Source organism: Quercus robur, chromosome 4, assembly GCF_932294415.1.
Source record: "Quercus robur chromosome 4, dhQueRobu3.1, whole genome shotgun sequence".
Classification (NCBI taxonomy): Eukaryota; Viridiplantae; Streptophyta; class Magnoliopsida; order Fagales; family Fagaceae; genus Quercus; species Quercus robur.
The window spans coordinates 23,928,506-24,000,594 of record NC_065537.1 but is presented as its reverse complement, the minus strand read 5'-3'; the positions used below and the strand labels follow the sequence as shown (position 1 = coordinate 24,000,594).

At 33.3% G+C, this 72,089-nt stretch overlaps 2 protein-coding genes across 2 annotated transcripts; both read left to right on the top strand.

Moving 5' to 3' along the window:
* The first annotated feature begins 36,037 nt into the window (after positions 1-36,037).
* On the top strand, positions 36,038-37,045 carry LOC126724394 (uncharacterized). The gene is made up of 2 exons (XM_050428947.1): positions 36,038-36,232; positions 36,737-37,045. The coding sequence occupies exons 1-2, from the start codon at positions 36,201-36,203 to the stop codon at positions 37,008-37,010; spliced, it is 306 nt and encodes a 101-aa protein (XP_050284904.1). The 5' UTR covers positions 36,038-36,200; the 3' UTR covers positions 37,011-37,045.
* Positions 37,046-46,677: 9,632 nt separating this feature from the next.
* On the top strand, positions 46,678-67,899 carry LOC126721594 (F-box protein CPR1-like). The gene is made up of 3 exons (XM_050424642.1): positions 46,678-46,801; positions 66,563-67,658; positions 67,842-67,899. The coding sequence occupies exons 1-3, from the start codon at positions 46,678-46,680 to the stop codon at positions 67,897-67,899; spliced, it is 1,278 nt and encodes a 425-aa protein (XP_050280599.1).
* The last annotated feature ends 4,190 nt before the right edge of the window (positions 67,900-72,089 follow it).

Sequence of the window (72,089 nt, the reverse complement as noted above, 5' to 3'; positions counted from 1 at the left end):
ATATTCAATTGTAGTGGTACTATTAATATTAAGCATGGGTTATCAAACATATAGAATATTAGTTCGACCAAAACTTTTGTATTTTGGAGTAATTATTTTCTATAATACAATGTGAAATAAATAAGGGAAAAATGTATGTTTGTGAAAGTATAATGATCATCTGATTTTGTTATCCCGAAAATTCATAATAAAATAATAATAGGACATATAAAGGTATTAAAATGGTTTTTTCTTGTAATTTTGATGATATTATTTTGTTCATTGTGTTACATATTGAAGACATCATTAGCTAATTAATTAAAAATGAACATATAGCAAATACTATATAAACATAGAAGTAAGGAACTACTTAAACTAATGTTACTAAAAAATCTATTTTTTTTTTTAAATTCTATTTCATTAATTGATTGTACAGATTTCTATCAACTATATTTACTTGGTGAAATATTGCTGAAACTAATTATAAATTACCTCAAAAACGAAATCCTTTGAAACTTTCAACAAATATCCCAAATTATTATCTCCCCTTCTCCTCTTCAACAATTGGCCTTAATTTTTATTTCTATTTTTATTATTAAGAAGGATTCCCATTAAAATTAAATTTCGTTAGCCAATTATCAGTGAAATTCAAATTATGTAATTCAAAATCAACCAAATATTTGCAAAAAGAAAAAAAAAAAAAAAAACACCATTTTAGTGACTACCCTCATTCTCTAATTTTCACAATTTACTACATCATTAATAACATTCGCAAAGAACCATAATTGGGAAAGTGTATATATTTTATTTTCCTCTATGTTTTAGCAACTAAAATCCTATTGAAACATAAATAAACTAATAAAACATGAAAGTTAGGATTTGTGCTAAAACACAAGAGCTTGTTCAGACCCTCAATTAAAAATTATGGCTAGATTGCTTTTACTCTAGCTTAGACTAAGTGTGGAACAGGAGTATATAAGCGCAATGAACCGATAACACTACCCTAAGCCATATTCATCCATCATCAACAATATAATGAAAGCTTAAAGAGTAGGGAAGAGAGATGCAAACACAAGATAACACCGAGATGTGTTATTGAAGAGGAAATCGAAGAACTTGGCGAGAAACCTTTCCGTGACCCTCCAAGTTGAAATCGATCCACTAGAGAATAAAGTTGGAGTACACGAATAACAAAATACCCTCCAAGCCTAGTCTACCCCATGTACTTGAGCCCTCCAAGCTCCTACTATCAATTGACTTCTCGGAGCCTTGTCTTCTTTAGCTTTCTAGATCCTACAATTTAGCCTGATTGCATCCACCAATGAATGGCTTCTTCCAATATTTCCCAGTAGCTCCAAAATCTCATTTTACACTCAAAATGGGTGTGGTAAGTGTTTGGGCTAGTAACCTTTCAAGAATATAAAGATGGAGAGGTAGGAGTTGAGGAAAACCACAAGGAAATGTGTAGATGATTGTGGATATGATAATCTCTAACTCTCAAGCGTATTTTCTAGGGTTTTCTCTCTAAAAACACTCCTTACAATTTATGGGTAATGAGGGTATATATAGTGTGTGTAAAGACATGGTAAAGCGAAACATAACTTTTTGCCAAACAGAATGTTTCATAGGTCCTTCGCGAGTTGGCCTTACTCGTGAGACACTCGCAAAAAGTATAGTCTGGCACAACTCTTCATCTTCTAGTCATGTGCCTACACGTGTCTCTTTTTGTGGGTGAGCTTCTCGTGAGATAGTCGCGAAATCCACTTGTACATTCTTTAAAGCTTGAGTCTTCACCGATCTCTCATACTCATCCCTTACAATTAATCCCACATACATACAAGGAAAATGATTGAAGAAATTACAATAAAATTTGGCACGAAATTAAAGCCAACACAACATAGTTGGAAATCACAACTTTACAATCTCCCCCTTTGGTTATTTTGTGACAAAACCCCTAAACAGATTCTAAACTTAAACATGAGCTTGGAAACATAGGCAAAACTCACTCACACCTAATTCTAGAAGCTGTGAAGCACTTGCACCTTATACACCTATATCCTGAAACACTTGCACATAAAACAAACTTTCATTAAGCTCACAAGTTACGTATAGTGTTAGGACATATGTGATTCAATGTTAGGAACATATGTCAATATTTTATGTAATTGGCTAATCCTTTGACAAAACACACTTTACTTGTAATTGGGTAGATCTAGGATGTGTTTAATGTTTCAAGAAACAAGATTTCAAGTTCAAGTGTTAAAGCCATGCAAGTCTGTCCAAGAATTAAGTAATGAAGTGCTAGATTTTAAAACTTGACAGCTAGCATCTATTGAGATTTAAAAACTATTAAAGCCCGTGGCTCGATAGCTAGCTCAATAGATGGCTATCTATCGAGGTTTATGAAACTTAGTTTTTCAGAGTTGTTTTTTATCCAATTCGTGAGTATGTGTTTAGGCTTTCTTTTCTCACAACCTTAAACATATATAAGGATTATTTCAAGGGCTGTAAAAGGTTACACAAGTTGCATAAGAGTGAAGCAAAGTCTTGTTTATGCAAATTATGATCGGAGACAGAATTTGCCCTAGTTCATCTTTTTCTTGAAGAAGCTACTGTGTTTGTACACTGTAGGGTTTTGTGACCAATGAGCTTTTTGATCTTCATCGTGTGATGAATTGAAGAATTTTGCAGCCAACATTCTTCTTAAGTTGGTGATTAAGTCGCATACTGGAATCCTCGCAATTGGTTAGTCACGCATTAGGAGCCGTGTATTGAAAATGAGAGATTGTCACTACAGAACAAGTCTAGTTGGGTATTGAGATAAGGGTTCAACTATAGGTTGGTATAAGGTATTGGGATTCCTTTACTTATAACCACTTGTTTTGATAATAGTGGATTCTCGGGAGTGGTGACCATAAAATCACCCGGTGGGGTTTTTGTTGTGTAGGTTTTCCCCATTTGTAAACAAATCACCGTGTCAATTTATTTTCCACTGTATTTAGTTTAATTGGTGATTTGTTTGTGCTGCCACGCATTTTGTATGTTAATTTGATTAATTAATAAACTTGGCTAATTAATTAATTAATTCATCACAAGGGGTCAATACATTCTTGGTCTATCAAGTGGTATCAGAGCAGACACACTCTAATTAGGGTTAATCTTTATTGTGTGATCCATTGACCCCTGTTTGTCATGGATAGAGTACAGTCTCTTATTATACCTCCTTTATTTGATAGCACAAACTATGCATACTGGAAAATATGCATGAGAGCTTTCTTGCAGTCTTTAGATGAGAAAGTATGGCAAGCTGTGGAGATAGGCTGGACCAAGCCTACGGAAGCGACAGCCGACTGGGATGATGCTAAGATCAAGGCAGCAAACTTCAACAGCAGCACATTGAATGCTCTATTCAGTGCAATCACGAATAAGGAATTCAAGAAGATATCCTATACTAAAACTGCTAAGGAAGCATGGACCATTCTTCAGACAACTTATGAAGGAACCAAGGCTGTCAAGGATTCAAAACTTCAGAGGCTCACTATAAGCTTTGAAGAGATCAAGATGGAAGAGGATGAGTCGTTTGATGAGTTCTATGCCAAGCTCAAGGACATAGTAAAATCAGCATTTAATCTTGAGGAAACCATTTCTGAACCCAAGATTGTGAGAAAGGTGCTCGGATCTCTACCCAAGAGATTTTATGCCAAGATCACTACAATTGGGGAATCAAAGGATATTGACAAGATTCCTTTGACAGAGTTGGCTGGCAATCTGTAAACCTATGAGTTAGGTTTGACAAGGATCGGGAAATCGAGCAAGAGCAAGAGCATGGCTTTGAAAGCCAAGAGCAGTGACACTGATGAGTCTTCAGACGATGAAGATTCTAAGATGAAATCCTACATCACGAGTTAGTTCAAGAAGTTTATGAAGAATGCCAATGCGAAAGGATTTAACAAGGACTGAAAGCAATCCAGTTCTTCGCAATTCAAGAGTCAAGACAAAGGGAAGAAGGATGCTAGGGATGGCGGCCAATACACTGTTCCCTCAGCACCAAAGTTCTTTGGGTGTCAAGGTTTCGATCGTATGAAACAAGAGTGCCCTACTTATCTTAAGACCATCGGAAAAAGCAAGGCACTTGTTGCTACCTTGAGCGACATTGAGCTTGAGGATTACTTTGATAATGAGGATGATGGAATCCTAAATGCCTTCACTACCACTGTAAATCCTACTGAGGGGATTGTTGAAGATGTGGATGAAGAAGAGGAATTGGTGGAGTCTACGTTTAGAAGATGGATGAACAAGATGACATCCACACAGCCTATGCAAAGTTATACAAGGTCTTAGAAAAGCATGAGAAGTTGTATAGTTTAGCCACCAAGAAGCTTAGTGATGTGGAGTTTGAGTGAGAAGAAATCACTAAAAGTTTGATGTAGCTAATTAGACTATTGGAGTACTGAGATTTGAGAATAATTTCTTGGCTAAGAAGACCAAGGAGCTTGAGGTAAAACTGTTCCAAGTTAGAGCTCAACTGGAAAGGACTTCAAGTGCTAAGCTCGATGAAATGCTCAGTCTTTAGAAATCTGCTTCTGATCGAACCGGTTTAAGCTATGATTTCTCTTCTCCTAGTATTGCTTCTACTAGTACTATTGATTTTGTTCCTCCTGCTAATAATGTTGAAACAATGATGTTAGCCAGTGAGAACGTAGACAAGGGTAAATCTACCTTAGAAGCACCCCCTAAGCTTGATAAGAAAGAGATTAAGAACTCTAGGGTTAAGAAGGGAAATACTCAAAAGCTCAAACAGAAAAAGCAGCATTTTTGTCATCACTGTGGCACAGCTAGACATACTCGTTTGAATTGTTACAAGTGGTTAGCCACTCAATAGAGCAACAACATGATCGCGTCAGGAGACCAAAATCAATTTCCATCCTCTTTTGCTCCTCTTGGAGATCTTCTCAAAGTCCTCATGTTCCTTTCGAACTTGAACGGTTTTAACTCTTCCCCCTCACCGCCGAATCAAGGGTTTACTAAATGAAAAGGTTCTTCCATGGTGTGGAAGGAAAAGGGCTCCAAGTGATTCTGTCACTTATTCTCTCTCTCCTTCATGTTTTTGTTTTTGCTTTAATGTTTTGAGTCAGTCTAGTTTTATGCATTGTTTTGTCCTGTTTAACATGTTTTTGTTTGGTTACTTTTCAGTTTTGTTTTATTTTGTTTTTCATATAAAAAAAGATACAAAAACAGTGTGTGTTTGTGTACATTGGTATTTGTATACCTTGGATGGCCATTGAAACAAAGTTTTCTATACTTTGTATCTTTTGTAGCTTATATGAGTATCTCTATGCATAACTAAGCAAGTGAGCTTTGTGGCTCATGTGTGTGATGAGTAAGGTTAAGTGATCTATTGTACTTAACACTCGTATCACTCTTTTTGATGGGAATGACTAGAAAATCCTAATGGAAAGGCATAAATAACCATCTCATCACTATTGCCTGCTAATCATGAAATGACATTTGTATGTTTCGGCATAGCAAAAGTGGAATGTCAAATGCTTAACATCATTGGGTATTTCTTTTCTCTCTCTTATATGCCCATGCATGATTTGCTTAAAAGAAAACTATGCAAAGAAAAATAAAAAGAAAAAAGAATCAAATGCTTTATATATGATTGCAAGCGTATATTCTAGGAGATGTGGGAGTTATATGATGTACCTCGAAGGTGATAGTCCCCATCAAATAGTTATGATTGTGTGTGAGTTAAAGTGATTTTCTCATATCTCAAATCATAATAACATGAAGACATTTATGCAATCTTGCAATGTTTTTCACATATAACATGCAATATTCTTTGCTACTTTTGATACATGTGCAGGTACAATGTGATTTGACCATCACAAGGAATACATGTGTTAATGTATGTTCACTAAACTATCTTAACTTGTTTTTAAAATATAAAATTAGTTAGACTTGTTTAGTGTGTGTGTGTGTGTTTAGGGATCTATGTGCTTAACATTTTTCATGTTGAGAGATGTTTTTGAGAGCTTAAAATGTTGTTTGGATCTTTGATTGAGTAGCATGCTTGATTGCATTCATATCTGTGTTTTTCTCTTCTTTGAAATACTATTTTTAAGCAATCTCAATAGCTTCTCGATAGCTCTCGATAGATAAGCTATCTATCGAGACCCTTCGGCTGCTTTTTATCGCATTCTCAATAGCTCTAGATAGCTAGTTCAATCCATCAAGAAACTTTCTGTCTCCTCGATATCTTCTCAATAGCTACCTCAATCCATCGAGCTTCTTTGTTGAGAAAACCTCTCATTAGATCCTCGATAGCTAGTTCTATAGCTAAAAGGTACATTTTTAAACCTCGATTGCTCTCAATCAATCGAGGTTTATGATATTCGTATATATACGCGCCTCGTGATTTCAGATCTATTCTCTTCGATCTCTCTCGATTGATTTGAGTCTTTTCACCTCCCAAACACCTCTCACTTACTAAAAACTTCATTCCCAAGTGTTCTTCGACCTTAATCTCACTTTTCTTCACTGGTAAGGTCCTTAATCCCTATCTTCATATGCATTTCATGTTTTTGACCTAACTTTTGGGATTTTTTATTAACTTTGGGGTTTTTCAAAATTAATGAAGTTTTTGTGCAATTTTTGGGTTGGGTGTTGCTTCATGCATTGCATCACATGTGCATTATAACAATGTTTCATGCATTTTAGATGTGTGTTTACTTTGTTGCTATGTTGTGTGCTGGTAGGTTTGGATTGGGCTGAGCCCATGATGCATTTAAATTTGCATGTCACATGTTCATACATTTTCATGCATACGTACCTTCAAGTTTCTATATTTGTTATATTGTATCTTGTTGGTGCTTTTCTGATTATCTCTTTCTCTCCCTCTCTCTTTATTTCTTACATTAGTTGCATCATGGCACCTAAACGTAAGTCTACTCCGTCTCGGAACCCTCTTCGTTCCGGGGCATCTTCTTCTTCTTCTTCATCTGACCTCACTCCCTCTCATGTCTAGTTCTATGATGAGAAGGCCAAATCAAACTTCTTGGAGAACTTTTCATGACGCGGCATTCATTCAGAACGCCAAGTCATTTTGTCAGACTTTTTTAACACTAACCTACCCACTGTCATCCATAGTAGGGGTTGGGAGTCACTTTGTGGCGTCCCGGTCATGTGCCCTTCCATAATCATATAGGAGTTCTACTCCAATATGCACAGATTTGATTACTCTATACCCTAGTTTGTCATTCGCATTTGGGGTATAAGCATGGTAGTTACTCTGGATATTGTATCCAAGGTACTACATGTTCTCAGGGTAGTGCATCCTAATGACCTTGGTTCTGAGTGTCTGAGGAATGTGTCTAAAGACAAACTCGCGTCTTTATTCTATGAGACACCATCTTCTTGAGGTGAGCGTCAAAACACCCCTTACTCGGCCTTTGCTAAAGGACTGAGACTTTTTAACATGGTGATGACATTTATTCTTCATCCATTGTCACACTATAACACTATCATAGAGCCTCGTGCTCACTTTTTGTTATCCCTCATTGGAGATCTTTTTATTGACTTTCCTTCTCATTTTATACTCTCCCTTATAGATGTCTATAAGGATACGACGACTCTTGATAAGCTCATTTTTCCTTCTGTTATCATGAGGCTCCTTCGCCATTTTTCCGTCTTCTATCCTGAGTCTACCCACTTCACGTATATATGTGCCATAGATGCAGCTACCGTTTGACGGAGCGCAACACAGTTGAGATCGAGGCAGCCCCAAACTCAAACGACAGCTCCTCCAGCTTCTACCATTCCATCCACCTCCGCTCCTTCATCTTCAACGGGTGGAGTGACACTTGAGGTCATCATGGCATAGCTTGTGTGCATGGATGCTCGCCTTGACACTTTCAGCGATGAGTTATGTCAGGTGAACACCCGTGTTGGTCGTATCGCACAATGACAAGCTTTCATTGGTTGTTTCATTGTCGCTTCCACTCCATCTCTGCTAGCCTTTGAAGATAAGAGTGATGATGGCTCAGGCAGTGATGACGTTGATGAGGATGATGATGATGGCTTACCTAGTGATGATGAGATGTCTACTTGATTTACTTGCCTTTTGTCACTCGAGACAAAAAGGGGGAGTAGTTTTGAGATGAGAGTAGTCATACTTATAGGGGGAGGGTTAGTATAGGAGATAGGGGGAGTGTTTATGAGGGATGTAGTGAGAATTTTTGTATCTTTTCTTTTCTTTCTATTCTAGATACATTATCTCTTGTACATTGGTCTTATGACCATTTGACGTACATTGTACTTATATTTGGTTTATATATATATATATATTGATGTATGTTATTTCACCTATCTCTCCATGTGTTGTTTCTTTTCTCTCTTTATACGCATGTTTCTTATTTATTGTATGCAATCTACTATTTCTGTTTCACACTAAGATGCTATGATGAGTTTTGTTTAAAGTGTTTCAAAAATATAGGTTGTCAAAGTCTTCTTGCCATAAACTCTCTTCTTGCAAAGTTTTTCAAGAGTTTGTGTTAGGGTAGATTTTATTATATTCAACAAGTGAGTATGAGTTGAATGATTTGTGACTTCTCTCATATGTTCATTTGTTTGTTGTGGTTTTGTCACGGATTGCCAAATGGGGAGATTGTTAGGACATATGTGATTCAATGTTAGGAACATATGTCAATATTTTATGTAATTGGCTAATCCTTTGACAAAACATACTTTACTTGTAATTGGTAGATCCAGGATGTGTTTAATGCTTCAAGATACAAGATTTCAAGTTCAAGTGTCAAAGCCATGCAAGTCTATCCAAGAATCAAGTAATGAAGTGCTAGATTTTAAAACTCGACAGCTAGCTCGATAGATAGCATCTATCGAGATTTAAAAGCTGTTAAAGCCCATGGCTCGACAGCTAGCTTGATAGATGGCTATCTATCGAGGTTTATGAAACTTAGTTTTTAAGAATTGTTTTTCATCCAATCCGTGACTATGTGTTTAGGCTTTCTTTTCTCACAACCCTAAACATATATAAGGATTATTTTAAGGGCCGTAAAAGGTTACACAAGTTGCACAAGAGTGAAGCAAAGTCTTGTTCATGCAAATTGTGACCGGAGATAGAATTTGCCCTAGTTCATCTTTCTATTGAAGAAGCTGTTGTGTTTGTACACCGCATGGTTTTGTGACCAATGAGCTTCTTGATCTTCATCGTGTGATGAATTGAAGAACTTTGCAGCCAACATTCTTCTCAAGTTGGTGATTAAGTTCCGTACTGAGATCCACGTAATTAGTTAGCCACGTACTGGGAGCTGTGCATTGAAAATGAGAGATTGTCATTACAGAACAAATCCAATTGGGTATTAGGGTAAGAGTTCAACTGTAGATTGGTATAAGGTACTGGAATTCCTTTACTTATAACCGCTTGTTTTGATAATAGTGGATTCTCGGGAGTGGTGACCTTAAAATTACACGGTGGGGTTTTTGCCGTATAGGTTTTCCTCATTTGTAAACAAATCACCATGTTAATTTATTTTCTGCTGCATTTAGTTTAATTGGTGATTTGTTTGTACTACCACACATTTTGTATGTTAATTTGATTAATTAATAAACTTAACTAATTAATCAATTAATTCATCACAAGAGGTCATTACATTCTTGGCCTATCATATAGGAACAAGTAAAATGTGATCAAGATACCAAAAGAAATGTAAGCTATAAAGCATAGCTTGATCAAACATGAATAGTCATTAAGAAATGACCACAATGAAAATTTATCAAGTAAATGATCATCTGGACACGCAATGCAATTAAGAGCAATGTAAAAAACAATTGCACGTTGAACAAATACATGATGCATTAAAGAAAGTACGGCTATGAGCAATAGAATGCGATAAGCATCAAGAAACAACTACGAAAAGCAAGAAAAAAAAATACTAAAGAAAAACTAAGTTTTAAACTAAAGTACTTAAAAGCTTTAAACAAAAGCATAGTAAATATCCAAAAGCTATAAAAACTTAAAGTAAACTAGACTAGCCAAACAATGGTTAGACTATCCAAATGTGTGTGACTGTAGGTAAGCTTCCTCCTTTTGAGCCCACAAATCTCCCCCTTTCAATATTCACACCTCTTTTCATGTGATGCTCTCCCCTTTACTATATGCTATAGTCAAAGATATACAATGAGTTGCCCTCCCCCTTTTTGGCATAAATAGCTAAAGGCTGTCCTCTAGCTTGCATTGAATCTCATCCAATTGTGCCTTAATGGTGGTTAGACAAATCTAAACCTGGCTTGGTAGAGTATATTACATTGGCAAGACCTGAAATACGCTCATGTAATCCCTCAACCAAGGTTGTCAACCTATCGGAATGAGAACTAGATGGTCCCGGCTGAGTGCTAGTAGGCTCTATCTCAGGAGTGTGAGGAAATGCAATCTCAAGATGCCTAGGGATAGTGTGAGCAACTGATCATTGTCTAAAAGGAGTGGCATGTTGGGAGGAGTTGCTCTTTGGAGTTTTAGAGGGACTTTGCTTTGCCCTTTCAATAGAGGAGTGACTCTTGCTCATTTGGGGTGACATCATTGAAATTGGTCATTGACGAAGCAAGATAGTTCCTTCTTTTGGTGGACGAACACCTTTAAGAACCATGACCTTCATGACAAGACTGCAGAAGGGAAGACACATTCCTGCAGCTGATCGTCCTACCGTTTTCCCCATGGTCTGAAATATGTGAGCACAAATGTTAATTTGAGCTCCTTTAATCAGATCACATAGAAACTGTGCTCTTCCAAGATTGATGAAACCGGTGTTGGACAGAGGATATAGGTTGAAAAACATGATCAATGTGAGAGTCTTCAATTCTGGTCCAAACTTTGTAGTACCAATGGAAGTGCCTTTGGAGGAGACCTCATGATCTACTCCTAGGGTGTCAAGAATCTCTGTCACTGGAGCAAGTCTGTCATTGAATGGTGAAATGTCCACATTCTCCGAATGATTGATGTGAAGAATCTTCACAAGATAATCCAGAGTGATGATAAAATCCTTTCCTTGAACCCAGCACTTCAGTTCAACTCCGGTGAACCAAGCATTCGAGTAGAACTCTTTAACCAATTCGTCAACGGGATCCTCAAAGTTTCTGAACAAGTTTGCCCAATCTTTATCCACAAATATCTTAGGGATGAAGGTGGATCCCAGGGTGTCAAACTGTACAACCCTTTCCACCACAGTAGGTGCACTCTCAAAGCTGTTGGAGAAAGACTGATAGTTCAAAAGCACTCTCGAATCTCTCGTTATCAAAATCATCGGACGAACGACGTGTCCTCTTTGATACAGGGGAGGACATGAGGTCAATCACTCGTTCTTTGCCGCAAGAGGAACGATGATACATCTGCAAAAAGAACAAACACACAAACAAATACGAAAGCAAACAAGGAAACAAACTTGATTAGATACAAGTTAATCCATAAAAACGAACAAAAGTCCTAAAAAGAACATAAAAACAATTAAACAAAGCAGAAGACCATGTTTTAAGTGATAAAAGTCTAACTAGACTTATCTAGCATGAGTGAAATGCAAAACATGTCAAGTGATCAAGTGTGTGTATCAGGTGTGCATGTGGTGTGCATAAGAGATGCATGAGCAATGCATGATAAGGCACTTATGGGGCAAGGTGTGTGAAACAAACAAACAATGTTTAAAATATGTTAAGAATGTAAAAACATAGTAATCCCCATAAATTGGTACTCATCGGAGTCCAAAACAATGAGAAAATGCCATTTGGGCATTTTATCAAACACTTAGAATGCATACAAACCACTAACATGTAAAACAATGCATGAAAATGATGAAAACTTGCCTAAATACATGTTAAAAATGCCACTTCGGGTCAACACAAACACAAACAAACACAATGGGACATATCCCAATCAAGAAAATTAAAAAATTTGCAAGAAAAGTAAGTTTTCCAACCCTTTACAAAAATAACCCAACCCTAAAAATCCTAGAATCTAAGACTTAATCTAAGGAAACAAGAGTGAAAAAATGTTGAAACATACCTTAGATCAGTTTTAGGAAGGATTGATCTTGAGTTTTGGGTGAGATTTTGAGAGAGAAAGTGTTTTGGGTTGAGAGAGGCATGAAGGAGGCAAAATAGAGATACTTGAAAAACTATCACTGTTTGGCTTTAAAAGAAATGGACTGATGGAAAACAAAACTCTAAACACATAAAATACATAAAAAAAAAAACTTTCAAAAACATATAAAATACTCAAAAATCTTTTTGGGTTTGATCATCAAGCAATTGAGTATACACATCACATTTGAACATGTACAATCACACAAATGGAATAAGCATTCATTGGACATTAGACTTATGTGTTGTGTGTGTGGATCAAGTATGAACTAGTCCATAGTCTAGTATGAACCTTCAATGATTAATTCAATCAAGTCATACACAACTAGTACAAAGTCAAGTGACCTATCTCACTTGTAGAAATGAACATATATGACCCCTCATCAATGTGCTTACATTTTAATTGAAAGCTTTTCATTTGGCTTCCATTTTTCATGCTTCTGATCAAATACAACTCAAATTCTTGAGAAACGATGCCACGAACTTTTTGATATATTTTTGACAAGTAAGCCTTTGGCTTTGGAACCATACATTTTAATACAAAATTGCTCCACCTTTTCCTAGTCAAACTAGTTTTCAAAGCAAGGCTTTTACAGCTCTTTTCCTCCTTTTAGAGATAGACATTTGTAGAGCTCTTTGAAAAAGAAAAAAAAAATATGTGAGGAGCTATATAGACATAAGTCTACGCATGTATCAAGATCAAGCAAAACTATTGACCAATCATTTATGACAAGCTCAAAGATCTATTTACAACAATCAAACGTAGATTTCTAGATGTCACTCACACTTAAAGAATGTGCATACATAACAAGCTAAGCTCGTAAATGCACTATGCCATTAGTACGGAAGTACTAGGTCAAACTCACATATGATATACACAACACAAATGATCAAACTTTTTAATATTTTTCACTTTTTATGGGTTTTTGAATTTTTTAACACACTAAAAAATAGAACAAACAAAGTAAGATCAATAAAAAAAAAATGGTAAACAAACAAAAACTTGTAAAATAAACACACTTAAAATGGAAACAATGACACAAGAAGATTGCATATGTCATGATTCATGAAACTATAACCCTAATATGTTGGAAGTATTAATGCATGGGCATAGTGAGTGATCATGCATGAGAAAACCTACTTCACCCACATTGTTCGAGTGTTTTGGGTGAGATCCTTGGAAGGAGGGGTACGACCGACATAACTCTCAAACCTTAGGGTGAAGCTAGCAAGGCATGATGAAATGTTCTTCTACATCAACATAACACCTCCAATGAATTTTCCCTCATTTTCTCCTTTAGCTTGAATTTCCTTTGGCATTCTTCTTGAGTTGTCTTGGCCATGCAATCAGCCCTCTTGAGTGCCTGAAGCTTGAAACAATTTGGTCTTGTGTGCCCTTGCATGCCACAGTGATAACAAAAATGCTTCACTTGAGGTCCTCATTGACTTTTAGGTAATGACTTCCCTTTTTCCTTTGGTTTTGGACCAATGGTTCTCTTTGCAACAACAGAGGTCTCAATCTTGGGCTTCTCCACTTTAGGCTTTTCTACATTCTTTGTCGACACAAACTTCACTTCCTTCTTAGGCCCACTGCTTGAGCTTCCTTCACTGGTATAGCCTAAACTGGTCTTGTCATTTAAAATTTTTTGAGAAGAAAGCACACTGTCAAACTTCTTGCTGTAAATGTGCCACTTTGACATTTGCTTGGATTATTTCAAGTTCAAGGAACTTGATTTTAGAATACGCATTCAACAACTCTTCCTTTATTTCTTCAACTTCACATTTAGCTTCCTTAAGTTGCACAAGTGTGGATTTTTGCTCTTCTTCAATTTTTTTCATCATTCTAACCGCATTCTTTGCAACTTTGGCATATTTGCCACAATCTTCAAGCAACGCTTCATACACTTCTTAAAGGTTCTTCTCACCTTCGTTGAGGAACACATCCTCATCTTCTGAATCATCAACTTCTACACTTTTGGAATGTACACCTAGCTCATCAACCAAGTTGCTCAACTCATCTCTAGAGTGAACTGCGATAATTGCCATGAAAGCTGAATAGGTTCCCTCACTATCACATTCTCCTTCCGCATTGAAATTTGAGCTTTCTGAATCAGTAAGGGTGGTTGCATACACTTTACCCTTTCCTCTCAGATAGTTTGGACATTCTTTCTTGAGATGTCCATACTCATTACATTCATAGCACACGATTCTTTGAGTTGATGAAGAGTCTTTATCATCCTTCTTCTTGAACTCCTTGTCATTTTTTGAGGATGAAAATTTTCCTTTGCCAAATGACTTCCTATTATTATTCTTCTTGAGAAATTTTTGGAATTTTTTTGCAAGAAATGCCTCCTTCTTCTCTACGTCGTCTTTATTGAAGGAATCACCCATTCGCTTATTTATAGTTGTGAGAGGGTAGTCCGAGCTCATAGGTTTGGAGAGATCTAGTGAGTTCTTGAAATTTTATCTCATTCAAATCTTTGCTCTCTTCTATGGTGGTGACCTTAGCCTAGAAGCTTTTGGGTAAGGATCTTAAGATCTTCCTCACCACCTTGGCGTCTTCAATCTTCTCCCCAAGATTGAGCTTGGCAATCACTATCTCATTAAGTTTCCCATAAAAGGAATCAAACGACTCATCATTGCTCATCTTTACTTCTTCAAACTAAGTAGTGAGCATTTAGTCTTTAACCTTCTTGGTACCTTTGTAGGTTGTCTCAAGAATTGTCCACGCCTCTTTGGCGGTCTTCACATGCAAAATCCTATGAAACTCATCAGTAGAAACACCACAGAAAATAGTGTTAATCACTTTGCTATTGGTGTTTGCCAAAGCAAGAGCAACCTTATCCCATTTGGATTTGGTAGTAGTGGGTCTTATATACCCATTTTCAACAAAATCCCACACCGTCTCATCAATAGCATAAAGAAAAGCACACATATGTACTTTCCAAAAAGCATAGTTACTCCCATCGAAGTATGGAGGAGCATTGAGGGATTGAGATCTATCCATCTCACTGGGGGTTTAGGATCACACTAGGATAATGAAATCCGATAAGTTTACCCGCTCTGATACCAATTGAAAGCTCGGATTTGTGCTAAAACAGAAGATCTTGTTTAGACCCCCAATTAAAAATTACGGCTAGATTGCTTTTACTTTAACTTAGACTAAGTGCGGAACAAGAGTATATAAACACAATGAACTAATAACACTACCCTAATCCATATTCATCCATCATCAACAATAAAATGAAAGCTTAAAGAATAGGGAAGAGAGATGCAAATACAAGATAACACCGAGACGTGTTATTGAAAAGGAAAATGAAGAACTCGGCGAAAAACCTCTACGCGACCCTCCAAGTCAAAATTGATCCACTAGAGAATAAAGTAGAAGTACACGAATAACAAAAGACTCTCCAAGCCTTGTCTACCCCATGTACTTGAGCCCTCTAAGCTCCTGCTACCAACTGACTTCTCGGAGCCTTGTCTTCTCTAGCTTTCCGAATCCCACAATTTAGCCCGATTGCATCCGCCAATGAATTGCTTCTTCCAATGCTCCCCAGTAGCACCAAAAATCTTATTTTACACTCAGAATGAGTGTGGTAAGTGTTTGGGCTAGCAACCTCTCAAGAATATAGAGATGGAGAGGTAAGAGTTGAGGAAAACAACAAGGAAATGTGTAGATGATTGTGGGTATGACAATCTCTAACTCTTAAGTGTATTTTTTAGGATTTTATCTCTGAAAAGCACTCCTTACAATTTGTGGGTAATGAGGGTATATATAGTGTGTGTAAAGATAGGGTACAATGAAACATAACTTTTTGCCAAAAAGAATGTTTCGCAGATCCTTCACGAGTTGGCCTTGCCCGCAAGACACTTCCTAAAAATATAGCCTGGCGCGACTCTTCATCTTCCAGTCATCTGCTCTACACATGGCTCTTTTCACGGGTAAGCTTCTCGCGAGCCAGTCGCGAGCCAGTCGCGAAATCCACTTGTACATTCTTTGAAACTTGAGTCTTCACCGATCTCTCACACTTATCCCTTACAATTAATCCCACATACATACAAGGAAAATGATTGAAAAAATTACAATCAAATTTGGCACGAAATTAAAGCCAACACAGCATAGTTGGAAATCATAACTTTACAAAAAACACCATTAACAGTGCACGCACCCAATGCATATTATTACATAACCACAAAACCTTTTTGTCCTCTTTGCTTTATCACAACTGAACAAAACTTTACCAAAATTTCATTAGTCAAGTGGAAGTGACACATCAAAATATGTCTTGTTCTCTTGCTCACATTTCATTGGCAAAAGACCCCATCAAATACCTGAATAGGTTTAACACTATAATGCTGGAGCATACTCACTCTATGCATACAGTATTCAAAGCGCCTAAAATATTAGATACAAAATTCACATGTATTTCGTATGATTGATCTTCAAAATTGAAGTGATACATTGAAAATGAACATAATTAAACAGTTAACTCTCTTTTAGTCTTCTTCTCTCTTTTTTTTTTTTTTTTTTGGTAAATTCATTGAAATAAACCGGCTAAATAAGCCTGAAGTACATGAAAAACTTGTGGTGGGGTTTCCTCTATCCACACTAAAAAGTCTTGAATGCTAAGTGCATATTTGGCCAAACTATGAGCAACACCATTACAATCTCTCGTTACATGAGAGTACAGTAATTTTTCAAACAAATAGGAGTAGTGCTTAGCATCATTGATCAAAGGTCCTATGTGAGACGTGGAGCTCTCGAAATCTGTCAAATCTTTTAGTCTTCTTCTCTTTCCTCATTTCTTCCCTCAAGAATCTAAAAATCAAGATATTAAAAAGAAATATGCAGATTTATGTAAAAAATTAAAGGACTAATGAGAAGAAAAATGAGAATTTGGTAATGAAAACTGAGAATATGTAGACTTGAAAAAGTTAGTTAAAGCATTAGAGTTGAATTTGCTCTCAAAGCCAATATATATTGTGAGGGCAAGTTTAATCTTCCTCATATGTGGACTAATTACTTGACTTATTAGGGTCACAACTCATACAAACTCTCATATACAAAGCTAAAATTAAAACCCAAGCTTCAAACACCACAAAAATGAAACCCAAGTTCTACCATATTAAAATTACTTGACCTGGGCCTATGGTGGCATTTGAAAAGCGCCATTATAGGTCACTCAATTTTTTTTCCAAGTTGGGTTCTAGTTGCTCTTTCCAAAAACCATTATAGGCCCTTGTAGTGGCACTTTCCAAACGCCACTATTGGCTCTTGTAAGACCTAGACCTGTCGTGGCGTTTGAAAAATGCCTCTATAGGTCCCTCAATTTTTATTTATTTAAATTATTTTTTGGATTGGGCTATAGAAACTTGTAAGACAAGGACCAATTACGACATTTGAAAAACGTAGCTATAGGTCCACAAAATTATTATTATTATTGTTTTTTTTGGGTTAGACCTGTGGTGGCGCTTTCAAAATGCTGCTATAAGTTCTTGTAAGACCAGGACCAATTGTTGTGTGTAAAAAACACAGTTATAGGTCCCTAATTTTTTTTTTTGGGTTGGACCTATGGTGTCGCTTGTTAAAACTTTGCTATAAGTCATTGTCAAGGCAAGACCTATAGTGGCGTTTTTGAAATGCTATTATATATATGCTATCTCAAACACTACTATAGGCCTAGTATTTTAAAACGCCACAATAGACCATCTAAAACACGGCTAAAGAAAACCTGTGGCAGCGTTTTACAAAAATGCTGCTATAGAGTACGTATAGCAGCGTTTTTTTTTTATAAACGCCACTATATCCCTTGATCATTATAGTGACGTAAATATGCAATCCAAGTTTACAAAAGTACGAAGATTTTGGATAACCCACACATGACTTGCAGCAAATCTAGGTGCAAAGTTGGCCTTTTAAGCTAGTCGTGGACCCCAAAAATAGGTTTACCCAAAATTTTATTTTTAGACTTTGGGAAACTTACTTTATGACCTTTCGGACAAAGATTTGTTTCAAATAAAATGTCTTTGTAGAATTTGACTTTGAATTCGGCAAGTTTAAACCTTGAAAATGGGTACCAAACACAAGTTTTTACTTGAAAATCTCATTTCGGTATTTGTCATAGACGTTCTTCCTTGCTTGTTTGTAATTTTCATGGACCAAGCTTGCCAAATTAAGATTCATCACTAGACCTTTGTAACAACACCATACTTTACCAATTTGATGTGGTTTGGTTATGATTAAATAATAATTAATACATAACCATGATTTATGACACTCTATAATAATTGGGTAAATCTTTTGGTTAGATTTTCAGTGTCTTTATGTGTAAAAAATACAAAGCTCTCTAAATAAAAGAATTTCTTTTTATTAAATCAAGAAAAGAAAAATGAGTGAACAAGGTAAATATCTACTTTGCCTATTTAGACAATAAAAGAGAAAGCAAGAAAGAGGGCAAGAGAAGAAATGGACTAAATTAGAGACTAACAACTGGCTCTCTTTGTAACAGATTTGGGCTTGCAATTTCGTAGGTTTTGGTTTTGTGTTTTCATTAAGCAAAACGCAGCCGTTTCTTGTATTTCTTTATTCCTCATACCAAAGTAATCCGATGTTGTTTTCTTCTGTTTATGGCTGATTTCATTAATGAAAACAATGTCGTTATTCTTTCTTCTTTCAAAACGATCCCGTTTTGTCTGCATTTTCTTCTTTCTACTTTGATGTAGCTTCAACATTATAATGATATCTTGTTCATCTCAACTCTGAATTGGGCCTACAACAGTTATTTTAATAGACATTTCATGATCTTTCTCATAAGCTTGAAATTGACACAATTTGATTGGTCTAGTAGAGGTCAAATCCTAGTTAGGGCCTGTCAAATGATCTTGGATGTTGAATTTGGCTATAATGAGATGAAAATTGGTGGCTGGAGAATGTTTTGAGTTTGTTTGACTGTTGATCAAGTTTGCCAAAGTTATCTCATTATGGATAATTTTTGAATTTTGGCTCTCAAACCATCAAATTGGTGCATTCAACATCGTAGAAATTTATTTATTTCTAGTGATTACCAAATTTTCTAGATAAAAAATGAATATTTTGGAATTTTAAATGCTGAATTGAAATTTATCAAGTCTGGAAAAAATACGTTATCTACAGAGACTACCAAATAATACCTTTACAAAGTCTTTTAGAGTTGACAAATATATATATATATATATATAATGACCCTTAGAAGTATTCAACTCTAGAAGGAATGATAATATGCATTTAATTACAATTATTTTTAAATACTTACCTATGTATGCATGAATTATAAACTAGTTTATTTTTAATTGTGGCTTGTCATTTCAAGTTGCTATCGACTCTATCATAATAAGCATTAAGATCAAATTTCGATAGTCAATTTTCAAAAATTACTGATGCACCATTCTTTGTGTCTGTGCAGTATTAATTACATATTAATTGGATCATATTATAAAATTACTTAATCTGTAAATAAAAATGGATTATTACAAATAATATTGGTCTGTTCAAATTTCTACCATGGCCCCAGCAATATTAGTATGGATATTAACACAAATTTAAGCAAGTAGAGAGAAATAATATTTTGCGAGATTCATTAAGCGAGAAATTATTCATTCATTCGTTTATTTTTGTTGGATAAATAAACTATGAATATTTTTATTCATTCCACCTACAATAGGTGTTACAAATATAAAAAGTAGTTAAAATGAGTGAGGCTCAGATAAGTTCTGCACCACAGAACTGGTTATATATATTGCATGCTTGCTTCTCCATGTTTATTTAACTAACATCTCCACTCCATAGAGCATCATGGGACACTGCACATCAAGAAACACAAACGTATTAATAAGGAAATGAGAAGATTCATTAAAAAAAATATTTTTTTGATATGTATTATGAGTTTATGACCCTTTTTACACACACAATGTGTGTGTGTGAGAGAGAGAGAAAGAGAGATTACGTGTTGCAATCCACAGTGGGGTCAAGAGGAACAGGAACTTCGACTTTGCAAAGTTGGGGAAGCTGTTTTAGTCTTTCAGGTATAATTTGAAATGCTTTTGCAGCAGTTTCGAAACATTCACACAAAGACCTGCGTATTGTAGTGGTGTTTGCTTGTTGCGATACATTTTGTACACCTTTACAACATATAGGGCTGGGCGATGGAACAGAACCTAGGAAGTATGGGTTGCAGGTTATCAATTGTGTTAAAGCCTCCTCGCATGTTATGCCATCTGATGGACTTGCACTTGCATTTAGGACCAAAATAATCATCAACCCAAAGGCTAATACTAAACAACTCATTATATTCTTCTCCATTCTCTTTTGGATTGAACACTATTGTGAAGTTAAAAACTAATGGCTTGGAGTATAGGATTTATAGAGGTAGGATTATATAGGCACTCCTATGTGGCCTAGTGGAGACATCATTAAAGCAAATTAATGGATTTATTTTTTTTGATGACATTAATGGATATATTTGTTTAATAGAGAAAGGTATATGATTTATCACCTTCTATGTTATACATATCTCCAAAAGACTTTTCCACCTTCCATTTGTAACATGTTCGAAACGTATCAGAGAATCATTGATGGATTGAATAAAAAATTTGATTATTAAAAATCTTTTTCTTTCTATATTACAGATTTCTACCATGTATGGAAATCTAATCTATATTAAAACAATAACTAAAGCACTCTTTTTATATGTGAACGAATTTCAGTTTTTTGATCCTATCTCTTTGCTCAAAAATCTTATTGAGCTGATATTTTGACACTTGTAGGAAAATTTAATTCCTTACAATTTTGCTAGAAATAGCCCAGTCCAAAATCTCGACGTTTTCTGAAATCATCTTGCAACTTGACTAAAAATTGCTACTTGATTAGCATTGGATTGTTTTTCAAACTTAACACTGTATTTGGACAAATTTTTAATGTATTTTCATGAAAAAGCATATTACAAAGTGATAATTAGAATTTTTAAAGTAATTTTCATGAATATAATTAGTTAAAGATCATATTATCTAATAGTCTTTAAATATTATCAACTCATTTATTCTAATCCAATACAAAAGCTATATTTTAGGACATAGACTCAACCAATCACAAAATTTCATTGGATTAATTTTAATTAGTGACCTATTAAAAGTAATTTCAACTAAGCATGTGTCATTAGTTTCACCCAATCGACATCTCAACAGCCAAAATTTGATCTTGTGATATCTTTTAATCCGATCGTCCGTTGAGTAAACGAATGTATCGTTGTAATTGTTGAAACCTTAAGATCATTTTTTTGAAATGTAATTAATGAGTTAGTGACTAAATTACAATCACTATCTCATTATGGATGCAAAACGACCATCTTGCCCACTTCCAAGATTAAATTATGGATGCGAAATGGTTTTTTTTTTTTTTTTTTTCATAGCAATCTCCCCGACTTAACTTTAGTTTCTACTATGAGTTACTATCTGCAATAATATAATCAGCAAATGATCTTGAGGAATAGTTTGTTCTAAGAAGCACTACAAATTACAAGTCTATAGTGGCATTTGTAAAACACCACTATAAGTCCTAAAAATGCTGTTATAGATTCATTTGTGTTATAGAGGTGTTCTCTATAATGATGCCATAAAATGCTGCTATTGCCTCGTGACTATAGACCTGTAGTGGCATTTTTGAAATAGCGCTGTAGTGGCATTTTTAAAATGCTATTTCAGGCAAATTATTATTATTATTTTAAATTGGCTATATATGCGTTTTAAAACACTGTTGTAGACAACAACCATCGTCAAGAAAGGAAAAAAAAAAGCATATTCAACCAGCCAAGCACCAATCACAACCTAAACCCAGCATATCCAGCCACCCAAACCTAGCACATCTAGCCTTTCAAACAACCCTGTTAACAGCAAAATATCCAGATGTTATTACCAGCAACCACCATAAAAAAAATAATTAAAAAAAAAAAAACCAGAATATTCAGCTACCCAAAAAACAAATAACAACCTAAACCCACCATATCCAACCACCCAAACATGACAAACAATCCAAACCTAGCACGTCTAGCCATCCAAACAACCCTGTTAACAGCAAAATATCCAAATTTTCAAAATACACAAAATTTCAAAATACACAAAATTTCAAACCCCATTGAAACCTACAAAATTTCAAACACAAAATTAATAAAGCAATTACAAAAAAAATAAGTAAAAAATGAAATTAGAAATATATGAAGAAAAGAAAGTACCTTTGCAATCCAAATCACTAATCCCGCCACCCAACACCAAACCACCACCGATCTAGCCACCCAACACTGATCTAGGGAAAGGGAAATGCGTCGATGGTTTGGGCTTTGTAGATCGACGTTGGGCATGGGTCGGCAGCATGGATTTATTGCTTGGATCAGTAGTGTGGGTTAGTTGCATGGGTTAATGGTAGTGAGAGAGTGAGAGATTGAAAGAATTACAGAGTTAGAGATTGAGAGAGTTCGAGAGTGATAGATTGGGAAAGTTAGAGATTACTTATAATTTATCTTTTATGAGAAATGCTATGTCTACAACATTTTCACAACAAATTTTAAGTAATAGATTTCTATTAACTGTTATTGAAGGGTAAAAAAAAAATTTCAGTGGTGGATTTAAATTAGAACCAATAATAACTTATCACATAAGATTTTTTTTTTTAAGTGTTGTGAAAATGTTATAGATGTAGCATTTCTCTTCTTATTCTTTCGGTAGTACTTACTATGAACAAATTTGTAATATGAAAACCATGTAGGCCACAAGATTCATCTTCTTATTGAACGCCCCCACCCCCCCCCCCCCCCCCCCCAAAAAAAATGAAACTCCCAGAGCTACCATTACACCCAGTTCATCAAAGTCTAGTTTACCAAACCACCAACACCCTATATAGGCCAATCAGTGACCTACAAAAGAATATTTGAAGACCCATTTGTGATGTAAAACATAATCTACAATTCAATTTTTGTAATTTTTATATTTGATATTTTTATGTAAATTTTGTTACTTTAGGTTTAGGGCATTTATTTCCTTGTTTTTATGTGATTTTAATGCTTTTTAGGTCAAATTTAGTTCCTGTTATGTTTCTCTGGTGAACTCCAGTTTATCACCTCTTGGAGTATTGTGTGTGTTTTCTTTAGACTTCCACAACATCAATTGGTATCAAAGTCTTGAGTTATCCTGGTCTGTTGGCTAATGTATGAGATGGTAGCAATTCCAGCTTAACAAGTATTATGTGACGTACAATTAGCACTCACAAATATCTTTGCTAGGATGCTGTCGTTGCAGCATGGAAACAATAGGGATAACTATCACGAAGACATAACTCACAGGCAACCAATTAGTAAGCAAATTTCATATAGGCCTTATAGAAGAATTGCAAGTTTTAGTGGTTATTTTTATAAAGAAGATTTTCTTGATTGGTTACTTGATCTAGAGGATTTATTTGACTTTGAGAATATTTATTATGAGAGAAAAGTTGGACTTCCTTTGTATAAACTTAGTGAGTATGCCTTACGTACGTTGGTGGGAACGAGTACAATCTGATAGAATCTAATAAGGTAAAGAAAAAATATGTTCATGGCCATGGATGAAAAAGATGCTTGCTATCAAATTTTATCCCTTGGATTGTGAAGAAATCTTGTTGTATACAATGTAGGATTATTATTGGCCACGGAGTTCATACTTAATTTATTTTGAAGAGCCATATATTCCACCATTAAAGAAAGAATTTCATGTTGAAGTAAATATTGTTCTTGAAGATTATGTAGAAGTCAAAGAAAAAAAATATAGAGATTTATGAGGAAATTAATGAAGGCATTATTATAGAAGAAGATCATGAAATCAAGATTAATGTGGAGGAGATTAATGAAGATCCTAGTATACATAAAGATCTTAAAGTCAAGATAACCATTAAAGAAGAAATCATAGAGGAAATTGTCAACGATCTCGATGAAATCAAGTTAGATGATTGCAACATTCAAACTCCTATTTTTTAAGTGGGAGACATTGAAACAAAGTTAATTGATTTTATTGGGGTGGAAAGATTTGATTTGATCATTGACTCTTATTTGGTGAATATTTTCCATTGCATGAGGATCAAGGGACAAGAAGTTCAAGTTGCCCAATTGATGAATTTCAAGTTTGGTAAGAATAAAAAGTAGATGAAGTATTCAAAGTATTTGTTCTCTTGGCATAGAAGATTTCAAATCTCAACTATCAACTTGAGGACGAGTTTATTTCAAGTGGAGGGGTCTGATGTAGGACAGAATCTACAATTCAATTTTTGTAATTTGTTATATTTGGTATTTTTATGTAATTTTCGTTATTTTTGGTCTAGGGCATTTATTTCCTTGTTTTTATGTGTTTTTAATGCTTTTTAGGTCAAATTTAGTTCCTATTATGGCTATGTATTAATTATGAGTTATTTTAGAATATATTTTATTGTATGTCAAGTTTTACAAAGCCCTTAAATAGGCTCCTTAATCTGTAAACGTTTTTTCAGATATTATTATCAATAAAAATATAGACGTTTTGTCAAATTTTTTTTTAGTGGATTCTAGTTTTATCACCTTGTGGATTCATGGAACCCCTTATGGATTCAAGGTTTACTGCACAGAAACTAATAGTTTAGTTTTTGTCCATCAAAGGGAGCACTGTGTGCACTTCCTTCAAGCTTCTGCGACAACAACTTGGTAAATGGAGAGTATGTTGGAGATTGTTAATCAAATGTTAGATATTACCAAGGTCATGTCCAAAAAATAGTAAGGATGCAAGATAGGATGCATGATTCGTGGCATCAATTAATGTTCAAGATCTTAGATAAACAATCCAATGAAATTTTGGAAATCAAAGAACAATAAAAAATGCAAGGATCTTAAGAAATTTTGAAGAATCATAATGTCCCCCAAAAATCACCAGCAATTCTAGAGAGTAATTGCATTTAAAGATCAAAGAGATCTTGTAATTTTGAATAAGTGTACTCTATTTCACATTTTCACACATTGATTTTGTCATTCCCAATAAGGTCGATGATGTAAAATCAAGACTTTTTCATTTGCAAATGTGGTTAAAGAATTGGTGCAAGTATTCATGTTTCATATTTTTATCCTTCAACACATTAGAATTCAAGGTTGAGTAGTCTCTAATTGATGTGAGCAAGCATCAATTTCCATGTCTCAGATTCTTGGTGACATAGTGGTAGTTCTAGGAATTTTTTTTTTAGGGGGTCATTATCAAAATTAAATTAATAAAAAAAAAACACACACACACACACACACACACACACACACAAAAATACATGAAGTTTTACAACTTCTTTCTACAAGCTTTCGTATTTCAAAATCATTACATGATAATTCATTGTCAATTGTCATTATCTATTGTTAAAGTTGGTAGGTGCCACCATTTTATTTTGTTAAATTTGTACAACATTTTTATTTTTATGCAGCTGTTATTGTCTATTTGTCATTATTTTTATAAAAATATTTTAAACTAAATGACAAAACTCAACTCACAGACACTGTATTAATTATTGACCCACACAACCATTCATCCATACATAAATAATACACTAAGTATCTACTTAATCACTCAAATGCTTGAATAATCACCAACTTTAATATTTTTTTTTCTTGAATCAATAAATTTATAATAGAGAGTTATTATAACATAATAATACACCATGCTTTTACTCTTAGAGTTGGAAATACTAAGATAGTCAAATAGAGAAGAAAGATGAGATTAGATTCATGAAAATGAGAGAGAGAGAGATCTGTGATCTATTTTGTTGTTTGGTTTTGGGATGGGCTGATCGGTGCTGTTGTTTGTTTTTAGGCTGAATTGATTTGTGATTAGAGTATGTAAGATTTAAACTAGGGTGTGAAATATATTTTTAAAGGTATTAAACTAATAAAAAATATTATATATATATATATATATATATATTTTATAATTTCTTTTGCAAACTCGGGGTTCAAATGAACCCCTGAAGACTATGTGCTGCTGCCCTTATGGGGACAAGACTCACCTGAAGGGAAAGAGAATATTATGTCCCAAGGCCACAGGGAAGATAATTATGTAGCAACTGATGAGGTTTGGATTTGATTGAATTTTAATAATAAATTAGTAGTAATATATTAGGTTGTTATTGTTTCAAATTTTTATTTGGTAGGAGTTAGTTTCTATTTGTTAAGATAGTTATATCATTAAAATTCTTATATATGTACTGTGAAGGTAGGAATGTAATTTATGTAGAAAATTTAATAAAAAAATGTCTATTTTATCTCCCTAAGTTTAGGAGATTGGCCATTTCGAATTGACTACACTATCTTTTATGGTGAAACTTTAAAAATAACCATAACAGTGTGAAAAACTTGCAGTAAAGAAACTAGATTTGTGATCCTTTAATTTGAAGTGAGATAATTTAATTTCTCAGGTTCAAGACACAACGGTGGTTCCTTTGAAATATAACATACAATTATAAAACCCCGCCAAAACAGTCAATTAAAAAGCAACTTCAAACAACAGAGTTAAAAATATTGAATTTTCTCTAATAAGGCGCATAAATCATAATGCCATGAGGCTCCATTTTCAACAAATACAAAATTCTGAAGTAAGCAAGTTGAATTTTTTTTTGGGAAGGGCATGGATGTATAAAAAAAAAAAAAAAAACCTCACCAAATTGTATATAATTAGAGATGTGATGTACCCATGAATTGACTAAACCTAAAGAGTGTCCAAACTCAGAATCCTTTTTTTTTTTTGGAGGAAAGCTAACCTATATTTATGACAAAGCGGACACTAAAAATATGAAGGATTAAAATTTTAAATTAACCAAAAAAAAAAAAAAAAAAAAAAACACCCTTGAAAAAAGGGCATTTTAACACATGCATATCGTTCTGTGCCATTAATTTAAGATAAGAAGCATTCAGTTTGACTAATGTTTTGAGAAAAACTCTATTCCGAATCTTATACATTTAAAAAAAAAAAGAAAAAAAAAAGGAACAATTAACATAATTAAATTGGAAGAAACTCCGAAAATGTTTGATATTAGCGTAAATATCATCCATTTAGGTTAATCAAATGTCGCTGTAAAAGAGTTGGAAGGCCGTACAAAAGACATTGAATCATTATCTTCTTCATTGTATACGGTTATATATATAGAACCATGGTTTTCAAACCCGGACCGTTCAAAGAATCGAAAAAGAAAGAGGTTTAAGATTTTTACGATTGGATTGAGGTCTAACCGTGATGATGTCATAATTAATATAATAATTATTTAAAAGATAAATAAATATATTAAATTAGTAAAAATTGAAAATTAACAAAAATAATCCAACTAAATATAAAGATTTATATTTTATATATATTTTTTATGTCATAAAATGCAGAGAGAGAGAGAGAGAGAGAGAGAGAGAGAGAGAGAGAGAGAGAGAGAGAGAAAGCGAGACATAGAAGAAGAACAAGAAGATGGCAGTGCAGTCTTAAGTTTGTTAGTCTCACGATGAGTGGTTAAAGTTGAAGTCTTGAAAAAAAAAAAGGTCTAACTCTGACTTGTGAGAACCGCTTACGGTTTTCAAACCTAGGAGGTTAAACCGCAATTCTCATAGTTCACGGATTTTCTTGTATAGGCCAATTATTAAGGTTAAAAGAACCTTTTTAATGAACGGTTCCTGGTTAACCCGATTGGACTATACGATCCAATCTGGGTTTCAAAACCAAGTATAGAATAAAGTTTCTCTCTAAGCTAGTTTAGACAAAAACTTTGTTCATATATATATATGGGTTGGTGAAATTTTTAGAATACATTTTTAATATTCAAATATTTTTTTCTTTATGAGTTCATTATATATTTTAGTTACGTCATTAGACAAAAGCATAAGTTTAGAACGAGACTGAAAACAAGTAAATGAAAATTTTACCCAAAAAAGAAAAGAAAAAGAGGATTGAGCACACCCATAGTGTAGAAGCATTCAATTTGACTTATGTTCTACAATTTCTAATTCTAATCATATTGAGGTTTCAATAATTAAAAAATTAATAGTCAAATTAGAATCAACACAAAAAATGGATGATATTTATGGAATATCATTATTATTTCTAGCCCCATCACACACTTATTATTATTATTATTATTATTATTATTATCATTATTTTTTGTTTTGTGATCAATTCTATTCATGCAAATTTGAGGTTTACACATTTAGTCAATTATGTTATGCATTTGTAAACTATTGATAGCCAAGAGTGTGTGGAGGCTAGCACCCCCAAAAAAAAAAAAAAAGTGATAATTGTGGAATATTAGCCTTTTTGCATGTGCTACACGCTTGCTTAGAGGTTTTTTTTTTTTTTTTTTTTTTTTAAATTTAATTTCAAAATTTTTTTTTCATTCATTCTAACTTGAGGTTTATGCATTTGTCCAACAATATTTATGTATTTACCAATCACCAATATAGCTAGGAGTGTGATGAGACCTAGCACCAGAAATGAACACACCCAAACAAACTAATGACTTCAATGCTATTTTGAATGTCAGGTCTTATCACACTTCTAGCTATATGAGAGCATTCACATCAATGTAACTATTTTAATATTTCAGCAAATATATAACTAAAGACTCAAAAAAACTCATGCATCAGTCTCAATATTTTGTCCCACAATTTTAACATTAGAGTGACCCTCGCCACGTCTGGCGATGCCTTGGTCCTCGCTAGGAAATAAGAAAGGCAAAGCCAACTCACTTTCATATGACTCTCTCTCTTTCTCTCTCACTTTCACTGCTTTCCCTCTCTCATGCTTTCTGCTCTCTCTTTCTCTCTCTCTCCACTCACTTTTTGGATTTCCATGGCCAAACTTCAAGCCATGTTGCTCCTTCCTCAGACCGCCATTCACCACCTCTAGAGTTTACCGTCATGCACCACTAGCCTTCTCTCTCTCTCTCTCTCTCCTCTTTTTTTCTTTTTTCTTTTTCTTCACTATGAGGCATTCAAGCCAAACTCAATTTAGCTCTTGTTTGGGAGGAGGGAATGGAATGGAAAGGAACGAAGAGAATAATTTTAGAATATTCTTCCATTCCTTTTTTTGGAAGTTTAAGTGAGAGAAAATGAAATGAGTAGGAGGGAACACTCATTCCTCTCTACTCCCTTAAAACCTCAAATTTTTATTCCTCCAAAATTGGGAGGAATTGGAGGGAATGAAATTAGAGTTAATTAATTTTACTAAAACTCCCAAAATACCCCTATATATTCAGCCATTTATTTTAAAATTGAGGTTTAATAGTAATATTGTTATAAAATGATTCCATTTCTTTCCCTCTATGTTATTCCCAAATAAGATTACTTATATTCCATCTCTTTATTTTAAGGAAGTTATCATTATTGGATAAATGAAACTAGGATTTAATAGCTAATGCTAGTATCTAATAATAGCAAACTTTTTTTTTTTGGGGGGGAAAATAAATAACAATAGCAAAGTTGAGGCACAAAGGTGAGGAAAATTATTAATTATTTCGGGAATGCCATAAATGCGTACTCCTCCCTCTCACATAAATTATAGGTCCTACCATGAATTTAATTAGTGAGACTCACAATTATGTGAGAAAAGGAGTACGCATTTATGGTACTCCAGAAGTATTCAATAATTACTCCAAAGATGAAACGAAATTAAAGACTTTTTCTTTACTAAAGAAATTATAGACTTTGACTGTGAACGAAAATACTAGGCCAAAAGGCACAAAAGAAACAATATTAACAGGTCAATCAAAATGTAGCTGAGAGCTCAAACGAGAACTCAATTAGTCAATTATCCTTCTGTCAAAAACAGAATAGTCAATTGCCCACACCACCCCCAAAAAAAAAAAAAAAAAAAAAAATGAGAAGACTAAAACGACAAGCTGAATTTTATATTGCAAAAGTTCGGATGCTGTTGATAGGACTACAATAAATCTCCAACAAGGTTATTGAGTGAAAAACAAAGATCATAAAGAATCGAATCGAAAAACAAATAAATTTCCAAGAAGGCAAATAAGAGAATGACAAAAATATTCATAATAGAATGAATAATAATTAACAAAAAGAAAAAAAAAAAAAAAAAAAAAAAAAGAAAAAGAGAATGAGTGGTATGAGGCAAATAGGCAACCGTCTAAGTTCCCGATGAAAAAAGGCTCCCAAATTATATCCAATAGAGATATCTATGTACCAATGGGAGTATTAATTAAGCCCCAAATATTAGCCAATATGTAAAAAATAAATTTTTAATCAAAGAAAAACTAGAAAAAGAAAAATCTTTTCATTGGATATGGTAATGACTGTTAATTGTTCTTAATTTTAGAGTGTAGAACACATTAATCTCTCACACACAAATGCTGAAAGATCACTCTCTTTGTTTTGTTCTTGAAAGTCTTTTTTTTTAATATTTTTTTAAAAAATAAATTTTCACCTACACTTTCTTTGTTTTTGTCCAAGTCAAAACTTCTATATAATAAGAAAATTAAATAAATATATAACTAATTACTAGTAAATAAGTTTATATTCAAACTTTATTTGAAGATATTAAACATAAAATTTTATTAAAAACTTCAATTAAAAGTTTTAGTATTTGGTTGCTTCACTCAATAGATAGTGTTTATTTTGGTTGTAAAGTCATTTAGTAATACAATGGATTCGTTTTAATTCATAATTTTGCATCTAAACAATAGATTTTAAATGAAAAAAAAAAAACCAAAGTTAAATAAATCTTTTTTTAATATTTAAAATAAAATAATATACCCCACTTAAAGTAGCCGCCTCAGGCCCCACAATGCCTTGAGATGACCTGAGAATGAAAAAAAAAATTCCTTACAATCTACTATAGAATATAAAAATGTTTTTGCTTCAAACCCCACTTCCCCTTGCTCTACTCTCTACCTATCATTAGGTTAAAAAAAATAAAAGCTTTCATTGGCTATTCCAAAAGTCCAACTCATATAATTAATATTGATTGTCTAAACAATGTAATTTATTGGACAATTTTTTTTTTTTTTTTTTTTTTTAAGCTTTTAGAAAGAAAGAGGCTAAGATATATAAGTACAAGCCTTTGTCCTAGGAATAATATGATTTAATTTTTTTTTTTTTGGAGAAAGAGTATGATTTAAATTTAAGAGTGCATAAATAAGAGTAATATGTACAATTAATAAGAAGTTTTCCTTGTTTCGTCTTTAATTTTTGTCGTACCAAAATACCCTAATACAAATTCTAAAATAATATATCCTTTTAGATTATTTTTTTTCTTTGCAAAAAAGAAAAAAGTTTAAAACAGTAATACTATCCCACGTACCAAAAAAAAAAAAAAAAAACAACTGTCATTCTCGCCACCCATTTGTATTCAAATGTCTGATTCCTATCTGTATTTGTTGTCTATTTGAATTCAAATATTTCAATTATCTTTATAAAATAAATACATAATTACTTCTTCCAAAAAATGTTAAAAGAGGATTCTATTAATAAGAGGATTCCCTAGTTTCGTTTTCAATTTTTGGTGCACCAAAATACCATTATACAAATTCTGAAATAACATACCCTTTAGTTTTTTTTTTTCTTTTTTCTTTCCCTACAAAAAATAAATAAGGTTAAAATAGTAATACTATCTCACGTAAAAAAGGGAAAAAAAAACCCCATTATTCTCACTAACCATTTGTATTCAAATGTTTGATTCCTATCTGTATACAATCTCACGTACGAAAAGGGAAAAAAACTATTATTCTCATTACCTATTTGTATTTATATGTCTGATTCCTATATGTGTTTGTTATCTATTTGTATTCAAATATTTTAATTATCTTTATTAAAAAAAATACAAAATTACTTCAAAAAAAAAAAAAAACCCACTACCTCACATAAAAACTACTCATTCTTATCCAAATTTTTTTTTTTTTTTTTTTTTTTTTTTTTTTTTTTTTAAAGAAAAAACTTTAAAACATTCCAAAATTTCTGCTATCCAAATTCTATACACAGGTATCACAAATTCCCATCCATTTATACTAACGTATATCATCTTTTTTTTTTTTTTTTTTTTTTTGTTTAAATCTCAATTTTTTTACTTATCACAATTCTTATCTCAATTAATAAATTCAAATGTTTCATTGGGTTTCAACTTCTTACAGTTCTCTATCTCATTTTTAAACACTATTTTACTTTACCTTACCTCTTTTTTTTATTTTAATACACATGGTTATTTATATATCACTTGTAAATATTATAACACTAAGAGTTGATGTAGGTAAGTCACGTTTGGGCAGTTTTTATGGTAGTCTTAAAATTTTCGTTTCTCACTCATAATATGGGGTACAAGTAGACTCTAGAGGTACTACTAATTGGGTTGAGGAATCAAACTCAACCCATATCAATTTTTTTATAAATAAGTTGCTACACAGCAAGTTGGTTTTGTTTTTTTTGTTTTTTTTGCTTTATAGAGTTTAATAATGTAAAATTTCTGCAAGCAGCCCTGAACTTCTATTTCGATCATAAAATTGATGCATATACCTCATATACCATCATATGTTGGAAAATGTTGACATTGGAGCAATGAGGTATATATGATGATAATGAATTTTGTACATAATTAACTTGCTTTATAGATGTGCTGGGGGGGAATGCACATTTGGGAGGGGGTATATGTCGTATATGTGGATTAAACGGGTACTATTGCTTGTAATTTTACTGTATTTTTTTGTGTGACATGAAATATAACATACCCTAACCTATAACAAGTTACTTAAATTTCCTATCTGCAACCAATTCAAGCTCTATTTCTTTTATTCAATTTCCTCCTGTTCCTGTAGCGTTGGAAGCAAATCTTAATCTTAAATCTTTTGGGGTTGGGTTGTAAGCGCAGGACGTTGTTTTTGGGAATTTTTTTATTCTTCTTGCAGCTGGGTGTTTTTCTTTTCAAGAGCTCTATTTAAATAGTTCTAATAAATAATGTGGTAATAATATCATAAGTAATTGACCTTTTTTTACCATCAAATCCCTTAGATACTGTACTGTTTATGTAATTTTACAAAAATTACACCAGATGTAATTTGAACCCATATTTATTAGGGCACGTTTGATACATTGAAATGATTATTACATGGGAATAGAAATAAGTTTTACAAGGAATACATTAAGTTGAAATGTAATAAGTATTATTATTCATTAGTTTGGTGACCATTTAATAATAGAATCTTGAATATACATTCACAATTTATTAGAGTATAAAAAGAAGGTGTAATTAAATCAATTTTAAGTCAAATTTCCTAAAATACACTTATTTTAGGGTGTTCAAAATAGAGTTAATAATTAACAACAAGGAATTTTTTTTTTTTTTTTCCTTTTGAAGATGTGGCAATTAATGGCTATTTAGGAAATTTTTTTAAAAAGTTATTACATAAGTTGAAGGAATAGATATTCAGTACTTTTGATAAGAAATAGTTATTTCTTATTTTGAAGAATAGCTATTCATAAGGAATAACTATTCATTGTAATAAAAACATAACCAAACAACCGAATAGTTATGTCATAAGAATATCTATTACATTACAGTGTTTATTACAGTCTACCAACGTGCCCTTATATATAAACTCTATATTTTATCTTTCAATAAAAAAGAATTAAACCCACAACAAAATAATATTGAGAACGTTGTTTATGATGACGTTGATTTGACACTAATGACATTTATTGTCACTCCATTTGAAATTTTTTCATAATAAATTGTTATTTCCTTTACCTAAAACATTTCCTTAAAAAATACTATCTAAGTTATCACAAATTTAGTTATTTATGTTTATTTTATTTTATTTTATTATTATTTTTTTATATATAAAAGGTTAGAAATCTTTATTAATAAAAGACGATCACAATTCACAACACATCAGCTAACAAAGCAGGATAAAAACAAGGAGATAAATCCTCCAACCAAACCGATTCTACAGACAGAGATGCAGCTTTATCTGCCTATAGATAAACTACACTATTAAAAGATTTACCAATTCAATATTTGGTTATTTAGTTTGAACAATATTCTTCTTCAGTTCTTCTTTTTCTTTTTCTTCTTCTCAAAAAAAAAAAAAAAAAAAAAAAAAAAAAAAAGTTAGAAAAAGTATAATCTTCTTTTGCATACATTTTATTATGAAGCACTTTTATAACAAATGTTACATGGTAAGATTTTATTGGTTCTAATTTGAATCTATAACTTAAATCACTTTTTTATCCATCTATAACAGCTAATAACAACCTACCATTTAAAATTTATTATAAAAACGTTTTTCTTCTAATATAGGCTATAGTAGTTATCACTAGTGTAATTAATGTATTTGTGTATAATTTCCATCATTAAAAAGGAGGGGTTATATAGCATATACAATACATGTAATCTCTCACTTATAATGTGTAGTTCCTAAAAAAATATGATCCACACCTTTTGAGTGAGAGGTTACCTGTATGTAAAACAAGTATTTACTTTCTTCCCAAAATAGGGAATTTTTTTACTTTTTTTGAAGGACAACGTAAAGGGACTTGGGTGTTTTAAATTGATTAAAGTCCTTTAGGGCGTAAATAGAAAATCCAAAACTAAATAGGAGCTAAGCCAAAAATACCAAATAAATTGTGGAATAAATTAGACTATCCTCTAAAATATAAGTCATTAAAAGTTAAAACCGGTATAACACAGCTAGCAAAACTTGGACTGACAGCCAAATGCACTTATTTAAGCTAAACTTCCAACAAGATTCAGAATCTGTGCTATCAAATCGTCCAAGATTCAATTCCTGAATTTATGCCGTGAAATTCTAAACATGTTTGAATTCGCAGCCTTTCTCTTATTTATTTATAATCAAACAATTCTCAATTGCACAACAGAGTTCAAACATTCAAAGAGGCAAGCAGACTTAAGGTAACATTTCTTTTCATTTTTCTCTCTCTTTTCTTTAATCTTTTGAAGGGTTGATTTAATAGTTATCTCTGTTGCTTTTGATATATTCTCCTTTTGTGAATATTATTGCATTCTGTTAACTAATTGGACTCATGGGTTATTCCAAATTATTCTCCTTTATGATAAAAATAATTTTGAACGATCTGAATTTTGTTTCAACTCTGATAATATTATGGAGAATTTTGCCTATTTTCAACATGCTTTGAATTTTCTGCTAAATGAATCCAACCAAAATAAAAAATAAAAAATACACGTTAAGGAGGTGGGGTGGCCTTTCTTTTCTTATCAAAAATTGAAAACTAAGAAGGTATTATTCATTTTTCATGTCTTTTCTTCCTAATTTTCACGTTGACCCTTGCAGGAGTTCATCGTTGCATTATTGGTTAGCAACATGGCTATAACTGCGGTACAGATGGCGATTATTGTGGGTGTACTTGGTCTGATCTCCTTCATATTAGGAGTATTAGCTGAAACTAAGAAGGTATTTTTATCCCTCTTACTTTTAAAGCTCTCATGTTACACTTCCGCTTATTTATGTTCATGTATGTATGTGCACATTGTGGAGAAACAAGTCTTGGGGCAAATCTTCTCTCTGTTTTCATAATTATTGATATGATTTTGCATAATAAAAGTGAGGTTAATGAAGCACCCAAGTTAAAATTTTTAACTCCAATCACAATTCACAACTGATGATCGACAATTGCTGAGATGTCAACTTATCTTTTTATTGTATTGTTTTTGCCTTTAAGTGATTTTTTTTTTCCCAATTAATTGTTACCATTTGTCTGTATATTACCTTTGGAAGTTTAATTTGTGGTACTAACTACTAAATTAAATCATATGCATTGTCTTTTCATTTCTTTTTCAATGAAATTATCCTTGATTTTTGTTCTTTTGGGCTTTGATAGCCTGCAGCTGGCACCCCAATTCCTGGGAAAGATGTCGTCATTTGCAAGTACCCATCGAGTCCCACAGTTGTTTTGGGTTCTCTCTCGTTTGTGTTTCTTATAGCTTCATCTGTATTTGGCTACTTGTCAGTCTTTTACCCTTACAGAGGAAAACAGGTTCCGCAGTCCATTTTGTTTAAAAGCATGAACTTCACCATCTTCTTCAACGTTTCTGTGTAAGTATTATTTCTTTATACGGTCTCAAATCCTTCTATTTGTTAAATACTATATAGATAGGCTCCTTAACTATTTAATCATTATATATTGGGCCAAACAACATCCAAAACCATTTACCGAATTTCATGATTTGGATTAATTATCACAAAACTAAAAGTTTGTACTTAATGTTACATCATGTGAAATATTAAATGATGAAGCATTATGTAGATTGTCAGATTCAAGTAAAAAGAATCTTTACCATGAAAAAGTTATCTCCTTTTGAAATAGAGAGGATCTTGTTCCGGATTTAATAGGATACAAATAGCCATTAGCCACATAATTTAATCTGAATTGGGATTATCTCCATTTGAAATAAAGATGATCCTGTTCTGGATTTAACAGGATATATAGACTGTCACATCATTTAATCCAAATTAGGATCTATTTCAAATTGACTTGTTATAGCTCTTGTGGTTTACTAACTAAAGATGATTGATGGTGGTGAAATTTTGTCCGCTCAGGTTTGCAGCTGGAATGGGAGCAATGTTTCTATTATGGCCAACCATCACAGAGCAACTTCACCGGTCACACAATGTCCATCATAACCTCGAAACAGAATGTCCCACAGCTAAAACAGGCCTCCTTGGTGGTGGTGCTTTTGTGTCCTTGGATGCAGCTCTCTTATGGATGGTTGCCCTTATGTTAGCTATCAATGCTAGGGAAGATTTCTTAGACGAACAAAAAGAGGACCATTTTAAGGGTGGAGACGACCATGTTATCACAACCAATATATGAGATAATGTGTGTGGGTGATGCTTGAAAATGAAAAACATTGATCTCCTTGTCTGCAAAATTCAGTGGCAAAATTTTTTCCTCTTTGAATATTATTGAATTTGGTTGATGGGCTTCTAAAAGGATAATTCTAGTGTAGCAAGCAAGCTGCAGTTAATTTAGAGAATTCAATGTACATATCTTTTAATAATTGTAAGTTTGCCTCTGTTTTCACCACTTTTGAATAATGTTCTTCGCTCTTACCACCAAAAAAAGAAAAGAAAAGAAGATTCATTTTAGCATCAGTCGAATGTTGAATGGTATTGCCACAACTTATAACAAACCAAGTTTAATTTCTAAGCCGATTTGGTTCTGGAATACGAGTAATTCGAATGCTAAGTCTTCTACTCTGACAGCAAAAACAACATATTGGATGCATAAAAAATGAAAATAAAAACTGTAAACCTAATGTTTTTTATTTATCAAATATCTATTATGCATTGGAATTTGGAATAACTACATACCAGGCTGTTAGTCCAAATTATTCTGTAATATGATTGAAGCCCTTTTTTTTTTTTTTTTTTTTTTTTTTTTTTTTTTTTGAGAAAGGTAATATGATTGAAGCTGGCTGGCATCTTGCATTTTCATTGACTATTAGTTTAATAAAAAAATGTTATTTTCACAACATTTTTACTAAAAATTCTACGTGGCAAGTTATATAATTGACAAGAAAAAAAAATGATGTCAATGGTGGGCCAAGTTTAAAACTAATAACAGCTTGTCACCTAGAAATTATTATAAAATTATTGTGAAAATGTTGTGGATATGTATTGATTCTGTGGAGATTGATATTCTTAGCACAATGAAATCAATTCAAATATAGAAGCATACTCGAATTAATTTTAGGTAGCTAATTTCTGCCTGTTGTTTTGTTTTTGTTATAAACATACATACATACATACATATATATATATATATATATATATAAATGGTGCCTACTGTTTATATGGCATACATTATTGACCTTTAAAAAAAAAAAAAAAAATGAATGAAAGACTTTTATTTTAAACAGACCAGAAAGAACATGGTTTAAGCTCGCAAAGTCAGAATACGGACCCATGGTAACCCAAATAATAGGTTTATACAACAAAACGTGACACTTAACAGCTACTTACTGAATCTAGAACCAACAAACACTTACAAACAAATTAGATCACGCAGACAGATTTGTTATACATAGCCACTGAACAGCACACAATATTAATGCTTAAAAATAGAATAGGGAGGCTTCCACAAACTAAACCAATCTCTGATCTTGATGGATCTTGGCATATTTCAGCACAATGATAGTCAAAGTCTTACAGTTTATACAACTTTCCGTAATATAACACTAATACCAGCTTCAATATTGATCTGGCCTTGGTAGATTCTTGCATTTCTATCAAGCCAAAGATGGCAGATAACAACAATATATACACGCCGCTGAAAGTTCTTTCCTTTAAGCTTATTTACAACCCAATCCAGTCAACTATTCCAGCATAGGACAACAATACAAGCATTTCTTTAGCATTGAAGTGCCTATTCTATTAGACAAGGAGCATTCAAAATATGGGTGGTCACACGGTTTAATCTTGCTACAACAAAAGAAGCATAACATGTGTCCCTGATAGCCTCAGGAAGCCATACAGTCCCTCCTAGTTGGCAGCCTATTTAATTTTTTTGTACAACAATCCAACATATAAAGAATGCTTAGGAATAGAAGAAGGAAACAAATAAGCTTCAATCAATTCATATTTCATAGGGGCCTTCTTGCTTCTGATGGTTTCCCGTGACATACATAGCCTTTGGTAGAAGAATGCAACCATACAGAAACATCTTCATTACCTAATTGCAAGTTGAATACTTCAGCTTTTATCTGTACCAAAGCTTCAGATCTGGCCATTGGTCAATTCCACTGCTGACCGAGAATAAACTGAGAGTTTTGCAATTGAGCTATTGGCATAATCCCAAATCAACCGTGACCCAAAGGCTTGGATCATCTAAGCACCCCTAGGATGCCAATGGTCATGCTAAGTAAAGATCTTTTCTCCATTGCCCAACCTGTATCTTATCAATAGCCTTGCCTCCTCTCTATGTTACATATCCCCCAGCACCAGGAGTTATTATGTTCATAGACCAAAAAGACTAACCCTTTAGTAAGTATTTATTCACCCAAGAAACCCACAATGAACCGGCTATAACAAAAGGCACTGTTAGGACATATGTAATTCACATGTTAGGAACATATGTCACTATTTTATGTAATTGGCTTATTCTTTGACAAAATGCACTTTATTTGTATTTGGGTAGATCTAGGATGTGTTTAATACTTTAAGAAACTGTATTTCAAGATCAAGTGTTGAAGACATGCAAGGCTGTCCAAGATTCAAGCTAAAGAAGTGTTGTTCATTAAATCTCAACAGCTAGCTCGACAGCTAGTTATCCATCGAGTTTAAGAAGCTGTTCTAGCCCCGTGGCTCAATAGCTGCTCGACAGCATCTCGACAAACAGCTATCTGTCGAGCTTTATGAAAAATAGAATTCTAGTTCTGTTTTGACTCTAATCCAGGATTATGTGTTTGAGCTTTCTTTTCTTCTAACCCTAGACATATAAAAATATTATTTTAAGGGCCGTCAAAATGTATACAAGTTGCATAAGTGTTGAGTAAAGTCTGTTCAAGCAATTTGTAACCAAAGACAAAGTTTTGTCCTAGTTCATCATTCTTGTGAAGAAGTTGTTGTGTATGTGCACCGTAGGATTTTGTAACTAAGCATCTTCTTGATCTTCATCGTTGGGATGAACCGAAGAACTTTGTAGCTAACAACCTTCTCTAGTTGGTGATTGAAGTCGCATACTAGGATTCGCACATTGGTTAGTCATGTACTTGAGAGCCGTACATCGAAAGGGGAAATTGTCACTACAGAACAAGTCCAATTGGGTATTGGGGTAAGGGTTCAACTGTAGGTTAGTATAAGGTATTGTGATTCCTTTACTTGTAATCATTTTTTTTTATAATAGTGAAATTTTGGGAGTGGTGACCTAAAAATCACTCGGTGGGGTTTTTGCTATTAGGTTTTCCCCATTCGTAAACAAATTACCGTGTTATTTATTTTCCGCTACATAATTAGTTTATTGGTGATTTGTTTGTGCTACCATGCGTTTGCATGTTAATTAACTTAATTAATTCACTTGACTAAATTAATTGGTTAATTTATCACAAAAGATCAATTCGTTTTTGGCCTATCAAGTGGTATCAGAGTAGGCACACTCTGATTAGGGTTTAATCTTTACTGTGTTGATTCATTGGCCCCTGTTGTCATGGCTGTAACCGGCTTGAAGAGATCTTTGTTTTCAAATACATCTTGTTTTTCTAATCTCTATTTGTTTGAGTGCCTCAGAAAATACAAGTCTAAAAGTTATTTGAATTCTCTTATGATGACTATTGAAAAAGATCTTAGTTTAGTTAAGAAGAAACTAGACTGTCTCAGAATAAAAATGTGCGAAGGAGTTCGTTTAAGAAGAGTGAAAGTTAAAGGTTTAGCTCGAAAAAGGCAAATGAGAGAAAACACCATTCCCAGTATCTATCATCTAAACATGAAGTGTGTTTTATGATGAAGTCCGCATTTAAAGTTATGGACACATGTTTGTGGTACCTCGATAGCGGTTGCTCAAGACACATGACTAGAGACCGATCTCTATTCAAGGTTTTCGACTCTAAGAAAGGTGGCAATGTCACTTTTGGTAATGGGAGCAAATCACAGATTAAAGGGAAGGGAATTATCTCTCTACCTGGACTACCTGACATTGCAAATGTTCTTTACATAGAAGGTCTAAGGGTGAACCTGTTAAGCATAAGTCATATATGTGATCAAGACTTCATGGTACTATTCTTAAAGGGAAAGTGTCTTATCATGGATGAGTCTGGAAAGAAACTCATAAGTGGTGTTCGCACTCTAGACAACTATTATGGATTGGTTCCTGATGCTGATATTGTGTGCAATAGCATTCATTTGCCAAATGAAGATCTATGGCATCAACAGATGGGACATGCTAGTTACAAACATCTTTCTGTTGTATCTATGCATGAATCAGTCTTGGGGATACCAGAGCTTAGTAGAATGAGCAATGTGGTGTGTGGACCATGTCAGCTTAGGAAACAGACGAAAGCTAAGCATCCAAGCACTCAAACATCAACTACATCTAGGCCATTGGAGCTTCTACATTTGGATCTTATGGGTCCAACTAGAACCGAGTCTCTTGGTTGTAAGAGATACATCATGGTTGTGGTAGACGACTTTACTAGGTACACTTGGGTCATTCTCCTACGATCCAAGTCTGATGCTCCTAAGCACATTAAAGCTTTGTGCACAAGACTGCAGAATGAAAATAGTCTGAAGATTGATCAAATTCGAAGTGACCATGGTAAAGAATTCAAGAAGTCGTATATGGAGTCCTTTTGCACAAGATCAGGTATATCTCAAGAATTCTCTGCTCCTATTACTCTTTAGCAGAATGGTGTAGTAGAAAGAAAGAACAGGGTTATTCAAGAGATGGCCAGAGCCATGTTACACAATAAGGATGTGACTAGAAACTTATGGGGAGAAGCCATTAACACTGCCTGTCATACAGTTAATAGAGTGTACTTCAGACCCGGTATCAAGAAGACTCCATATGAGTTATGGAAAGGAAGAAAGCCGAATGTGAAGTATTTCAGAATCTTTGGAAGTACTTGTTTCATCCTCAAGGATAGAGAGAATATGGGAAAGTTTGATTCCTAGAGTGATGAAGGTATATTTTTGGGCTATTCCTCCACAAGCAAGGTTTATCGGGAATACAACAAAAGAACCATGAAAGTAATGGAGACAGTGAATGTTGTTATTGATGAGTCTTTAGATTTCGGTTTTGAGAAAGGTATTGAGGAATTCCCCAAAGAAATTCTTCCTCCTGAGCCTAAGAAAGTTCAAGAAATTGTTGAACAAGAATCTACATCTCCAAGTCCTCCCGGTACTCCCAGTGTTGTGGAAGATTGTAGATATACCCACTTCACCAAATTCTGAATCTCATGAAGAGAAAGGACCTTCATCCAGGATTAAATTAAATCATCCTCCAGAAGTTATTGTGGGAAATATGAATGAACTCACATTAAGAAAACGGATAGTTGATAAATGTGTTGCTAACTTTGTATCTTATTCTTGTTATCTGTCACAGGTTAAACCTACAAAAGTTGAGGAAGCTCTTCAGGATGAAAGTTGGGCCGAAGCAATGCATGATGAACTCCTTCAGTTTCAGAGAAATGATGTCTGGACCTTAGTACCTAGACCGGAGGGCGAGCACATCATCGGCACAAAGTGGATATTCCACAATAAGACTGATGAGGAGGGCAATGTGATTTGCAACAAGGCTCGGCTTATAGCTCAAGGATACTCACAAATGGAAGGAGTAGACTATGATGAGACATTTGCCCCAGTTGCTCGAATGGAGTCCATCAAAATTCTCCTTGCCCTAGCATGTCATTTGAACTTCAAACTTTATCAAATAGATGTAAAGACTGCTTTCTTGAATGGGCTACTTAAAGAAGCTGTCTATGTGGCCTAACCAAAAGGATTCATTGATCCACACTTTCCAGACCATGTATTGTATCTCAAGAAGGCACTTTATGGCTTAAAGCAAGCCCCTAGAGCTTGGTATGATCGGCTCACACAAGGTGTCACATGGGTTCACAAGAAGAAAAGCTGATCAGACTCTTTTCATCAAAAAGGAAGATGGCGAGTTGATAGTTACTTAAATCTATGTTGATGATATTACCTTTGGGTCGACTAAGGATAAACTTGCTCATGATTTCTTAAAACTCATGCAAGCTGAGTTCGAGATGAGCATGATTGGAGAGTTAACTCACTTCCTTGGATTGCAGATTTGTCAACAAGATTTAGGTATATTCCTATCTCAATCTAAATATGCTAAGAATCTTGTGAAAAAGTTTGGCTTGGAATCTGCTAGTTCTGTTAGAACCCCTATGAGCCCAAATGTTATGTAGACTCTTCTCTCTATAGAAGCATGATATGAAGTATTCTTTACTTTATTGCCAGTAGACCTAACATTAGTTACAGTGTTGGAGTGTGTGCTAGATCTCAAGCTAATCCCAAAGAATCCTATATGACTGCTTTAAAAAGAATTATAAAGTATGTCAAAACCACTGTTGAGTTCGGTGTGTGGTACAGCAAGGACACAAATGATGTCTTAACTGGTTATTTTGATGCTGATTAGGTTGGGAATGCCGATGATAGAAAGAGTACATTGAGGGGTAGTTTTTATGTGGGTAACAATCTTGTCTCTTGGATGAGTAAAAAGCAGAACTCCATCTCGTTATCCACTGCAGAAGCTGAGTACATTGTTGTCGGTAGCTGTTGCACCCAACTCCTATGGATGCAAAAACTCCTCCATGATTATGGTATTTGTTAAGAGCATCTCACTATCTATTGTGACAATACCAATACCATCAACATCTCTAAGAATTCGATTCAACATTCTCGAACCAAACACATAGAGATTCGACATCACTTCATTAGGGAGCTTGTCGAAGATGGTATTCTCATTCTTGAGTTTATTCACACCGATGATTAGAAGGCCGATTTGTTCACCAAACCTCTTGATAGTATACATTTTGAATTCCTTCGTCAAAACATTGGTGTTATCTCCATGGATTGATCTCTTTCTCTCCTCCTTCTTTCTCATGCATTTGCATCTAGTTTTTATACTTTGCATTGTTTAACATGTTTTTGTTTGTTTTCAGTTTTGATTATTTAAAAAAAAAAATTGAAAAATCAGAAAAATACAAAAACAATGTGTGTTATGTGTACATTGGTACTTATGTACCTTGGATGGCCATTGAAATAAAGTTTTCTAAACTTTGTATCTCTTGTAGCTTAGGTGAGCAACTCTATGCACAACTAAGTAAGTGAGCTTTGTGGCTCTTATTTGTGATGAGTAAGATTAAGTTATCTCTTGTACTTAATACTCGTATCACTCTTTTTGATGGGAATGACTAAAAAATTCCTAAGAGAAAGGTATAAATAACCATCTCACCACTGTTGCTCGCCAATCATAATATGACACATGTATGCTTTGACATAGCAAAAGTGCAATGTCAATGACATGTGTGTGCTTCGGCATAGCAAAATTGGAATGCCAAAAGCTTAACATAATTGGGTATTTCTTTTCTATCTCTTATATGCCTATGCATGACTTGCTTAAATAAAAATATGCAAAGAAAATGAAAAGAAAAAGACCAAAAATGCTTTAAATATGATTGCAAGCATGTATTCTAGGAGATGTGGGAGTTATAGGATGTACCTCAAAGGTGATAGTCCCCATTAAACAGTTATGATTGTGTGTGAGTTAAAGTGATTTTCTCATATCTCAAATCGTCATAACATGTATACACTTATGCAATCTTGCGATGTTTCTCACACACAACAAGCAATAGTCTTTGCTACTTTTGATACATATGTAGATACAATGTGATTTGGCCATCACAAGGTTTTGCATGTGTTAATGTATCCTCACTAAACTGTCTTGACTTGTTTTTGAAATATAAAATTGGTTAGACTTGTTTAGTGTATGTGTGTGTTTTTGGGATCATTGTGCTTAAATTTTTGTTGAGAGATGATATTGAGAGCTTAAAATGTTGATTGGATCTTTGGTTGAGTTGCATGCTTGATTGCATTCATATTTATGTTTTTCCCTTATTGAAAAACGATTTTTAAGTAATCTCGACACCTCCTCAATACCTCCTCGACACCTGGCTATCTATCGAGCTCTTAAGGACTTTTCTTATCGCAATCTCGACAGATCCTCGACAGCTAATGGATCGAACGAGAAAGTTCCTATCCCCTCGATAGCTTCTCGACACCTAGTGGATCGATCGAGCCTTAACTCTTATGTTTGATGTTTTGTACCTCGACACTTCCTCAACACCTGTATCTATCGATGGCCAAATCCTTGACACTTGGCTCAACACCTTGATCGACACCTCTCGACACCTTCTTCTGTCGAGATTTACTAAACCTTTATATATAGGTTCTGTGCAACCTGTTCTTCATTTCTATCAATCTCTCTCTCGATACCTTTGTCTCCTCTCCTCCCAAAACATCTTCTCTCACTCCAAACCTCTACCAAAGTGATTTTCAAGCTTTTTCAAGGCTTTTTCTACACTTGGTAAGTTTCTTCTCCTTCATTTACATGCATTTCATGTTTTAAAACCTAGGATTTGGGGTTTTTGAGAAATTTTGGGGTTTTTCAAAATTGATGAGTTATTATTGAAATTTTGTGATGAGTTTTCCCTTAAATGAGTTTAAAATCTCATGCATTGCATCACATTAGCATAATAACAGTATTATCATGCATTTAGATATGTGCAAATTGATTGTGTGCTGGTAGGATTGGATTGGGCTGAGCCCATGATGTAATTTCTTTTGCATATCACATGTTCATGCATTTCCTATGCATACGTATTCTCTTTTCAATATACTTGTTATATTTGAACTGCTTTGGAGCTTTTCTGATTGTCTTTCTTTCTCTCCCTCTCTTTCTTTTTACGTTAGTCGTGTCTATGGCACCTAAGTGTAAGTTAGCTCCATCCCAGAACCCTTTGCATTCTAGGACATCGTCTTCTTCTGATCCTACTCCTCATACTCGGTTCCATGATGAGAATGCCCGAAAGGACTTCTCAGAGAACTTTTCTCGATGAGGTGTTCATTCGAAACGTCGAGTCATTTTGGTGGATTTTGCCGACACTGAGCTTCCCACTGTCATTCATAGTCGGGGATGGGAGTCACTGTGTGACGTCCCGGTCACTTGTCTGACCGTACTAATCCAGGAGTTTTACTCCAACATGCATGGTTTTGATTTTTTAGTACCTCTCTTTTCTACTTGCGTTTGAGGTACGCGCATTGTAGTCAACCGTAGCTTGTTGCGGATGTGCTTCATGTTCCAAGGGTAGAGCATCCTAACTACCCCGGTTATAAGCGTCTGTAGACTGTGTTCAAAGATGAGATGATTTCCGCTTTCTGTGAGCGTCCCCCAGATTGGAGTGATCGTCAATTCACACCATGTAACCCTTTTGCTAAAGGTCCTCGATTCATGAACATGGTGATGACTTTTATTTTGCACCCACTCTTTCACTATAACTATATCACAGAGCCTCGTGCTCGATTTTTTCTTTCTTTATTGGAGCACCTCACTATAGATTTTCCTTCATATTTCATTCTTTCTATCTTAGATGTGTATAGGGATACGACTACCTGTGATAAGCTCATTTTCCCTTTCGGCTATCACGCGGATTCTATGCCATTTTTTTGTTCCTTTTCCCTTTTCCGATCATTTTTCTATCATGTGTACCATAGACTACGCTACCGTTAAACGTAGGGAGGCGCAGTTTAGGTCTCGGCAGTCGGATTCAGCAACTCCTCCCTCCCATTCTGCTCTGTCTTGTTCTACTCCATCCACATCCGCTCTTTCCTCCTCTTCGGGCGATGTGACTCTAGGAGACATCATGGCGCAGCTGCAGCGCATGGATGCTCGCCTTGATACACTCTCTACGGAGTTGTATCAGGTGAATGTTCGTGTCGGTCGTATTGCTCGGCGACAAGCAACCATGGACGGTTATGCTCCTGAGGCTTCTCCTCCACCACCTCCTCCAGTGGCTTCTGAGTCTAAGGATGATGATGATGATGATGGAAATGACGATAATACTTCGGATGCTGATGATGGAGATGCTGGCTCTACCGATGAGATGTCTACTTGACACTCTTACCCTTTGTCACTCGTGACAAAAAGGGGAAGTAGTTTTGGATATGAGAGTAGTCGTTCTTAGGGTGAGAGTTAGTATAGGACATTTTGTTAGCGGGAGCGTTGATATTTGAGGGATGTAGTGAGGATTACTTGTATCTTTTTCGTTTCTCTACTTTAGATACATGAGTTCTTGTACATGGGTCTTGTGACCATTTTTGACATACATTGTACTTATCTTCTTTATATATGTTGATGTATGTTTTTTTCACCTACCCTTACATGTGTTATTTCTTTTTTCTCTTTATGCACATACTTCTTATTACGTGTATGCAATCTATTATTTTTGTTTCACACAAAGATGCTTTAATGAGTTTTGTTTAAAGTGTTTTAGAAATACTTGCCATAAACTCTCTTTTTGCAAAGTTTTTCAAGAGTTTGTGTTAGGATAGATTTTATTGTATTCAACAAGTGAATATGAGTTGAGTGATTTATGACTTCTCTCATATGTTCATTTGTTTGTTGTGGTTTTGTCACGGATTGCCAAAGGGGGAGATTGTTAGGACATATATGATTCACTTGTTAGGAACATATGTCACTATTTTATGTAATTGGCTTATCTTTTGACAAAACGCACTTTACTTGTATTTGGGTAGATCTAGGATGTGTTTAATACTTCAAGAAACTGTGTTTCAAAATCAAGTGTTGAAGACATGCAAGTCTGTCCAAGATTCAAGCTGAAGAAGTGTTGTTCATTAAATCTCGACAGCTAGCTCTTCATCGAGCTTAAGAAGCTGTTCCAGCCCCGTGGCTCGACAGTTGCTCGACAGCATCTTGACAAACAGCTATCTATCGAGTTTTATGAAAAACAGAATTCTATTTCTGTTTTGACTCTAATCTGGGATTATGTGTTTGAGTTTTCTTTTCTTCTAACCCTAGACATATAAAAAGATTATTTTAAGGGCCGTCAAAATATATACAAGTTGCACAAGTGTTGAACAAAGTCTGTTTAAGCAATTTGTAACCGAAGACAAAGTTTTACCCTAGTTCATCATTCTTGTGAAGAAGTTGTTGTGTATGTGCACCTTAAGGTTTTGTGACTAAGCATCTTCTTGATCTTCATCGTTGGGATGAACTGAAGAATTTTACAGCCAACAACTTTCTCTAGTTGGTGATTGAAGTCGCGTACTAAGATCCGCGCATTAATTAGTCACGTACTTGGGAGTCGTGCATCGAAAGGGGAAATTGTCACTACAGAACAAGTCCAATTGGATATTAGGGTAAGGGTTCAACTGTAGGTTGGTATTTGTTTGTGCTACCATGCATTTGCATGTTAATTAACTTAATTAATTCACTTGGCTAAATTAATTGGTTAATTTATCACAATGGGTCAATTCATTTTTGGCCTATCAGGCACCAAATAAATTTAAGAATAGCTGCATTCTTCCATTAAGAAATTTTGATTAAATGGAGGCCTCCTTCCTCTTAGTTAGATCATCCAAAGCAAGTTTGGCAGTAGCAACTTTGTTAGAAGAGCCATTACACAAGTAAGCATTAAACCTTTGAACTATAAGCTTGATTAACTTTTTGGAAAGAATGAAAATGCCATACCAATATACTTTGGATACTTTATAGAATAGTTTTGATCAATTGTAGCCTCCCAACAAAGGATATGTATTTCGCACTCCAAGACTATATCTTGCTTGTAATCTTTTCCAATAAATGTTGACAATCCCTTAGAGATAGCCTACCTGAGATTAGGGGCACCAAGATACTTGTTAAAGAGTTTGCCTTCCCTAAACTGCAAGATAGACAATATCTCAGCCTTCACCTGATCTGACACAAATAAAAATAAATAAATAAATCACTCTTGCTTATATTAGCAGCTAGCAGGTCAGATAATTCTTAAACTCTTCCAAAGTTTGATTGATGACTGCAATGGAGTCTCTTGATGCAGCTGAAAATATCATAAGATCGTCTACAAAACAGAGGTGTCAACAATACTTTAGCACATGTGGAGGTGGAATGCATACCTAGAATGATCCCAAGCTGCCATTTGAATCAACTTTGAAAAACTTCCATAGCCATTACAAAAAGATTGAGGGGATTGAAACTTACATTTGCTGATTCCACATGAACATATTTACGCTCTATTTTTTTTCGAAGTAAAACATTTGCAGATGTAAAATATTTTCAGTTAATGTTTTCATTTTACTATGTTTGATTGCCAACTTGAAAATACAGTGGAAATCATTTTTCAATGTTTGTTTCAATGTAAAATGAAGAAAAAAAAAAAATTTCTTTAGATGGTATTCAGTTTTTGCCCCCTCCCTTATCAGTAAGTGTAACTTCACATCTAAAAGGTCACAAAAAATTTCACAACTTCCTTAAGTGTCTTACCACTAACATCACTTGTCTAGGCGGAGACACACCAAGGACATTTTTGAATGCATCTCATTAGCATACCCGGAAGGAAAAGTATATATTTTTTTTATTTAAAAAATCCTTTGATTTTAGAGGTTTTTGTTTTTGAGAAAATTTAAAATATACTTTTAAATTTCTTTTTTTTTTTTTTTTTTTTTTTTTTTTTGAGAGAGAGATTAGTTAGTTAAGTTAGAACATGGAAAATTTAGTGTACTAACAGGTCTAATATCACTAACGGTATACTAACAAAACAGCCCAAGTCTTAATAGTTGTAATTTATTTTAAAAATTAAAATAAACATAAAACATGTCTAGAAATTAAATAACATATGTCTAAAGATATGTATATTAATTTATTGTCATCATACCCCTACTGTGTTGTGTTGTGTATGTGTCCCTGCATATTGTAAAAGAAAAGTTCTTTTGTGTTTTTTTGTACGATTAAGATCTAGAGATTATAAAGTACTCTACCATACTATTCTTTTGATAATAAAAGGTCAAAATTATATCGCATCATCATTCCACTAATATAGTTTTAATATAGTAATAGTTCTTCTTTTTTTTTTTTTTTCACTCAAACTTCTTTGCTCTGTTAAATCAATCGATTGCTCCAAGAAGCAGAGGCAAAGAAGCGTCATCCACTTCCTCGTCGTCACCCCTCCAAGGTGGCAGTACCGGATTTCAAACCCTCCAACAACACAAAGCAAAAAATAAAAGTAAAAAACCTAAAAGGTTACAAACACAAAACTGAATATGCAAAAGGTGAGAATAGACACGGGAAATAATTCTTGGAAAAATATCAACTTTTGGGGGAAAAGGAAAAGGAAAAGGAAAATGGAAGGTCTTATATAAACCTTGTTGAAAATGAGATGAGAACTACCTGAGAGACAAAAGATTTGATGTGGGTATATAAAGATCTAATGATAGTAGATCACATTAGAGAGAGATAATCTTGTCCTTTTATCTATATATATATATATATATATATATAAAACCGAAGCCTCTGCTGGCACCACAATTTTCCACGTCAGCACAATATTTAAAAAATAAAAAATAAAAATAAAAACATTATAACACCTCAAAACCCTAGCAACCTTACCCCTCCCTCAAGTTAAGAAATATAAAGCCACAATTTCTGCAAACTCTCTCTCTCCAAACGTAAATATCAAATTCAACTCCTTTAATTTCTCTTTATATTTTTTAGGCTTCTATAGAGTTATAGTGAGTTATGCTGATTTTGTTTTTTGTGTGTGTGTGTATAGATGGTCATAATACTCTGGTATTCCAAGAGAAATTTGTGTTTTCGTTAATTGAAGGCCTTAGAGAGATAAGTGTTGCAGTTTGGAACATCAATACAAAAGACGATTTCATTGGCAGCGGAAAGTAATTACTTTGTCTCATATTTTTGTTTTTTGAATTGATTTTGTGTGCTTTTTAGACCCTTTTGGATCAATTTTGTTAATTGGGTGTTTTTTTTTTTTTTTTGATAGGGTCCAATTGGGGAAGGTTCTTTTAAAGGGTTACGACGACCGCACTTGGTGTCTGTATACTAATAGTGGGGGGTAAGTGCTATAAATTACTAACCATTTTAAGTGTATAATCTGTTTCTACAATTATCTATAATATTTTGTCCTCCGAAAATTTTATCTCTTTAATTTTAGTATATTGTGTTTCTTAAGCTATAGACAGATTTTCTTTATTTCTTATTTTCAATAATAAATCATTTTATTACAATACCGGTAATTGTTTGAAAAATCCAATATGTTCATATCTCTATAGAATAGAGAATAGTAGAAGCCAATTTTATTACAACTACTTAAATTGAGTTGACTTAATTCCGTACAATTACAAAGTATAGCATGAGTTGACTTAAATTGAGTTGACTTAATTGTTGTAATTTTTATTTTCTTTCCATGTTTTGAATTTCCATGTTTTTATTGTTGATGAGAAATTAAGGCTCAGTTGCACAATATGTGTAAATTCTTCAGAAGGCTACTTTAAATAGTAAGTCAATGTGTTTCTTACATTTGGGTATTAGTTAGAATTATTTTCAAATTATTGTACCAATAAAAGTGAATGTGTATAAATTTTGTTTAATTATCCCGTGCATCGCACGGGTTAGCGACTAGTTTATTATAAAGGAATTGTGGAGATTTTAAAAAATCTATACGGTAGGGTTTTAGGCCCCAAATATCACAATGTTAACCAACTCTTAATCAAGTAATTAATTAGATTAATTTTGCTTTAGATTTGAATTGGATAACATCAATCACACATAGATCACATAAAACACCAAAATGATGACCTAGGAAAACCGATGAAACAACTCATTTCACAATAAAAAACTTTGGGGGATTTAACCTAATAATCCTCAATGCAACAAATCCATTAGAATATAATGGAAGTTTATATCATTGTTATGAATACCGTTTCGGTGCTCATTTCGGTTTGTCTATTGGAATGGAATATTTCGGTACCGGATTGGTACCGGGTTGTTTTGGCATATTGTTTCGGAGTTACCTTTTTTTATACTTTTTTTTATTTATAATTTTATATACTTATATTTCCTTATATATTATTGGTTAAAATCCATATAATTTATTGAGTTTTAAAACTATAATTCCATATTTCAGCTAATATATCAATTTCAAGTATAAAAATCTACCCAATAATTATAATAATATTATTGATTCACACAAAAATAAAATAAAATAAAATACCATTAACACAATTTTACTATTAAAATATTCTCACAAAAAATTACTATTAAAAAACCAAAATATAAAAGTAAAGTTAAATATTAAAATAGTTTTATTATTTATATATTAAGTGTGAACCCACATAAACAAAGCTTAAAACTTGTTGTCAGGTCTCTTTGTCATTTCCAACACCTAGTCACATGCTAGGTTCATAGAACAAGAAAGAAAACACAAAAAGTAGGCAAAGAAAATTCAAAATAGAATTGAAGGACCAGCGGACAAAAAGAAAGAAGAAGAAGAAGAAAAAGAAGAAAGAAGAAAAAGAAGATGAAGCAACAGCAGCTGCCTCTGCCATGGCCTGGGTTCATTCTGGCAACCGTCGACGTGGTGGAAACCTGCTGTAAAGGGATGAGTATGTGAGCCATTCAACTTGTAAGATGAGCTGCGATGGGTTCAGGTAATAGCCATTAAAACTTGAAAATGAAAAATTTTCTACATTTATCAATTGATTCAATACCGGCCGAAATATGTCTACCGGCCGAAATTCACCGAAACAGGCCGAAATGGGCCGGTACGAATCGAAATTTGGTTCGAGGTGGAACAAAAGGGTGATTCGTACCGGTTTAAGGACTGGTACGAAATTTTCCGGCCGTTCTAGTCGGAACGGAACGGTATTAATAACAATGGTTTATATAGAAGATTTAACTCTAAATTTAATGCTATCTAATAATCCTCAATGCAACAAATCATTTAAATGCACAATAAAGAGGATGAACGTAACCAATCTCATTCATCACCAAAGTTGCGGTGATATTACACTTGGGGGCTTGGTCTTTCACTATTACAGTAGCTCATTCAAGAAAGCTACACATGGATCTAGATAAAGATCAGTCAATCTACCAAAAAGAAAATAAAGCTATATAAGTTCAACAAAGCTACTACGCCATCTATGGAAGTTTCAGCTACATCAATCTATTATCGTTGTACCTATGAGATAGCCAATGCAGCCCACATGTCCAACAATGCCTATTTTACTACTCTAACAGTACTATCAGCCATCATCTCTAGCAGCCAACGATATCAGATTCACTCATTTACAAAGCCTTCAAGAAACATCTTCACTCGTGCACGCCTTTGCAAAACAAGCCCCTACAAGACAAGCCCTTGCAAAGCAAGCCCATGCACTTGGGGGGTTGAATGTTGAGGACAAATTTTTCACACCACATGGCTTCATTCCATTGGCGACCCGTACCACATCAACACTATCATGGATTTTGGGAAAACCTCTCTTAAAGCCCAAAAGAGCCCATATTTACACAAAAGGCATCAAAGCCCATGGTTCAAGCTCATAGCACATCATCTCATTTTTGGCTTATGATCCAAGCTCACGAGTCTCATCGGGGGAAATTTGGAAGTCGTGATTTGGAGGGCTAAGAAGTATGTTCAGTAAAGCTCCAGTGGTTCAAAGTTGATAAAGGAAAGCATGTTGTTTGACATGTCTTTCCCAATTCCCTAAACTTTGACGAGTCAGTGTGCAATAGGTAACATTTGGTAAGCCTCTCATATCAAATAGCACTCAAAATGATAAAACTCTCCATGCTCTTTACATAAAAATTAATGTTCATCATATAATATAAGTTTAAAAATGTAATTATGGTGTTTCATATAAATTATATTATTATCATCTGAATCAATTCCAAGCACATGACCAAATATATATTAATATCTCATATCTAGCATCAAATGCTCTCCTTACTCTCCAAGATTTGGTTAAAATACAAAAAGACCATAATTACATCTCTAAAACTTCATCAAAAATCAACCAACTAGTCTATTACTTACCAAAATTATATATGGACTAAGCATATAATTTTCCAAAAGAAGAAACTTAGCCAAAAATACCAACAGCAACTCCAGCAGAAACTGTAAACAGCTCTAGCCGAAGCTGCAAACAGCTCCAGCAGAAGCAAAAACAGCTTCTATAGAAGCTGCGATAGCTCCAGCACATTCTGTAGTGGCTCCAGGTATGGTATCAGAAATAGAAGGATCTCATAAAGATTATCTTACCATCTTTAGCCAAATCATGAATTTAATACCAAGTATTGTCCTCCAAGCAAAAGATGTCATCAGCTAGCTGTCACAGCTATGATTAACAGCTGTAACAGTAGCTCCAGCACCATTAAGTCTCTAATTTTCTTCTTTTGGCTAAAAAAAAAAAAGACCACTTACTTTGTCAAAGATTTTTCCTTATTTGCTAAGTTTCTCTTCAACTAGTTCTGATCTAATTACATGCTTGGCTCTATATAAAGAGGACCAAGCCACACACCAAGGGGACTCCCTCTCTCAGCCCCAATATTCTGAAACTTCACTCTGCTGCATATATCTCTAAACTCTTCCATACTTCTCCATCTCCCTTGCAAAAATATCTCTTCTTAGAGCACACCATTACACACTATCCATCTCTCCCACACTTTAATACTCTGAAACTTCATCATTTTGCTGCCTAAAAACATATCTCCATCTCATTCTTTATTTCTCATACAAAATCTCCCTTCTTAGAAAGCAACATAACCCATGACATAACACAAGAACCACTCCAGCAGCAGCTATAATCTCATCTATTTACTATATTTAACCTTCATATCATCTATCTCACACTTCCATATATTTTACAAAAACATTCCTCATAAAATACCCATACATACTCCTCATCTCATTCTTTATTTCTCATACAAATTCTCCCTTCTTAGAACGCAACATAACCCATGACATAACACAAGAACCACTCCAGCAGCAGCTATAATCTCATCTATTTACTATATTTAACCTTCATATCATCTATCTCACACTTCCATATATTTTACAAAAACATTCCTCATAAAATACCCATACATACTCCTCATATATCTTTAAACTCCATGTCTCACATAGTATACATATACAAGATCCATGTCCGACAAAATATCTACATATAATTCCTATACATATTACACAAAATATATATGCTTCTTACCATCTCCACACATCTTAAAACATATCAAACACTCTTCTAAGAACACATTACAAAAGCCCCTTCTTACGGAAGACATATATTTATAATGCTAAAAGCCCTTCTTATGAAAGGCAAAAACTTATAAAATTAAAAGCCCTTCTTATGGAAGGCAATAATACTCATACTTGACTAAAAAACTAAAAGAGCATTACATGGGAAAAATCATTTAAGTGCACGATAAAGAGGACGAACTTAACCAACCTATTTATACGGCTGGACATATTCTCTCTCCCTCCAATTGCACCCATTTTTCTCTTTCAAACATGAAGTCACCATGAAAGGATTCACTTCATCATGATGCTGAAATGTTAAGTCCACTTATGTGATACGACTGGAGCTACAAAATATGAAGATAAGTCATTATATTTTTGTCTTCAAATTTATAATATTAAGTATATTTTATTCATTATCATTGCACCACTCGACTAATGTTATTATACCGCTGGACTCATTTTCTCATGTTGCTGAAATGTTAAGTCCACTGCTATTCTATGATTGGAGCTACAAACTGTGAAGATAAGTCAATCTTTCTCCATCTTTGAAATCACATCATTAAGTATATGTTAATTCATTATTATTATACTGCTGGATGCAAGTTATTTTAATATCATCTCACTATTTTATAAACATGATCTCACTAATACTTCATTAATGAACATACATATTAATAAATCGATCTACTACCGTTGCACATATATTATTTGGACATGAACCACCCTTGGACACTTATTTTTTGGAAATGAACTACCATTGGACATATATTATTTGGACATGGACCATTGCCGGACATACCTTATTATGTTGAACATGAACCGTGAGCCGCAACTAGACATGGACTATTGGACTCATCCCATTGTTGGACATTTGACACCTAATTAATTATTTTCTAATATTGGATATCACTTAATATACATAATAATAACATATCAACTCACCATCTAATCAAAGCTATCATGCTAAGCATATCATTTATTTATTTCAACCATTATCATAATTCTAAGACTTTGGGTTTCATCTATTTTGTAGACTTAAAAATACACCGGAAGCCATTGGTCTATGCGGCCCGATGTCGAGTTCCGGGTTGGACTCCTTAAAATAAATCCGGGCTTAGCAAAGTCACACTTCCAGCAAGAGACACATGACTACGTGCAAAAAACCGCCCCCGACACATGGTAGTTATAGTGAGATGAATATTCTATTAAATAATTTAACATGTATTAATTTTGAATATTTAGAGAGTATGTGGTTAAAGGGATCCACTCTAACCTTGGATAAGGAGATTTGTTATAGTTTGGCATTTTTCACACCAAAATGATCTTTATTATGGTTTGACATTCCTTTCACATAACACGCACAAAATATAATCCTAGCCAAATGTTGAATATTGGTGATTGTGACAATGCATTAGCAGATTGTGAAATGTAAACTATGACTACATTGCTAATAGTAATACTACATTAGACTGGTATTATATTTTATATGTGCTTTGTGATATGAATGTCAGACCACAATGAGGATCAATTTGGTGTGCAAAATGTCAAACTATAACAAATATCCCTATCCCAAGATTAGAATCAATCCCCTTAACTACATACTCTAATTAAAAATTAATAGATGTTAAATTATTTCATAATATGTTCATCTCATCATAACTACCATGCAAATGCAAATTACTTAAAATATAGGATTCAAATTGAAGTTTTTGATGCAACTGACAAAACAACTTTTATGATCTTTGATCGAATGTTGAGAATATCCTAACTAAACATACAAAAGATCTTGCTAAAAAGCAAACCGATATATGACTTCCATCATTAATTAATTCCTTAAATTTTGTAATTTGAAATCAAACATTAAAAAAATATTACATTCTATCTAGCTCCAGCATTCCAAAACATTACAAAACTTTGCATAACTTTTAATTGTTTTCCTTCATCCAAAAATATCCCTTCTAAAATTTTAAATTATTAAATTATTGTAAAACTATTGATCATGATATAAAATAAATTCCTCATATTCAGATTGATACTAGAGAAACAATCCTATATGATTTATAAATAAATAAATAAAAAGGAAGAAAAACAATTTCCTACATTGTTTGAATGAACTCAATCTAAAATTTGAAAATTACATGGTTGTTAAGACTTTTGATGCACCTTCAAATGACACAAAGGTATTGAACAAAAAAAATCCTAGACAAACCAATATATGGTGTTATTTCTTTTGCTACCTATTTCCTAAACTAAAAATGAACATAAACAATTGTAACATCATATTACATTGGTGTAAATAACACTCTATAATTTCATATGGATGCATATACCTCCTCAACATTTCACTTCTCAAATTCTTAGTGACAATCCATTCGCAAGTCCAAAGTTTGCAAGATCCAATCAAGAATCTTTCAATGTCACCTCATTAATAATCAACACCGATGATGGAATGTCAAGGAAAAAGTTATGAAAGTTTGAAAAATAAAAAGAAGAAAGGAACATACAAAACTTCAATTGTTGAAGATTTTGAAGTTTCAACTATTTTCAGTTCTAATATATGAAATTGAGAGAATAGAAAAATGATTAAGCACTTAATACGAGTATGGAATTGGGAAATTTGTTTTATGTATTGTACATTGTTTCCATAAAGCTATTCGTTATCTAATTAGAAAAAGAATGATGATGGTGGTTATTGCCAATGATCAGAATTTCATAAAATTCTCAAATATCATGAAAGTACTTATGATTGGACTACTATGTGAAATACTCTATGAAATGAAAAAATAAGATAACATGCAGATATTACCTTTATATGATGTAATTACCAATTACATATATGCAATTTCATTTCTTAAACAAATTATAAGTTTTAGTATTCTGACTGAAAATCACAAAATTGAATATTAGTATCAATATAAAATTTTACACTTACATTGGTTTATGCGTGTGTATGTATATCCACATTGAGTAATTGGAACAACACTTTTGGAAGTGTCCTTCAAATGCTTTTTAATTTTTCCACCCTTCTTAGACTTGGCTTCATTAGCACCATTTATATCCACTTATGTACATCCTCCCTTCACCTCCTTCATATGCACGTATCTAGCCCAATATCTGCTTCAATACAATTCAGCCCGTTAATTACCATACTTAAAAACAATAAAAGAGTTTATCTCGTTTTCAATGTGGGATTAAACATTTCACTAACTCCTTATCTTCCATATTAACTCACATATCTTTATATTTATGTTGTCATATTTATCCATTTTAATTACATAATATTAAAATGCTGCAACATTACGTAATCAGTTATAGCTTTAAAACGTCAACGGGAGATGGCTCAGTTGGTAAGGCTTGGAAACTTCGTCTAACCCACCTAGGTTTGAGTCCCACTACCAACAGTCCTTCATTAATAGGCATCCATAAAGGTTGGCCCACGGGTCTTAACTTGAGAGCGCCCCGCCCTGTTTAGGGGCTAGCGTGCTTAGCTAATCCCCATTTCTTTTTTACCCCAAAAAAAAGTTATAGCTTCAAAACAAATATTTTTAGAAGTTGGTAAATTGGTATTGCATGTAGTAATATATATATGGCGAAAATACTATTTTGAGGTTATACTCAATTTGGTCTATACAATTTAGTGGTAGTTAATTTGGTCAATGTTATTTTCAATTTGCAATTAATTTGGTTCCTACTATTAACTCACTAATGGAAATTGACTATAGGTTAAAAATAACATTTTCACCACATATAGAGACCAAATTGATAGTGACTCCAAAATGACATTTTCACCTATATATATAGAATATGTGCATCCATCCAACCTTAAAAATTGATAGTTTCTCACCAATCACCACTTAAAATTTCGTTCTTCAACTATTAATGCTTCCAACAAATGTCAACACATTACGGCTCACATTATCAACTATAAACTTGTGGGTTTCTACTTTCTAGGTGCCTTTGTATGATTTTTGCTTTACATCTAAATTCCGGAAGGTTAATTTCTACCTTTCTTATGGTTAAGTTAAGCTGATTTATGTAATCAGTTAAGTGTGTTATATATAGTCAAAAGTATGTGCAGTAATAGTTTGTTTTGTTTGACTCTTCATTCAATCCACCCAAAACTCCAATGTCCTTGTTAATAGTGTTTCTATGTGCTGTTTTACCTACAAAGTGTGTAACATTATGTGTAGAACAGAGTTTGCTTATTGTCCTCAACTTTAAAGGAGTTTAAACTAGTAACACTAATTTCCTTACTAAAGCACATCAAATATCTTTTTTCTCAGAACAGCCTAAATGTAAAGAAATCATTGATTTGAAGAATGCAATTACTCCATTGAAAATCACAAACCCTTTATGATGCTACAACAGTAAAAACTTATATATAAAATGCTTAGTATTATGAATAGGAAAAGCAGAAATCAAGCAACAATAAAACCACAGAGTTGTTCAAATTTCACATTAGGAATAGAGTTCTTCACTTGTTTTACATTCACCTCAGTAAAGTTAACTTAAAAATAATGTTAACAATGCCCACTCACCTACTAAAAATATAGATCAGTAAACATGTTGTCCACCAATTCCAGGCCAAAAGTTTTTAAATCATGTTAGTTAGCTTGAAAGCTTTTTTTAAATGGTAGATGAGTAATATTAATGTAATCTTCATGAGAAGACATCATGGACATGTTATTCTATACGTTCACTATATAAAGTAAATATTAAACTCTGAATATATCCTCTAGGCAAATGATAGAACATAATCTACACATTTTTTATAAGCCTAAGTACAATTACTGAATTAGTACCTGCAAGCTCAGTTGTAAGCAGATGCTTATCCAGGGCACTGACATCTGTGGATGAATTGCAACACCACTCAGTAGCCCACAACTGAGTGAGAAAAAAAATTTATAACTGGAGTGTTTGCTCACCATAAACGTTGATCATTTGAACTACTTTCCCGAGAATGCCTATTAAGTCTTGCTCTCTCACAACAATCAGTATGATTTCCACCTTCAAATTCCTTTGAAGATTCCATGTGTATATAACACATCTTCACCATCCTTTTCTTGAACATGATCATATATATATGCCTTTTTTGGCGTACAGGCCTAGCCTTCATCTTAATCGTTTTTTTTTCCCTCAATATTCAACTCAAACTATTAGGATTTGGTCTTTTAAACCATTTTTATTTCTTTTTCCAGATGGTTTTTGCAAAGCTACACGAAATACACTGAAGAATTCCTATTATTTTCACAAATATACAAAATAATCTAAGAAATCATAATATTTTGGGATTTAACAACACAATGTGTTGGAAATTAACATACCTCTCAATTTGGTCTACACAATGTGATGGAACAATCACATCACAATTATCTTGCCTTAAGTGCATTGTATATTATATAATATAATAGACAGGGAAAAAAAAATGGGAAAGTGACTGCACTGAAAGTCCAAAAGACCAGACACTGAAATCTCTCAATCATCTCCATTTTATTCGCTTCAACTAGTAACTGAATTTTGAAAGCTTGAAACTGCAAACTGTTGTTTTCAAAAGAGGTGAACAGTTTATTTGTAGCTTCAGAGACAGCGTGTAGAGAGAGAGAGAGAGCTTCTAAGCTGCTGTGTTTCATCTAAACCTGGGGACATTTGTTTTTATTAATAGAGTACGCTTGGGCTTTATGGTGGATAGTATTTTCCATAAGCTATAAAAAGTTGGGCTAGGTATTTTTTATTTTAATTTTTAATGAGATGGCCAGGAGTTTTTTTTTTTTTTTTTTTTTTTTTTTGGGGGGGTGGGGGGGGACAGGTATGAGGTATGGTGTTCGAGTCAACATTTAGCTAATTCAAAAGCTCAACCCATTTTTTAGAGAATGGTGGGAAAAGGTTAGAATAAAACATAGCAAAATTTTATGCTTTTCCACATGAGATCTTCACTTTTATATTATTGGTTGTTGAGTTGTTCTTCACACAATTTTTTTCTTTAAAAAATAAACATAAATTTCTTAAATTTATGAGTGTATAATTTGTATATTCATTGTTATGAACAATAATTACGTGTTTATTGTCAATGTAATTGATTTTTTTTATAATATTTTTCATATCAACATGTAACGTTTTATTATTATATATGAAGTAAGCAATACTTTGAAAGAAAATAATTCAAAAAATAATCATTATTTTCATAGACAACATAAATTCAATTTGAAGAAATGCGATAATAGTCTTATGGACAATACTTTGTAAGATTGGATTTTCTTGATTGTAGCATGTGAACTAATTTTCAGTCCTTTCACCCAATTTCATGACAAGCAAGCACAATCAAATACAAATAGAAGATAGTATCAATCAATTCCATATGAATTGAAAATTCTTTATAATTTTCTCTTCCTCGGAAAAAAAAAAATGTTGGAGTTCATAAATTCTCTCTTTCCTTATATATATATATATGCTATTAATTTTCCTTCTAATTCAAAAGAACCACATTTAGAACAAAAAAGGATGCTGATCTAGATAAATTTTAAAGAAGTGGAATCGATACACTAGTGGGTCAGAAGAATACCCTAATTATCTTCTAGGAGTTTTTTTTTTTTTTTTTTTTTTCATTAATAATATTTCTATTACTTATATAAAATACAATATTTTTGTCTAGGTGTCCTCCAATAAATGATAAAGAAGGATGATCCTTTCAAGTAACCGTTGAAATTTATTTTGCTTTGAAAATGAACACGTCATTATATTATGCATCCATCCATTTTCGTATACAACTTTGACAATATATATAATTGAATATAATTAGATGTAAATATTGATGTGATTGGTCAAAAGAGGAATCTGCCTCGGTTTCAAACTATGAAGGAATAAAAAGTTCCTGGTCTGGTTTGTGGAAACTTAAAAGTCCCAGGTAAAGTTAATCTGCTCAAAAGGAAGAGTATTTCTGATCCATCATGCCATCTTTGTGGTTGCCTAGCTGAGGACACGATGCATGCCCTATGGAAGTGTGAAGTGGTGAAGTCGGTGTGATGCTCCGAATTCGAGTGGGTGAATAGGTTTGAAGCTGTTCAAGGGTCTTTTTACGATTTGGTTGTTCGTATAGTGACAAAACCCCGAGTCCCAGAAATCTTTGCCACAAAAGCATGGTTTATTTGGTCCTAGAGAAACAAAACCCAATTGAAGGAGTCCACCTAGCCAGTTAGCAAAATTCCAGAGGTAATCTGTAGCTTTCTCACAATGTTTGACTCCAGTCGGGGTCAACCACGAGGCAAAGCTTCTATTGAAAAAAAAAAAAAATTTGGGTACCTCCCTCGACCGGTGAGTTAAAAATAAATTTTGATGAAAACGATAAAGCAGGAATGGAATAATAGTCTGAAACTCTCTTGGCGAGGTTTTGGCTGCTCTATTTGGAAAGGTCCAAAACCCCCCATAGTTGAAATCTTGGAAATGTTAGCTGCAAGGTGTGCAATTAAATTTGTACAGGAATTAGGATTACTTCAATCCCATTTTGAAGGTGACTCCGAGATTGGCCACTCAGTTGGTACTTTTTCTCCTCCATTGGCCACTCAGTTAAAGATATTCTATCTTTAGTTAGCTCCTTATGGTATTTTTCTTTTTCTCATGTTGTGAGGTAAGGAAATGTGGTGGTACATGTCTTTATCCTAGAAAGCGAGACATTCTTTTCCTTTGTTTGTTTGGATGGAATTTGTTCCACCAAACATAGATAATGTAGTTTTTGCTAATTTACTAGCACAACAATTGTATTTCAAATGACTTGTTATCATAATAATAATAATAAATAAAAACTGGTTGGCATCTCATTATATTTTTAATGAAGACATTTACGGTTCATAATCCCTTCATCCCCAAATATGAAATTATCTGGAAAAAAAAAATATTACTAATGTGAAATTACCTTTATGTTATGAAGGAATTGGACAATTGTTTGCATATTTTAAGAGGGGTAATTATAGAATTCTCCAAGATCACCATAAATATGTATTCTCCTTTTTACATAATAGTGTGTCCTAGGGACGGAGCTATTTGATGGCCCCCCCTAACAACATTCAAGAAAAAGTAGCCCAAGCAACAAAAAAAAGTAAAGCCCAAATAAACAAGAAAAAAGCCCTTAATAATTTTATTAGATCTGAATTGATCAGATCTTTGAATCAACAGTTCAATTTCAACCCCGTTAATTTTAAAGAAAAACATTTCCTAAGAAAGATTATGCAAATACCAATCGAACAAAGAGAGAGTGTGTGTGATTTTGCCCTCTTTGATCCACTCATGACACTGTCGCCATTTCTGCTTCATCAATGAGATTGTGTGTCCAATCTCCTATCTGCTAAGTTGCTCTAACTCTAGTTTTTATCTTTGTTTTTTGTTTTGTATGTTTGTTTGTTTATTTATTTATTTTATTTTATTTTTTTTTTTTGCTGAGTTGCTCTCTCTTTCTTTTCGTTTCGTTTAATTTCTTATTATTTAATCTCTTTCTCTGAACGGCATTATTACCGCTTCACTTTATTTGACTTTGAAATGAGTTGGTTTTTTTTTAATAGTTATAAAATGGTGTATAACGTGTTTTAGGAGTTGCTCTGTTGTAGCTGAACAATTAATTCAGTTGAGATGTTTTGTCTTTTTGTTTAGTAGAATGGTTATTGTTATGTTTAGCAATTAGTAGATAGTAAGATTAAAAATGTCACACTTAAGCGAGTGATGAGTCATGACACACTACACAGTTCAATGGTTGATGCACATTGACACAATTACTTAAGTTTCTAATGAGATTTTTTTATGTGTAAGGAAGTGGTGTATGATACTTTGCTCAAACTATTCCAAATTATAAATTTATGGTTAACAATTGTCATACTTGGTTTGAAATAATTATTTTAGTTATGATGATTTTTGAGATTTAAAATAATGCTATATTCCTTTTTGATATATAATTGTTTTGTAATTTATTAAAAAATAATTATTCGTGTCTTTCCATTTGTCATACAAAATGGATGCTAGTTTGAATTTTCAAGGAAAAAAAATTGTTTATACTTGCCCCCCCTTGATAGAACTCCTGGCTCTATTTCTGGTATGTCTTACTAATTAAATTTAGAATAGTATTACGTAACATTTACAACACTTTTGCAATAAATCTTAAGTGACATGTTGTTACTAGTTAGTGAGTCCACATTAAAACCAATAACATATCATCTCGAATTTGTTGTGAAAATGATATGGACATTGTATTTCTCTAAAGTTAAGATAGGATAGGACCCACAATTTATGTGAAATGATGTAGTACAATTTAGGCAAAACTACACTATTGGTCCCTGAAGTTTACCCTGTGAGCACATTTAGTTCCTCAAGTTTCAAGTGAGCACTATTGGTCCCTAAAGTTTAAAAAATGAGTGATACTAGTCCTTCGGCTAACTTCTGTTAAAAATATTGCTTATGTGGCTAACGGAAAAGTGATGTGGCATTTATAATTTTACAGCAGGCACTTATAAATTGACGTGGCAACTTAAGTGTCCTACACCATATCAGCTATTTAATTATAAAGTTGCCACGTAATCTTTAATTGGATTTTATTTATTCTTATGCCAAAAAAAAAAAGAGGGATAGGATTGGCCTCAGCCCCTCACTCTCTCCTCCACCATTTTCCCTTTCTTTGCTTCACCGTTTTCCAGTTTTCTAATCAGGTGGCCGAACCACCTCAAAGCCAACAGTAATTTACTGGAAACTCTCTTAACAAAAATCCAGATATGAGTTGAAGAGAACCGCCTTTGAGGATGCAAAGTCTTTTACGTAACTCTCTTTCTAATCTAAATTGATTGGCCACAAATCCTCTCTTGTTAACGAGAGTAGTCTAGTGTCAGGAGCAAGAAACCAAAAAATATTTTGAGAACAACAAAAGTGATAGGCAACAAAGATTCCCATAGTGACTACCATTGGCTCATGGCAGAGGAAGAAAAAGGACCAATTTTTTTTAGGGAAAATAAAACTTGAATATAATACTTCAAACATTTGAAGATTTATAATGAAACAAATTTAAACATTTTTTCATGCTATTTATGAATCCTTTGGAAACAAATCTAAACAAAGAAACATAAAGATCTTTAGGAGATAAGGAGTTGATGGACATTCATGGAGAATGGTGAAGGACAAAGCTTGTGTTGGCTGTTGCGGTGGCAACGAAGGCCATTTGGAGGAGTCGCTACGGCAGAGGAAGAGCGGCAGTTGCAACCACAATGGTTGGGAGAATGGCAGGAAAGGAAGATGAAATGCTTGGGTCATAGGAAGATATTGGAGAGTCTAAGAATTTTTTAGCAAAATAAAAAAAAGATAATGACTCATATGTAAAAGCACTTGTAATAAACTATAAAAGATGTACCAGTTGTAAATAATTTTGTAATTTTTTATTAAAAATGCCACATCATTAAAAAAAAAATGACAACTTAGTATTCCATTAACCATGTAAGCAATACTTTTAACTGAAATTAACCAAAAGACTAGTATCACTCAATTTTAAAATTTGAGGGACTAATAGCGCTCATTTGAAACTTGAGGGACTAATTGCGCTTACAGGGTAAACTTTAAGGACCAATAATATAGTTTCGCCTACAATTTATGATAGTTACGAAGTATTTTACAATTTTTCATTTAAATGCAATGCATAGTAAATTATAAAACAATAATGAAAATAAATTACCGTTTATAAATGTGTTGAAAAATAATGAATATATATACACACACATACCACACATACTAGATTCATCACACACACTTTGCGCGTGCAATAATGCTCTTTTTATTTATTTATTTATTTTTGTTTAATGTTATAATATTTAAAAGTGATATATAAATAACCATTTGTTTTTTTTTTTTTTTTTTAAGAAAATGGTAAGGTAATGTGGAATAATGTTTAAAAATGAGATAGATTGATAAAGGAAATAATCTAAAATTTAGGAACTGTAAATTACTATCTTAACCAATTTATTTTTTTAATTTAAAATTATTTAACTAAAAGATAGGAGTTTTTTTTAGAAAGTTTAAGAATTTGTGCGAAGAATTTTAGTCTGCAAAATGTTGAAACCTAAACCGGGAATCTTGTTATTAATGGTATAGATATTTATAATTTTTTAGAATCAAAATTCCCATGTAATATACTACATTCACTCTCCCACACGTGGCTATATTATTCTAATTATTGATAATATTAAAATATTTTTTCTTATAAAGTTATAAATTCTTGGGATATTTTATTTTAGAATTTACATAAAACTCTAACTCTATTAGATAACAATTAAAAAAAAATTAAAATTCTACTTTAAGGTCGGTTATTTACGCTTAAGGTGAATTTTTCTCAACTATCTTTGCTTTTTTTATATTGCTAGTGTATAATCATAAATTTCTGTTGATAAAAAATAATAATAATAATAATAAATATTTCGGGAGAATGTAGTTGGAGTGGGGTTGGACACAAACTCAAGACCTTAAAATTGTGCCGCCACCATTACCCTAGAGTGAAAAGAAGAAAATATACGCAGTCTAATAATAATGATCTCCTCCACTTCCACGATTTCGAATTATGTACCGCTAGATGTAATCGACCGTATACTACTCAGATTACCAGTGAATGCTCTCATACGTTTTCTCTGTGTTTCTAAGGAATGGTCCGCCTTAATCAATAGCTCAAATTTCATCAAGAAGCACCTCAATCACTCCATTGAGACCAACAGCGACCGCACCCTGATTCTCAATGAAACTTTCGTGAATCCGCGGTTACAATCACGTTGGTTCTCCGTTCCTTACTCCGACAATGACCAGTTCGGCAAGGCCGTCCAAATTTACCAACCTCTACATAATTGGAAAATCTTGGACTATTGCCACGGCTTGGTTTGCCTTAGCTTTTATAATAGCTACGAGAAAAAAAAAGACATCGCGATTTGGAATCCATTGATCAGGAAGTACAGGAAGTTGCCCAGCGAACCAATAGACAAACCTTCTGGTTCGTTGTATTCTTTTTATTCCAGTTTTGGATTTGGATATGATCCTAGTAACAACGATTATAAAGTGGTGAGAATCACACAATTTTATGAGAGAGTTTTCTTTGAAGTGAAGGTATATAGTCTGAAATCACAGTGTTGGAAAAAAATTGAAAAACAATGGCCAATCAAGGGGATACGTTCAAAGCAGTCAGTTTCATTGAATGGAGCTTTCCATTGGATAGTTGTGCAGAATGATGGGTCTGAATCTATTCTTGCTTTTGATCTTGCCAATGAGAAATTCCGACTTTATAGAAAGTCCCGCAATGAAGATTTGCTTTCTTTGGAAGTGTTGGGAGGATGCCTCTGTTTTATGAACTGCGACCCAGAATTTCCGGATTATTATGATTTTTGGTTGATGAAAGAATACGGGGATGAGAGTTCTTGGACTCGGATTTGTAAAATTGAATTAGATGCAGAGCCTTGGAATTTTGAATATTTCAAGCCTCTACTCTTTTCCAAGAATGGCAAAAAGATTTTGATGGAAGGCATCGATCTTATTTGGTATGACATAACAACGAAAAGAGGCAAGAAAGTTAAGAATCGGAGTTTTCCTAAGCGGTTTAAAACAGCAACTTGTATTGGGAGTCTTCTTTTGCTTGACGGTGATAATGTGATTGATCTGAAGCAGAAGAAGAATAAGAGGAAGAGGTAAGACAATGAAGTTTAATGAGATTGTTTTTGTTTGCATAATTGGCTTTCTTAGTATTGATTTACGTATCTTTAAATTGTGGTTGTACACCTTTTGTTTATTTTGATAAAAATTTTGTTTCTTTTAATATTTTCCAGTAGGAGACTCTGTTTCTAACATGTGTTGGTCTCTGTTTTTGGCAGGAACGAATTTCTAACAGAGGGCCTTAATTTGTTGGCGAAATTTGCGGCAAAGATGTGACTGTGGAATCTTACATAGCTTTCAGAAATAATATTTGTGTCTTCTAGAATATTAAGTTTTTTTCTCATCTTGTCAATGTTGTTTCTGAAACTTATGAAACTTTTTTTTAATTATTTTTTAAGAATCGAAACTTATGAACTTGATAGTTCCCCATTCTCGAATTTCTAATTTGACAACTTTTTTAACGGAGTAATATAGTTGATCAGTTTTATTATTATTATAAGTGTTTGATCAGTTATGCCTTATGTTCTGAACCAGTTTTATTATGTCTAGATTATTAGAGGAAATACTGTGACTTATATTAACGAGAGATGCTATGTCCACAATATTTTTACAATATTTTCACAACAAATCACAGGTGGTTAGTTGTTATAGGTTCAAATTTGAACCTAACACTAATATTACTTTTTTGTTCTAATAACAACCAGTAACAACCTACCACTTAGGATTTATTGTAAAAATGATATGAAAATGTTGTAGACATATCATTTCTCTATATTAATTGTTGTGATAGAAATTAACTAATTAAGCATCCTTCGTGGCTCATGATTACATGCATACTAGACTTATAATTTATAAATTGTTAGCGTAGATACTTATTAGTTTGATTAAGGAGATAAGCATTCATCTATATGTGTTTATATATATCTATATTTATATTTATATAATAACTAATAGTCGAAACGTTTGACTTTTTGTTGACCACATCTCATTGCGCCACGTTGCTATACAAATTACTGTCACCTTTACATTTAAAAAACCTAAAAAGAGGTGACTTTTGGTTCAGTGGTTTATGAGAAACAATTTTTTGATTCTCTTCATATTAAAAGTTTCTCAAAAAAAATTAAGTTCTTATTCTCAAAGAAAAAAAAAAATACAACGTTTTGACTCTTGGGTAGCAGTTACAAATCCGTTTCATATTCTTACCCAGAGGTATTGTGCAAATCAGCTTCCTTCAACCATTCAAATTAGTTAGTTAGGCACGTTTTCAAACAATTTAGAAAACTAACATCTCGAGTTTTTGAAACTCGAGATCCATATTAGAACTCGAGTCTTGAAGACTCGCTTTAGATCTCGAGTCTTTAAAACTCGAGTTTCATGCAAAAAAAATTTAACCTATAGTGGCGTTTCTAAGACTTACAGTGACGTTTTAAAACCCTATAGCGACGTTTTCCTGCAAAAAAAATTTTTTATAAGTACAGGTTTAAGGAGTCCTATAGTGACGTTTTTAAGCCCTATAGTGACGTTTTATAGACCTATAGCGGCGTTTTTTGCAATTTATGAAAATCGAGTCTCTAAAACTCGATTTTCAGCGCAATTTTTTTTCTCCAAATCGAGACTTAAAAACTCGAGTTCCATCTGAAACTCGAGTTTTAGATACTCGAGATGTTATTTTTCAAAATTGTTTTGAAATATGACAATTAACTAAATAGTTTAATATTTATTGTTATTTTAAAAAAAAATTCTCTTACCCATAAAAAACTAAATAAAAAAAAATAAAAAAATAAAAAAGATCAAACACTTTACTTTGTCTCTCTCCGTATACACTCCTCTCTCCCTTTCTCTCTCTCTCACTCTCTTCTGAAATGTTTTTCCTATGCACATCTCATTGCGCCACGTTTGCTATACAAATTACTGTCACCTTTACATTTAAAAAACCTAAAAAGAGGTGACTTTTGGTTCAGTGGTTTATGAGAAACAATTTTTTGATTCTCTTCATATTAAAAGTTTCTCAAAAAAAATTAAGTTCTTATTCTCAAAGAAAAAAAAAATACAACGTTTTGACTCTTGGGTAGCAGTTACAAATCCGTTTCATATTCTTACCCATAAAAAACTAAATAAAAAAAAAATAAAAAAATAAAAAAGATCAAACACTTTACTTTGTCTCTCTCCGTATACACTCCTCTCTCCCTTTCTCTCTCTCTCACTCTCTTCTGAAATGTTTTTCCTATGCACAATTTTGAAACAATTTCTCTCCATTTGGTTGAAAAGCTCAGAAAAATGGCTTCTCTTTTTGATAACACCGGCCAACAATGTGATAATAATATATATTTTTTTAAACCCTATTTCTGCCCAGCTTATATTAATGAAAGCCTTCTTCTCCCTAGGCTGCCTCACGATAAAACCTAAACCTCATCAAGAACAAACCCGATATGTGCAGAGGCATTCGCTACCCAAAAGTAAAGTCATACCATCCTGGATCAATGGGAGGTCTCTACAGTTTCCACACATCCAAGTGAGTGTTGCGTCAAAATTTTCCGGTTCAATTTCTCCAAATGATTCCACCAGCTTTGAATCTTTCTACTCAAGATACCCCAAACGCATCAGATCAAATCTCCTTGGTAAGATCACCTTGAATCCTCAATCTTCACTGCATTCTTCTTTTTTTGTTGTTGTTATCCTAATCTATTTGCTAATGAATAATTTGTCGTTTTTTGTTTCCATTCTGAACATTCTTGAATTAGGACGAAAGACAAAATAAATTTAAGGGTCAAATTTTTGGGATTTGGGGTTCCTCATTAGGGTTTGCTTCAATTATAGATTTCAATTCCTAATCTGTTTTCCTCTTTGTACTTTTTTTGTTTTTCCCAGGGAAACACCATTACAGTGGACAGTTATAGATTTTATATAGTTACAAATTGTAACTTACAATTAAATTTCACTTTACATTTCTTTAGACAAAAATCGAAAACAAAAAAATTCAACTTCCTTCTGATTCTTCACCCTCTCTTTTTAAACGGTGGTGAACCTTTGGTTTTTACAAAAACATTTTGGGAGTTGTAATGCTGTGTTCCATTTTAGTTTTTTGATTCAAGTTATTGAGTCATATATCAATCTAGGAAATTTTAATTCTCTTTTACTGGACTCACTTTTTTCAGATTTCCAATTGAAACTTCCAAATTGGGCGAAGGTGCATTATTCAGAAAATTTTCTCAAACACCTCACACAGTCGCACATCTTTAGAGAAACAAAAGAATGTCTAAATTAATCTATAGAAGCAACGTTCTGCCTAGGAAGTTACAAAAAAAAATTCAGTGGTTTCATATCTCTTCCCCCAAAAAAAAAGCTTCTTTCTTCTCCCTCTGTTTCTTTACATTCTTCTCTCTCTCTCTCTCTCTCTCTCTCTCTTCCTGCAACAACTTTGAAACATTTTCTCCACACAAGTTTTTCCCTTTTTGCAGAAATACTCAGAAACAAGACTTCTTTTCTACTTTTTAAAAATAATTAAAAACAACTGAATCAATATACATAGCAGCGAAAATTATCTGAAAAAGGAAAAAAGAAAATTGAGTGAGAGAGAGTCTGTAAGATTTTGAAAGGTAAGTTTTTACAAAATTTCCCCTTTATTTTTCTGGTTCTTAATTTATTCTTCTGTTAATAAATGGTTGATTTTGTATTTACATAATTTAAATTTTACTATTAATTGGCTAATGAAATTTGAGGGCATTTGTCGAGGAGGAGGAAGATAATCAGTGCTATATGTTCGAAGTCCAGCAAGATTTGGTTTTTGAGATTAGTTTATGATTAGTTTTAGGGTTATTTTACAAAAGAAATATAGTTGACAGAAATCTAGATAAATAATTAATGAAAAAAAAACTTTTAGTTTCAGTTGTTTCAAGCATTCGAATTTAGTTACCTGCTTGGTAAATCTTTGTTTTAAGGCATTGAAATAAAAAAAAGATATATTATCTATTTGTTTATTATTTCGACACAACCTATTATTTGAGAATTGAATATAGTGAAAATGGCTGCTTTCCTAATTGTTACCAAAAAAAAAAACAATTATTCACTCTCTTTCTTTTCTTTTCTTTTTATTTATTTATTTATTTATTTTTATTTTTATGTCTTTGGTTTGATACTCTTCAAAATTTGTATTACATGCTGAAATTGGTAACATAAATGTGTGTATGTATGTTTTGTTTGAAATGTAATTTTCCAATTAGTTTCTGTGTAGATGGTTTTCCTCGCCCCATGTTTGATGTGGAGCAGCTTAGACGGTGTAGACTCACTATGTTCATATTTATTTTTGTATCGTAGATAGTTTAGCCTCACTAGACGCATTTTATCTTTGCATCTTATAAGCCTTCAAAGAGATGAATGGTAATATCCCTTCTCTGATCTTGAAAAATTGCTGGTTTGTCAGGTAGAAATTAATTAATTCGTCAATCTTACTTATTTTAAGATAAGTG

Bases quoted from the DNA above. Each gene is read 5' to 3' on its own strand.
- LOC126721594 (XM_050424642.1), top strand. From the start codon at position 46,678: ATGGACGGTTATGCTCCTGAGGCTTCTCCTCCACCACCTCCTCCAGTG. The intron at 46,802-66,562 runs GCTCTACCGATG...ATGTACCGCTAG, and splicing joins TGCTGATGATGGAGATGCTG to ATGTAATCGACCGTATACTA. The intron at 67,659-67,841 runs GTAAGACAATGA...TGTTTTTGGCAG, and splicing joins AAGAAGAATAAGAGGAAGAG to GAACGAATTTCTAACAGAGG.
- LOC126724394 (XM_050428947.1), top strand. From the start codon at position 36,201: ATGAACTTCACCATCTTCTTCAACGTTTCTGT. The intron at 36,233-36,736 runs GTAAGTATTATT...TTGTCCGCTCAG, and splicing joins ATCTTCTTCAACGTTTCTGT to GTTTGCAGCTGGAATGGGAG.